Genomic DNA, 72,089 nt, shown 5'->3' on the forward strand with positions numbered 1-72,089 from the left:
TAAGAAACAGATTCTTGAGAAATCAAAAGGTGTTAACTGAGAGGATCTTTAACTCAAGTGTTTTATCGAAACCAGGTATGATAGAATTAGTTGAGCTGGTTAAACATCAAAGATGGCTCCATCTTATGGAAGGATCCATTCCCACAGTCTTTGATGAGGTAGTTAAGGAGTTCTACTCCACATTGGATTTTTTTGATGACTATTGTAGTTCAAGGAAAGAAGTTGAATCTTGATGCTTGTTACTTGAGAAAATTTTGGATGTTTCTATCAGTGGTGTGAGGACTGTCTCAAAATAACAACCCTCAATAGAGTTCATGGCAAATGTATGATAGGTTAAAGAAAAATCTGTAGCTGCACTAAATAAGAAATCACTCAAAAGTGAGGTTTAATTAGTCTTTGATTTTGTTATCAAAGTGATTCTGCCTAGATCACAAAAGAGGAACATTACTTCAACTACTGATTTGTATGTGATGGAGTGTCTTATCAGTTTTGAGTTTATTTGTTTACCTGCTTTAATGATGGAGCACATGCATAAAGTCGTTCATGTGAAAAATGGAAAACATGGCAATGCCTTATGGATATTGGTTGAACAGAGTGTTTGATTATTTTGATATTGTCTGTGAAAATGAAACTCCTGAAACTGTGATACAATTATTTGCTATGAAGAATTTGATCAAAGTTGAATGTGTGGAAAATAAATCAGGCAACATCTCTCAAGAGGAGCTCGGCAAAGAAATAGAGGAATTGAAACTTAACTTAGTTGCTAAGAATGAAGAGATTAGCAAATTGCAAATGATAATTCAGCATCTTTCTGATAAAGATCCAAGTGACTCTGAAGAGGTTAAAACTGAGAATGCTGAACTAAAAAAGAGAGTTTCATCTCTAACGCATGAGGTTCTTATCTTGAATGTAGAGATAAGGTATCTAACCAAGGAATTGCTACACTGTCATGCTACAGAAAAAAATAATATGGCTCTACTTCTCCAAACCCTCTTCCCAAGTCCTTCACCTGTTTAAATTTTCTTAATTCCTGTGGTTTTTTCATTTAAATTATGCACTTCAATGATACTTTTACATATGAATTAATCTTAGTTTGTGTGTTTCATCTATCTCTTCCTTAATTTTAAAGTTGTTCTTCATGTTAGTGTTTTTCCAATGACCATAAGTTAACTAAATTATGCTTATTTTACTTTTGGTTTACTATTATCATTTTTTAATAATGCCAAAAAGGGGAATACTGAATTCATTTGGTAGGGACTAGGTGATGTGTGTTGCATGATGATGTGTTAGGGACTAGGTACCAAGCAGGTACATATGTGTTAAATGTTGGTGAAGTATGATGAGTATTGATAGGGGAAAGATTATTTGAAGGATGGCATAGTGACAGGGGGGAGAATACTGGCAATGCATGATGGCAAATTGATAGGGCGAATCATGGTGCATAATGATAGGGGGAATATTCATCATCAGTAGTGATAATCACTCTAAGTAATGAGATGAATGAACATTGATGCTCAAAAATCTGTGGTTAGTTTGTCATCATCAAAAATGGGGGAAATTGTTATATCTTATTTTAATGATGATCCGCTAATATAAAAAAATCAGGTCCCTGGGTCTTCATGAGTTCAGTACAGTTGTCACTATCCTGTGCAGCTTTGTCTATTAGTGTAACAAACTACACAGGTGAGATTGTACCTTTCAGGATACCTGGCCCAATCACATTTGTACCTGTAATACCCTAAAGTTTTCTAACTAATTTCATCCCAAAAATGTCAAGTATTAGTTTCTAAATTGAATGATGTTTATTCCATGGGGAATTTTCTTGATATTCACTTTTAGTTATGTGGGAAATTCAATAAGCTTTCCATCGATATAAGATTCACCCAAATTCGATAACCGGGTAAGAAATTATGACTATTTCAAGTTTCAGTCGTAAAACACCATCATCTCAGTCAGTGACGTGTCGCGCCATAAGCCAAAATGACATTTGTCAATTTCCAGTAAGACTCCGCAATTTTACCGCATCGCGAAGGACTCCCAAATCCCAATTGTCAAATTCTAGTGAAGCCCCGTGATAGTGCCGCGTCGCGCAAGGGGTCCAGGTCGGGAAATTTTCACAAAAATTAAAAGGGTTCCAAAAGGGTCTTGGTACCCAAGTTCATCTCAGCACAACCTTTTATACTCAGACAGATGGTCAAGCAGTAAGGACCATTCAGACCCTAGAAGATATACTAAAGGCGTGTGCATTTGATTTCAAGGGTAGTTGGGATGACCACTTGCCTTTGATTGAGTTTGCATACAATAATAGCTATCATTCCAGTATTAAGATGGCTCTATTCGAAGCTCTCTATGGTAGGAGGTGCAAATCTCCAGTCGGTTGGTTCGAAGTTAGTGAGGCTTTAGTTATAGGGCCTGACTTAGTATTCGATGCCTTAGAAAAAGTCCAGTTGATCAGAGAAAGACTCTGGGCTGCTCAGAGCCGACAGAAGTGTTATGTAGATGTGCATAAAAAGGACCTCGAGTTCGAGGTTAGTGACTATGTCTATCTAAAGATCTTTCCCATGAAGGGAGTGAAGAGATTCGGCAAAAAGGGAAAGCTCAGTCCCCAATATGTCGATCCCTTCAAGATTCTCAGTTGCTTCGGCAAGGTAGCTTATGAGCTCGAGTTGCCTTCAGATCTAGCCTCAGTTCATCCAGTCTTCCATGTCTCTTTGCTCAAGAAGTGTATAGGTGACCCAGCAGTTGTAGTCCCTATTCAGAGCATAGATATTCAGAACAACCTTTCTTATGAAGAGATTCCGATCGAAATCCTAGAATATCAGACTCGTAGACTAAGGAACAAAGAAGTCCCTCTAGTCAAAGTTCTTTGGCGGAATCAATCCGTTGAGGGAGCTACTTGGGAAGTAGAAGCAGACATGCGTACCAAGTATCCTCACCTTTTCTCCGCTAACTCAGATCAAGCTCAAGGTAATAGTTCTCCTTAAGTTTTTCAGTTTTCATGTCTAGATTTCAATTATAACTTGGTATCAATTTCATGTTCAGAATTCTATTTTAAACTTGGTACTAAGTACCATTGCATATTCAATCATATATTAATGCATCAGACATGCATTCTCCTAGTGAGAAATTCAATTATCAGAAATCTCAGTTATGTGTTCATGAGTCAGTTAAGTCATGAAATCATGCATCAGATATGCATGCTCAGTATAAATCTCAGAAATGTCAGTTATGTTTCAGTTGTTCATGTTCAATATATACTTAAGCTCAACGTTTCTCCCATCTCAGTCAGTCACATTCGAGGACAAATATTCCTAAGAGGGAGATATTGTAATACCCCGAAGTTTCCTAACTAATTTCGTCCCAAGAATGTCAAGTATTAGCTTCTAAATTGAATGATGTTTATTCCATGGGAAATTTTTCAAGATTTTCACTTTTAGTTATGTGAGAAATTCAATAAGCTTTCCATCGATATAAGATTCGCCCAAATCCGATAATCGGGTAAGAAGTTATGATTATTTCAAGTTTCAGTTGTAAAACACCACCATCTCAGTCAGTGGCGCGTCGCGCCATAAGCCAAAATGACATTTGTCAATTTCCAGTAAGACTCCGCGATTTCACCGCGTCGCGGAGGGCTCCCAAATTCCAATTGTCAAATTTCAGTGAAGCTCCGCGATAGCGGCGCATTGCGCCAAGGGTCCAGGTCGGGAAATTTTCACAAAAATTAAAAGACGCGTCCAGGGTTAAATGGGTCTTTTCCCATGATTTTAGTTCAGCCTTAAAAAAGAAATTTAACCTTACATGACTTAAGGACATCATTATTCACTCTATTTTCCCTAATTTCTTCATACTCTCTCAAAGCCAAGAAACCCTAATCTTAAAAATTCAAGGGCAAGGATCAAGAATCTCTCCAAGGATCTTTACGGAGTTACATTCTAAGGTATGCATAGTATTCATTCATGGATTCCTTTCATCCATGAAGCCCCAGAACCAAGTTTTAAATCATGTATTATGAATACTATGTTGTGGGTTTATTATGTTTATGTGATTGTTGTCGTATGATTCCCAAGTTGGAAATCTTTATGTGTTTTATGAAATTACGTTAGTATATGAGTTTAAATCCCTGAATTGAGTGGTTTATGATGTGTTAATTGATGATTATACCTATGCCCTAAGTGGTGCATGTAAGGTGTTTGATAAAATGCCTAGAAGACTAGAAATCATGTATTATAGATCAATTGTGACCTAAGTGATGGATTCATGTTTTACCTTTATGTTCAAATGACTTCCATGCTATTAACATGCCTTGTAAATGTTGTTGGATTGCTCATGAATTAGCCTTATGAAATTATGTCATGTTCACATGCAATCCTATTCATGTACAAGCTTATGATAACCATGTACTTCATGAAATCCCCAACTTATTGTATTATGGATTGTTGATGATTGATCATGTATTCAAGAATGCCATGCCTTGTCAGTTTCCTTCTATCAAGTCCTAGGGGTACTTGTACCTGACAAGTTAGCTGTGTGCCTAGAGCCAGTGTCATGTTTTCATGATATCCTCAGTTAGCTGTGTGCCTAGAACCAGTGTCATGTTTTCATGATATCCTCAGTCAAGCTATGATCCATAGAACTCAGTCAGTCATGTGACTCAGGAAAGCTCAGTAATCTAGTAATCTCAGTACTATTCCGTCAGTCAACGAAACTCAGTTAATTCAGTCCAGTTTAGTTCAGTAATCCATGTTCAGTGTCTATTTAGATGGGAGTAGGAATTAGCACCGAGTAAATCCAATGATGGGAACACACACTGTCAAATAAGGGTATGATTCTTAGAAGTCATCTTTGCGTTTCAGAACTATGTACCAGCATAGGTTGAGACATCAACACTGTCAGATGAGGGTTGATGAGGTGGATAAACACTGTCAGATGAGGGTCCCACCGTTCTCTTTTGGGGACACAGTCAGATAAGGGTCACCCACAGCTTATCTTGGTGCGGTATTAACACCCTTCCAATTGGGGTGATAGATTGGATCCCAACTCAGCGATAATGGCGTATTAGGGTCATGTCAGTTAGATGAAAACTTCCCACAGTTTTAGTTACAGAATCAGGACTGTCAGATACAATTATTCAGTCTCAGTAATAGAACTCAGATAGTTCTACAGAATTCAGGACTTTCATATACATTTAACCCAGAACATTGCGAAACTCAGCTAGTTCCATCAGAACTTACACTGTCAGATACAGTCGCTCAGTATCAGTTATGTCAGTTAATAGTAGTTTATGTTATCACGATCTCAGTTACAGTCTATGTATTCATGCATGCATTCTCACTTTCATGTTATACAGTTAGTTAGTTCAGTTCATACATATGTACCCTTCGCATTCAGCCTACCTCACATGCATACCAGTACATTCAATCGAACTGACGCATTTGCGTTATGGTGTTTTGTACCATAGGTTCAGAAGCACGAGCTCCAAAGCATCAGTAGCAGCCAGATTTAGCAGTGAGTCCTCATCATTTGAGGACATGATCATTATTTTATCATTTTCATACTTAGTTTATTTCAGTAGATGAAGTTAGTTGGGGACATGTCCCATCAACTCCTTATTCAAACAGATAAAGGCTTTTCAGACTATCATGTTTAGGCAGTTTATTTCAGTTGTTTTGGGTGTTTCATACCCCATCCAGATGTTATGTTACATTTTTGAACCTTACGGCCTTACAACCTTTATTTTCGCATTATACAGTATATTTTTGCAGTGTTTAGGTACAGATATCAGTCATAGATTTTCTTGTGCTCCCTCAGGGTTATGAGCACCGTGTTATATTTTGGGTACCAGATTCGGGGCATTACAGTACCCTACTCATTGTCCAGCTAAAAATAGAAAAGAATGCTCCTCAAATTATCAGTTTTTGCAACCTGATTATTCAAAGAGAGAAATCAGTGAAAAGTGAAATATTGCTCAAGTCCCAATCTTTGTGTACTGAGAAAGTGTGTGGTCTTGAGTCAAGTTGGGGTTTGTAATTGAATTACTCGTGTTATAAGAGTAATGCTTTTTTTGTGTTCTTGAGTGTGCCTAGGTAGAGTTACCTGAGTTTGATATTGGTTAGAGTTAATCAATATTAGGTGAGTTTTTGGCAGAGTTGTCAAGGTTGGTTTGTAATAGAGTTATTGCAAACTGGTGGAGCTTAGAGTTATGTTCTCATTGAGTCTGCAATCAAGAGTTTGATTATAGTGGATTGTTGAGTGCTTGTGAGGGCAAGTCGTGGTTTTTCCTTCCTTGAGTAAGGATGTTTTCACGTTAAATCTTTGTGTTCTTTAGTTTTCAGCAAAGTTTTTGTTTCCTACTGTTTTACTGTTTGATTGCATGTGACTGACTTTAAGGACCTGGTCCGTCATAGTATGGTGCAACCCCTCATGTTTCAACAGCTCTTCCAGAAATAAGCTATAGTCTTTCCAAAGTTATTAGCTCATCTATACTTACAAGAGTTATTTTTTAGGTTTCTTATTACTTTGATCGACAAATTAAAGAGAAATACTTGCATCTTTTATTTCACCAAGATTTAATTTTTCAAAAATAAAAAATGACATCAACTTTATTGAAGCTCCAGAATCACAGAGTGCCTTTTCAAATTATACACCTCTCAAGGTGCATGGTATTGTAAAACTATCAAGATCTTTGAGTTTTTGTGGCAGCTTATTTTAAAGTATAACACTTTATTTTTCAGTAAATATTACCATAGAAACTTCTTCTAATTTCTAATTTATTTTTTTTGTTTGACAAAATTTCTTTCAAAAATTTAACATAAGAAAGCATTTGCATTAAAGCATCAGTGAAAGAAATGTTGATATGAATTTATTTTAAAATTTTTAAAAAATTTACAAATTGTCTATCAAGATTTTTCCTTTTTAATTTTTTAGGAAAAGAAATTGTCTCAGAAAGTGGAGTTAAATTTTTGGTATGTCTCCTTTTTTTGTAACTTCTCTTTCTTTTAATTATATATTGGGTGTTTTAATATTCTTATCCTCGTCTACCTCTTGTGGAGATTAATGTTCTTTTTGTAGATTTGTGTAAGAGGTTCATCAAATTTCTTACCTGACTGTAAGGTGATTGCCTTCAGGTGTTCTTTTGAATGTTTTTCTATATTACTTGGTAAGGGTCTTCAAATCTTTTTTGATATAAGAGTTGCTAGCTGGCTTAACTGAATTTCTAAATTTTTTAGGGCTGAATTTTAAATTTTCATCTTTTCATCAACGGTTTTAATATACTTGTACAAAAGATCATCAAAACTTGGATGAGCTTGCCGAGGCTTTTGCTTATTGATAAGGCCTAAAATTTGATTGTTCGAGATTTTGGTTCAAAAAATTTGATTTTGTACCTGTTGCTTTTGAAATGCTTGTGAGTTTTCTGTACTATTTAAATTACACCATTGAAATCTTAAATTTTTTGTGTCATTGAACTTTTGAAAGGATACGGCTTATATTCAATGACATTAATTTGCTCATCATTTGACTGGCTATTTAACATTCATGGTTCTAATGATTTCCTCCACACATATCACAAGCCTCAGATTGACTTGATTGTTAGTATGTATTTACTTGAAAAGATTCAACTTTTTGTGTCAAAAAAAAAATTATTATGTTATTGTATTTAAAGCATTTGCTTGATTTACAGTATCAGCTTTCTTGATGATTGGACAATTAGGTATGACCATTAAATAGCATTTTCAGAAATTTCATTTAACAAGTGCAATACTTCTTTAGTCGTCTTTCCCATTATTGAACCACCTGCAGCTACTTCTATCACGTTTTTAAATGAAGATTTTAGATCATGATTAAAAAAAATGTACAATTGCATATGTTCGAAAATCTCATGATGTGGGCATTTTCTTATTATTATGTATAATCTTTTTCAAGCTTGATAAACAGATTCAGTATCAGTCTATAAGAAATTAGATATATCTTATCTTAATTTTGTGATTTTAGCAAGAAAAAAATATTTAGTTAAAAATTTTAGTATCATCTAATCTCATATGATAATAGAACCTTGAGGTAAACTCCGTAATCAAATCTTGACATCTCCTTTTAGAGAAAAAATTGCTTCAACTTTATTGCTTCATGAGACACTCCATTATACTTAGCAGTTTTAACAAATTTTAGAAACTGTGAGGATCTTCACTTGGATCACCAGTAAAGGTATATAATTGTTGAATTGTTTGAATCAATCCTGTCCTGATTTCGGAGTTGTTGGATGCCACTAGGGATTTTCTAACACTTGATTCACAATTAAAACGGCCACATCTAGCATAATCCCTTAGGATTCTCTGTGTGTGACTTGATGCAACTTCGTCAAATTGATCTTCTACATGGATTGATGGTGGAATCTCCAATAGATTGATGTCATCTACTAGTTGGTGTTTCATTTCGTTGCAAGCTATGTTTTGAGAAACTGATTACTTTTTCCTGCAAAATCGAAAATCTTTCAATTTTAAGATCATATTTGACTAACTCCTCTGTAGAAGAGTGGGTCATAAACTATCTGTAATTATATAACTGAAATAATTAAATTGTTAAGTATTAGAAGTTATTAAAAAAAACAAATAACTACAGGAAAAATTATGGTTATATATAATTCGTTTAACCCAAAAAAAAAATATTACTTTAACTAATAATATAATAGTATGAAAAGTACTAAGAAAATATTTAAGTTAAAAATAACCAAAAAAAATTAAAATATTATTACAGAAGTATGAGTACCGACAATAATAATGAATTCTCAAATTAGTAATGAAATATTCAATCTGAAATAGATCTGTGTCAATTCCCGACAACATAGTAAAAAATTTAACGAGGCTAATATGCATAGAATTTTGCTGCTCATACTCTGTCAAATTCTAGTATTGTTTTAGATATTGTCCCACAGAAATTGAAAGATCTATGCTACAAATTTGTAATATCGTGACTACTATTTGAGAGAACCAAATTGATGAAAGGTGAATTGAAATTATATGTTATTTAAAGCTAAAACAAATTATTTTTGAAAGGTTTATAATTAAAAGAATTAAAAATTATTTAATTCACTTGATAATATATTTCAATAAAATCTCATACATGCATACATACATACATACATACATACATACATACATACATACATACATACATACACACACGCGCACACACATATATATATATGAAATAATATGTTACTTAAAGCTAAAACAAATTACTTTTGAAAGGTTTATAATTAAAAGAGTTGGGAATCATTTAATTCACTTGATGATATATTTCAATAAAATCTCTATCATACATACATCTTTGTCATACACACATACACACACATACGCACACATATATAAATAAAAAGATTGATTGTCATTTATATTTTGTCATTAAAAATGAATAATTAATTAACACTCCGTGAGGTTATGTCAATTAATTGATTTAATTCTAATGATTATTAAATTAAATATTTCTCCTGCGTGAACTATGCTAAAAAGGATAAACGGCCTCTTTCTATTAGTCTTTAAATTAATAGACTTATTTGAATCAGTACTTCTGTGAGAATTAAGGCCAAAAGAGACAAGAAAGTGATGACTAACCAAAAGTATCCTCACTCTAATATTTTACTCATTAGTTTTATATATTAATCTTGCTTTATGAAAATTACAAAATTAATATGAAAATAACTTAGAGCTAAAATATATTAAAGTGATGATGAATGATTAATCAAAACCATCACTCCAACACATCTTTAAATTTAAATGAAAACTCTTAGGCCAAGAATGTATAAAATTGAGATAATATTATAATTTTTAAGCTTCCTCAACTATCTCAACAAAGGAGTCACTCCATTATGAAGTAAGAAGAAAAGAAAAAATTTTAAAAACTAATAACAAGGCATAATTTTAAATTACAAGAAAAAAACTAGAAAGAGACCAAGACTAATTCTTTTTGCTTCTCGATTTTCTACTTTCAACGCAGGTTGAAGCTCCAATTTATAGAAGAAAAAGTACTCTTCATCTTTTTCACCGTTGCACATACGAATTCTATATATGCAGGTGTGGCTTGTTTTCAATTTTCACATGTGTGTTATTTAATATAATTTTTTATTTTTATTGAGTTCTAGATTTTTCAGTGAGCTCATATGTATTTTCTTATGGCGGATATGAAGATAATATATGTAATGGTGGTACCGTTTTTTTTTTTTTGTCTTTTCTCTTTTTCTTTCTTTTTCGGGCGTTTTTTTTTCTGAAAGATTCATGTTTTATTTTAAATCTTTAAGTATATATAATTAAGAAACATGAATAATATATATCCATCAAATCCACATGTCTTGCGATGTATGCACTTGCAAGATATAGAGTGGCTTATCCAGCGATGATCGGACATTATGAGTAGGGGTGTTCCTGGGTTTGGTTAAAGACCAAATCGAACCGTAAATTGATTAAAAAAATTGACGTTTAGTTTGATTTAGTTAGCTTTGATTTTAAATTTTAAAAAATCGATACTATTTGGTTTGGTTATGGTTTTACTTAAAAAAAGTGAAAATAACCAAAACAAACTGATAAATTTTATATATATATATATATATATATATATAATTATTTATATATAATTTATAAATAAAATATAAATATTCTATTAAATTTAATCTAAAACTAAATTTTAATCTATGTCTAACCCAATCAATACTTTAGCCCAATTGCTCAAAGTCCCAAACCCAAGCCCAACTCTACCTACTATTACTATTACACAAATACACAACTTATGTTTTCAATATTACAAAAAATATCAACTCCTTAAACATATTACAAAAAATCCAATATATACACAGAATGTTATGTATATGTCGGCTATGTTGTGTATATTAATAGGGAGAGAGAGTAAAGTAATTAAAAAAGTGGGAGAGAGTGTAATTACTTTCAAAAGGGTTGGTATTTATGTTATTTATTCATAAGTTAACCCTACGGTCCCTACCTCACTTTTTCTACTTCAGCTTTCACAATACGAGTTACCATGGTCCCTGGTTCAAATGGTAGTTTTATGTCTCCTTATTTATTCAATCGTTTCCCTATATGATTAGCTCACCTAGCTAGTCTTTAAAGTAAACAGATAACTCAAATTTGTCAAACTCTATCTCTTCTTGCAGTACACTGCAACAGAATACAAAACTCTATTTTACAATGTACATGTATGTGTATATATGTTGTTGGATAATCTTAGTGCCTACAATATAAAGTTGGTGCTTTTCATCTCAATGTTGGTTTTGTTTATTATGTTTGTTCTGATTTTTAAGAGTTTATAGTGTCATTTGTCCATATTGTACAAATATTTTATGAAAAATTATTCAATGTGATACTCTTTTCTATGGGTTAAAAAAAGGAGTTCATTCTAGAGATTGTTGGAGTAGGCTAGTCAATTACCGAAAAAAACGAAAAACCGAACCAAACCGACAAGAACCAAACCGACGGTTATTTTCTTTTTATGGTTCGATTTGGTTTTAGAAATTCAAGAACCACTAAATTGGTTTTGGTTATGATTTTAACCACTAAGCGATCTAAATCGATCCATGAACACCCCTAATTATGAGTTCACATGATGTTATTTTGATTATTCTATACTCTCCGGCAGAAGTTAATGATTTATGAAAGATGATTTTCTTTAACTGAGACCGTCATCATGATTTTAAAGCTAATGATAGAACTCTATGTTTTACTCATGGTGTTTACTTACTTCATATTTCAATCATGCTTCATTATGCCATATTACATATAATATAATTTCATATGTACTTACGTCCCTTTTATCAGGGATGCTGCATTTTAAATGATACAGACTTAGGTATTCATGATGATCAAGCAGCATGTTAAGGTATATGTTTTAGCTACATTTGTTCTTGGACCGTAGGTAGTATGTTCTATGATTTAGTGTATGATTATGTCGGAGGCTTTGTCTTGATAAACATATTATTCAATTATATTAAAGGCTTCATAAATGGATGAGTCTTGAATGTTCAAGGAAGTTATCAAATTTTAATTTTGACCTAGGTGTATCCCTCCCTCAGTCAAATCAAACTATTCGCTCTGTTCATATTAGTTGATCATTTTTACTTTTGCACGTTTGTTAAGAAATCATAAATAAGGATAATTTTACTAATTTACCCCTTAAGATACTTTTTTGAAACTTACAACCTTATTTTTACACTTTCAAAGAGTATTAATTATACTGATAAAATGAGAAAATTTTAACTTGATTTTCGTTTGGCCATGAAAATCATGATTTTGTGAAGTTGGAGTTGGAGAAATTTTGTGAGAGAATTAGGAGTGAAAAACTTCTTCAAATACAATTTCAAATTGTATTAAAATTCTTATGGTTAAACACTATCATTTTTCACTAAATTACTCTCTCCGTTTCATATTAGTTGACCCTCTTGCTAAAAATGTTTGTTTCATTTTAGTTTTCCAAGTTCTAAAATCAAGAGAAGTTTATTGTGCTTTTCCAATATTATCTCTATTATTAAATGACTATGTAAAGTGTATATAATCAAATTTATATTTTCAATGCATAATTAATAAGGTTACTTTAGTGAAATAAACCTCTATTAGATGTTTTCTTACGGGAAGTGACAAGTCAATAAGGTCAAGTAAAACAAATCGGAGAGAGTAAAATAATTTTTTAGAAAAAAATAAAAATTCTCATGGTCAAACAATTAATTGGTAAGTAGACAAGTAATTTAGGACATATACTTTTAATTTTCTATAATAATACTTTTTAAAAGGAAAAAAACAGCATTTCTGACTTTTCAAAAATTTGACCAAAAAGTTAAATATCTAGAAATAACAAATTGAGATAAGATGTCAAAGTTGCTGTAACATAAGAAGCATCAGTTGAGATTTCAAATCAATTAGCTTCAAACATTTTACGCTTGGCTTGGTGATTCAAATTTCATTTATGCGAGTCTGAAAGTTTGGGAATGACAAGTCTTAACTTTAAACAAAAATGTTTAATGTTAGAGACCGTCTAGTCAATTTTTTTTGTTACTTGAAACACAAATTTTATAATTGCAGATGCATGTCTAAATGAATCTAATTCCAAAGTGGTTAAACATCTATGGATCACTTGGGTAAATCCGGAGTCATAACTTGGATAAATCAGCTATTTCCAGAAACAATATGAGTTAGTTGATATTCTCTCCGTCCATATTTATTTATCCATGTTTAATTTGATATTCCTTAAGAACAAGTAAATATAATAATAAATATACCATATCACCCTAATTATTACTACTAATCTCAATCATTGGGAAATGAATTGGTTTTCCAGTATGAACAAGTAAAAAGAGATATTTACTACTCTCTTCGTCCATCTTTATTTATACACCTTTTTTATATTAAATATATAATAATACTTGTCCAATTTATAAAACTAATGAATAATTTATCTAATGTATTTTTTAAAGCACTAAAGAGTAATATAATAAAATTACTTTTATCATTTACAGCTTCATAATTTATGTATTAATAAAAAGGTGAACAAGTAAATGAACGGAGTATTTTAATATTAGTAGACAACTGACAAGTAAAAGAGTACAGCGGGAGTATTAAACGTCGAAGTGTACATATGACCTCCTATACCCCACATTCAGTTGGATAATCAATTGTAGTGTCTGATGACTGTCATTGTGGTGCTGGTCTTTGACTTGCACAAAGCAACATTTAAAAAACCTATCACAGCTGCTGCTGATTCAGTATGTTTTAGAGTTTGTTTTTTTCTACAAACCCAAATAGAGATGGTCGCAGGTGGTGAACACACTTCATTCATATACAACAATTCCAAAGTAGTTGGGTGATTGCCTTTCACATGTAATTAGAAGATTACTAATACTGTGCTGTGTCCCTTTTTCCACCATTCAGGTTGGTCACCTCTCCACAAAACAATACTACATACAATATATGATACACAGCTGATAGTTACATTCCAACAAAGTATTACTAACCAATTATCTGCAGCTCCATTACTGGTATTTGCTTTTGAAATTTGATTCTGAACACATTTCCTGTAATTGAGATACGACTTTTTGCTTTCTAAGTGTATGCTGTGTAGCGGAATGTCAAACTCACCGGAATTTTGTTACCTTACCATAAGCATTCAGGTCATCAGCCTCATGAGGGCAAGAAACTTTGTCCCTTGCTCCCAAAAGCAACTTCTGAGGATGAGCCAGCTTTTGGTTAACATCAATTTCTTTCAATCTTGCTAAGGCACCAATTTCCATTTGACTCTGTCTTCCCAACAGTCTTTTAACCATATCATCCAGTTCCACAATTTTCCTCTGTAAGTTGGTCCTATCCATCTGGGAATATAGGTTGCATAATCCAACAGATATATCATTAATTAATAATTAATGTACCAATATGACATTTATCTCCTAATATGGCAGAAAGTAGAAAGTTCATACTTTCAGCATTTCATTTTGAGCAGTCAACATCTGATCACGCTCTCCTAGTTGTTCCATGCACACATGGGATGATAGCGCATCTGCCTCTCTTTTTTTCGCTTCCAAAGTGTATCTAAAAATTGTTAAAATAGAAAGAACCTATCATACAACATTCTACAATCAGAATCTAAGAAGGATATTATACTGCTTTTTCTCAAATACTGGAACATCCATCAATCTATGCATTTTCTGGAAGAACATGAATGATATTGCGTTGCTCCAGAGAAACACTATTTAGTTGATCGCTTTCTCTTTGGAAAGAGTCCACTCCACTGCCAACCATACTACTCATATAACACACCATTCCTTGTCTACTCAGCACTGGTTAAATTTAAGAATGAGAAAGACAAAGTAACTCACCTCTCTCTTTCTTCAACTAGATCATCAATTTGTCTCCTTAAAGTAGAAAGTTGTCTCTCCTGTAATAACATAGGCCACTTGTAAGGCTCAAATCTAAAATTGCAGCATATGATATCCTACTAAGCATACCATTGCAATGCGTTCTTCTGATTGTTGCTGAGCCTCCTCTACAAACTTTTGTAGTTGAAACTGGTTCATCAAATTCTAGAACATATAGAAAGAAAGAAGTCCTTACAACTCAGAAACGGAAAAACACAAGAAAATAAAGAGGGTTTAGTGGGAACTTACTGCATAACTAGTCATGTCCAGCTTGACACCAAGCAAATCCCGAATTACATCATGTGTCATGCTTTCTGTTGCAGCCAGTCTACTGTTCAGCATACAAATCTGACAACATATACAGTCATAAATATGTGTAAGAGTAACCATCAATATAAAAGCGTCAGGAATTGTCTTTGAAACATGGAAGTGCAGAAGATGAAGGGCTAACAATAGCACAGTTGAGACGATAGCCAAAGAGTAACTGTGGTTTTTCTGAAATGAGTAGCAGTCAGTAGATATATCAATACAAAAGCGATGGAGATACATATGGCATATTTTCAGCTTCAGTCAAGTAGATCCGTGATTTGGTTTTAAATCATGTTACCTATTTAGATGCGGAAGTTCATGGAATTGAACAAGGTCGTGATAGATTTCCTCTATTAGGCCTTTGCTAATATACTTAACAATTCTTGTTTATGTCAATAGTTTTTACTCCTATTAAAGAGGAGTTACATATTAAATATGTGCAGTGGCTGAATTGTCCCTTCTTTAGTAGTGCTTAGTGATAACATGGTTGCTGTTTTTCCATTAATGACGGTGTTTAGTCTAGTCGGGATGCAACTTGAGGAATCCACCTGATATTGCAACTTTCCATCAGCGCAAGTACTACAAGAGGCGAATCTAAGCATTTATGTTTGTGGGTTCCTTGGGCAAAATAAAAATCCAAAAAAAAGTGATTGATGGGGTTAGAACCCACATTCAAGAGGGCAACAGTGCTTCAGTAGGCACCTTCTTTGACTAGACCAATAGCACACTTAATTGTGGGTTCCCAACTTATAATTTTTTATATACTTATTAGATTTCTCAATATAAATACAAGATCCGCACAAAAATTACTGGGTTCCCGGGAGTTACCCCCTAAATCCGCCCCTGAGTACTATCCCCAAGGCTTAGGGAAATGAGAAAAAATTGCATAGTGTCACTTCTGATGGGATTAAAACTAAGCAGTTAAACATATTGTGATTCATGCTTATAAATGATTTTATGATAAAATCTCAGAATAAGGGTTGATAATTTGGATTACTAAATTTATGCCACTCCAGAAGTTGCTTAGTGTCATTTTTAGGAACCACCCCACAAGCAGATGAATTAGCTTTCTGCAGCTACCATATCTAAAATATGACTCCTGTATGAAATTTTTTATTTATCTAAAAGTACATACCTCCTGCTTTTTCATTTTTTGATCAAGTAAGATTTTCATTGTACATACCTCCTTCTGCTTTTGAGCCAGTAACACCTCTAGCTCTTCTATTTGAAATTTAGCCGCTGACAATTCCTGGTCTTTCTCACTATTCATCTGCTGAACCAAACTGGAAATGCATCTGAAAGGTGAGCTTGAACCTCTTGGCCTGGATGAGCACTTCTCTGTCTTATCTGAAGTTGGTCCTCCATTTATTGTGTTTAATGAGTGGGTTTCAAGTCCATGCACCACTGCCTCCAACTCCTTATACTGTATCATATATGGTGAATGAGATCTGGTAACTTTATATAAGCATCATACCACCAGACAAAAACTACGGCATAGAGATTGGGCTAAAGCTCCAAGCAGACTAAGCAGTCTCTAGTCTGGCACTTACACTAGAAGATTGTAAATGGTTTTCCTTTCCTATTGTAGTTGTTAGAGTGGGTGAGAGTCCTACATAAGTTGGGGAGTGGCAGTCTGCTTATATGGACTTGGCAAATCCTCCCCTCAAGAGCTAGTTTATGGGGCTGAGTTAGGCCCAGGTTCCGTATCTTTACATGGTATCAAAGTCAGGTCCATCCCTGTTTGGGCTCTCGGTCCACGTGCCACTTGGGCCCTGGGCTTGAAGGAGTGTTAGAGTGGGTGAAAGCCCCACATTGGTTGTGTAATGGAGTGGCAGTCTACTTATATGGACTTGGGTAATCCTCCCCTCAAGAGCTAGCTTTTGGGGTTGAGTTAGGCTTAAGATCCATTTTTTGACATGATATAAGAGCCAGGGATCCCATCCCTGTTTGGGCAACCGATTCACGTGCCAGTTGGGCCGTAGGCGTGAAGGGGGTGTTAGAGTGGTTGAAAGACCCACATTGGTTGGGGAATGGAATGGTAGTCTACTTATACGGACTTGGGCAATCCTCCCTAAGAGCTAGTTTTTGGGGTTGAGTTAGGCCCAAACATATTTATGAGTTCGCAGACACCTTTAATTCTTAGAATTTGAGCATTATTCAAATAACTTCTGTGTACTAAGTAAAAACTCACTGCATAAGTTTCAGTATTGCATGCACTGCCTAGCACTAGGCTTAAAGTGGGGACTGAAATTTCGTCCTGGAAAACGAATTAGAGATGTAGAGACTTTGCTACTTGATTTTGTTATTTTCTTGCGCGCAACGACAGGTTAAATGGACTTGCTATACAATACCTTTTGTTGATACTGAGATGCCTGGGCTTGAGCGTGCAACAAGATTTCTGAAATGTATTCCTTGCATTGTTTTATCTACAGCATAGAAACCAAAGATCAATATCACGTAGAAAATACGGCTGGACAGAGAATCGTATAATGAACGAAATCAACTTGTACACAAAAGAACCTACCTCTTTAGTTAGCTCTGCTTTTTCTTCTTCAAGAACTCCTATTTGGTAAAAAGCCTTTGTAGGTTCCACCAACCTGATATTCAGTTTCTTGGATCAATGTCACGTCATATACCATGTCATGGTAATGCATGAATCATCCTGTATAAAATAAACCACGTGAACTTTCTGACCTCCAAAATTGATCCTTTGTGGATAGTTCACCTGAGCTCATATCCATACATTGAGAGCTCTCTACCATTAATAATCTCTTTCTTAGTGCTTGAAGTTCCAGTTCTAATGAATCTCTAATCAGGCGATCTCTTTCTACCTCTTCTTCCATTTCATGTACCTTGAAAAATGGGATAAAAAGAAAGGACTTGAATTTCTTACATTAAACCAAGAGAATGGAGCTTGCATGTTAAAATATTGTTTTGGTTTATAAGGCCATTCCACACGTAAAGTAGAGATCAAATTGAATTTAAAAGTTACACTATGTCTGATTTTGCCAGGGACCAATGTATAGGAACAAATTAATAATGAGCACTTTCAAGTCTAAGACAGAAAATTAATGTGGAAAGGCTTACCTTATTCTCCAGTACATTTATGGTGCCCTCAAGTTCTTCAACGGAGTGTTCTAAAATCTTAACCTCCTCATCCTTTTCTTCAGCATACATTTTACTGGCTTCTGATGCCTGGTAAATTAAGAGATCAGAGCATGTCCATCAAAGTTTGGGCGGTTAAATATCCTTCAGAAAAATACATACCTGGCGAGCTTGTACAGCAATTGCTTCGTTCTCATCAGCTAGTGAATATGCCATATCAAGCCTGTCTTGAAAGAACTGAAGTTGCTCAAGAAGCTGGTTCTTTTCTCCAATCACCCTCTTGAGATCTTCTTCAGTATCTTTATCTTTCTTCGACAATATCAGTTGTTTCTCTGCTGTGGAGGTCAGCCAAAGAATTTCATTTTCTAGGCTTTTCACAATCTCCCTTTGTTCTTCCAACTCATCGTCTGTTTGGGACTTCTTCACATAAAGACCCTCTAAGAGAGCTCTCAACTCCGAGTTTTGCTTTGAGAAATTATCTGATTCTCTTCTAGTCTCTTCAAGATCAGCTTTCGAGGAAAACAGAGCACTCTCCATCTCTTTTATTTGGTTTTCAAGAATTTTGTGGTGAATGAGCATTTCATCTAGTTGACGTTCTTTAGTAGATAACTCATTTTGAACTCGATTCAAAGCTACTATTAACTTTTCAACTTCATCCGTGATATCCTTTCTGCCAGAAGCTGATTCTTGCAACAGCCTAATGTCAAATAGCAAACCTTTCAGCAAATCTTCTTTTCGTTCCAATTCTTTTCTGAGCTTCAAATTTTCATTTTTTCTGTTAATATGGTCTAGACCACACTCTTTATCCTCCATTCGGCTGAAGCTTGTCATTCCATCCAGCTTTTCTGTATCCACAAGCATACCAATTTTACTACTTTTCACCAAATCATGTATAAAATCAATAGCTTGACAATGGTATAGCACAGAATAGGATATCCCATTCTTTATTGTGCCAGAAAATATACCTTCTAGTAATGATTTTGAGTTGCTGATGTGGCCCAGTGTTTCTTCTGCCATTCTAGAAGCATCAGCAAACAATGTTTTCAACAATCCCTCCACATGTTTTTGCATATCAACAAATGACCCTTCAAGCAAGGACATTCTATTTGAAATTTCTGTCAAGCCGTGACAGGCCTCGTCCTGTAGTATTCCTTTTTCTCCATCGCTCTGTCGAACGGAGGACTTAAGTTGTTTAGCATTTTCAACTAAGCTTGCTTTCTGTGCCAGTAATTCCTCTTCTGCTTGTCTCAACATAGACGTCAAGTGTTTTTCCTTTTCATTCACTTTAACCAGAGCATTTAACGTGTAATCCACTTCTTTGATGGTTGAGAAGGCTTGCTCAAACTTCTTGAAGTGGGTTTTCTCTTCAGTGATGTCGTCACCAACTTCTTCCTGCATGCCCCGAATGAACCCAAATGAAATGATGTGAATTTTCTGGCCTCAAATTAAATGAATGGATGACATCAGGGAGTTTCTTTTATCTAGTAATACAAAGATTGAAAAAACTCTTTTCTTATCTCAAATGATAAAGGACATGAAGTTTAAGAATACAATTTAAGATTAATGAAAAGAACTACATTGCACTAGTTAATTGCAATAATTATTTCCTTGCAGTAGTTAACTCCAGTAGTAGTTACTGCACTAGTTAGTTGTAGTTTCTTAGTCCAGTGGTAGCTACTTCTTTGTAGTAGTTTTGCAGTTTTTCATTCCAGTAATGTTAGGAAGTCATGTCCTTGTTTCTAGGGGTAGTTATCTGATCAGTATTTTGTATTTAAACTCTATGTTTATCCCAGGAAATCTAAGAAGAAAGTTATTAAGTTTTTGAGGACTTCAAACTCAAGAGATTGCAGGTTCTCTCATAACAAACCAGCACCATAGGCCGTAGGAAGAAGATATCAGATTTCACATTTCAGCATCCTATAACAAGATGAAACAGAATCACCAAGTTTGGACACTTACAAATTTTTTGAAGTCTTAAAGAAGTTCATCACTTTAAAGGATTTGATTTGCTGATTTGATGTTTTAAAACTAGTTAACAAGTGATTAAATATGTTAATTGCTTGTTAAATAGTTGAGAAATCGAAGGACAAAACTGTTTTAAAAAAAATCACAAAATTCGGACACTTAGAAAAAAAATTTGGTCCCGTAGGACCCAAAAAAAAAAAAAAGTGTAAAAATCTGCATATTTTGTGCTTTCTGAAAGTGGGTCACACGCGCCAGGTGGCGCTTGGGGAAGGGCTAATGCAGTTGACTGGGCAGGTGGCATTGATGTGGCTTGCATTGGAAGTCAACAATTGACTTTGACTTTGACCATTGACGTGGCATGTCCACGTGTATATTTTTAATTTTAATTTTGCTTTTTTCAAATTTTGAAAAAAAAAAAAAATTCTACAAGTGGACCTACTAACACTTCGACCAACTTTAACTTGAGAATTTTGGATCAAAGTGTATCTTTTCTATCTTCTTCAAGAACTCAAGAATAAGAAAAAACCTCAATCTTCAAATATTCATAAGTCCTTCGTTTTTGCTCCAAATTCAACGAAATTTCCACCCACGTGCTCCTTTCAACAGCACGAACAAACCTCACTATTTTTTAGTCTTCAATTCCAAGCCAAAAATAAATCCACTTTTCAAAATTGACAAGTTTCAAAAGCTTCAACCTCTTTAATGGTAATTTCACTACTACACGTCTAAATCAAATGAAATTCGAGATTTAGGCTCAAAAAATACTAAGGAATCAAGATAGTGTCAAAAGCAACAAATCAAAACAAAAAAAATTCTGAAATTTTTGGATGATTTTTCTTGGAATTTTTTTTTATCATTATTTTTGAACAGATCTATACCCCAAGATTTAGATTTGTGAAAACAAACCTAAACCTAAGCTCCTATGCCAAAATGATAAGAATCAAAGAAGGAAGAACAAGAAAGAAGGAAAACAAAGAAAAAGGATATGTGGGTTAACACACTCAAGCTCTTGAAATTATGGGCAATAAGGGGCTAAACCCTCAATCTTTAGTCTCGAGTAGTAGTTAACGCACTATTTAATTGCAGTAATTATTTCCTTGTAGTAGTTAACTCCAGTAATAGTTACTCCACTAGTTAGTTGTAGTTTCTTAGTCCAGTAGTAGTTACTTCTTTGCAGTAGATTTGCAATTTTTCATTCCAGTAATATTAGAAAGTCATGTCTAGTGTCTAGGGGTAGTTATCTTGTTAGTATTTGTATTTAAATTCCGTGTTTATCCCAGGAAATCTAAGCAGAAAGTTAAGTTTTAAAGTACTTCAAACTCAAGAGATCGCAGGTTCTCTGTTAATGAACCAGTGCCATAGGCTGTATGAAGAAGACGTCAGATTTCATATTTCAGCGTCTTATAACAAGATCCGTATCAGGGGACCATCAAGGGACCATAACATATTACCTCTCTCCGGTAGTTGCAGCTAACTTCAGCTCCATGCATCATTATATTATGACCCCGAATTATTTCACTTTGTTGATTAAGTTCAGCTGAATCAGAGAGATACAGCATTGGGGTTGAGCAATCGCCCTCTCCTTTCCCATTGAAAACCCAATTGAACTGAGCATTTATTTTGGCAAAAGCATCATATGCCATTTTAAAATCCCTCCTCAAATGCAATATTGATGTATTTTCTAGATTCAACTTCTTCGGTATGCTTTGTGAACTACCTCTGAGGGAAGATGTATTTGACCTTTTTCCTGAAGCAACACCTTCAGCTAAAAGATCAGAACATGAAGCTGAACAGTCAGCTGTACCTCCATCTGATTTACTTGGATCCTCAGTTGTATCAGGGCATAGATATAAATCCAAAGTTCTGTTTAGATTTGTGGTGATTTGCCTCAATTTCTCATTTGTTTCAACAAGGTCATATTTAATCTGATGCAGCAGTTTCTGCTGTTTGTTGTGGTCATGATGCTTACTCGAATCGCGCGATGGAGATTCAACTGCACAGTACTGAGAATTGCCATTTTCTATCAGATCATAGAACTTATTCCGCAACTGATGGATAAGATCCAGAAATTCTTGATTGAACTCCTTGCATAAACAAATCATTTTATAAGAGTCTGATTGGAGGCCTGACAGATAGTTTTGTGCATCAATGCAGAGAGCATTTACAGCATTCTCCACCTCCAGTAGCTCTAGAGTTGCCAACTCAATATTATTTTCATGAGCTACCAATGCCAATAAACTTTCACTTGAACTGTCTCCTTTTTCGAGGTTACTGTCAATACTATCAGATCCATCATTGGCAGAAAATGAAGCAGCATGAACTTCAGCGATGTGGCTTCCCTTGTACAGTGGATTCTTTTCTAAAAAGTCCAATCTACCTATTTGATCATCTAAAGAAGAAACTAGCTGGATTGCTTCCTTGTTGCTTGCCTCATTATCTAACTGCTGAGCTTGTGTAATAGCCATTGCTGCACCTCTCAGAGAATTCAGTTTCTCATCCATTTGCCATATGCCTCGTTGTGCTTTTTCCAAACTCCTTTTTAACAAAAGAATGGTTTCTTCTTTCTCAACACAAATTTTCACGGCTTTCTCAACATGTTCGCCAATGCAAGCATTGACGTCTGGATATGAACAAGCTATATTTTCTATCTGGGAGGAAGCATCTCGCAGGGATTTAGAACCATCTATGAGAAAGGTCGTTAGCTCCAAAGTTGCTCTTTCCCATTCCATGCACAGCACCTTTATTTCTTCCTCTTTAGCTGCCAGACTGTTCTTCAAACTAATGTTTTCATCAGCCATTAAGAACATTTTCTCCTGTAATTCTGACTTCATTGCAACAATCTCTTCCTGCATATGAAGAATCGTTTTAGCTGTTTCTATTTCAACCTCCTCAAGCACCAACTCAGTTTGGTGTTCCTGCGATAACTTTAATGCATGATCCTCCAGATATTGGCTATTAAGCAAGCAAGCCTCCTCAAGGTCCTTGGACATTTTCTCCAACTTAGCTTGCAAAGCAACCGTGGAGAGGTCTCCATTACTGTCTTGAGTTTCAAGAAGAGAGCCTCTTGATTCATGCTTATCAAGTATAGGCATGTGTTGTATCCCAGACCTTTCAGAGGCAAGCATCTGCATAGACAGCCTTTGATTTTCTTCCCTCGTGTCGAGCTCTTCTATTAGCTGAACTTGTTCCTGTTCCATTGCTTCCATCAAGGATCTCACTTCAATCAACTGTTCCACAATACCTTTATGCGGCAAAATGGAGGCCCCATCAGTCTCCTCAACTTCATTTTTGGATTCTCCACCTGCTGGCGGGTCATGCGGTGTCCTTTTTGCTTTATCAGCTTCTGTTGACATGGTCTCCACCTGTTAAAGTACAGGTTAGTCAACAGCAGATGGGAACAGTATATATGTCAAGAAGGAAATCTAATCCCTCATACAGAAAAAATCCAGGATCCTTCTTACAGAATCAAATGCAGCTTGGTTAAAGTTCACATGTTTGCCCAATTCTCCTTGCAATTCCTCAACTTCCCTGCAAAGCAAAAGTCAGATCAGAAGCGAAACGGAAACTTTTGAACAAGAACAGTTTTGCTTTTGAACTCTCGTTTCATTGAGGTAATACTAAGAGAGAAGTTTGGCGTGCTGTTTGGATGTTGAGGAAGAAACGCGTCAATCTTGTCACACCAATTGAAGATCAGATATTAGATAGGTAAAATTAATATGTGTATGTTGCTCTCAGATACACACACGTGTATCTATATCTATATTAAATTAAAAGCATGAAAGTCCTTAGAAATGTTTATTGAACTTTTTACCATTTGGTAAAACACTCTACAATAGACAAAACTGTCAATCACTATTTTTCCTCAAATTCTTATTTAGTAAAATTTATATAGTCTACAAGGAGAATTAATGTAGACTCCTAAAACCTGTGGAGAAGGGGAATTAGAAAAAGGACTGCTAAAATATATAGAATGAAAAGTTAATATTTAGTACAAAACCTGCTTCTTTTTATTTATTATTAATAACGTGATAAACACACTCAAAGCACATATATATCCATACATACATATATATATATATATATATGGCTGAAATATACAAAACTTAATACAGTGATTTTACGCATATACAAAAACTATACATTTGTTGGCTATTTTGTAAACTAGATCACCCAAGGCATTGGACTGGAATTATTCCCTATATTTGTTATGTATACAAGTTCCACGGATTTGGTAAGTGATACAAGCAGTCTTTATGCTCCGAAAGAAATCAAATTTGTTGAATAGAATTAACCACCTCATCTAAAAGTTAAGATGTTAGAGATAAACACTTAAATTTATTTGTCTACAACACACCCTCCCTCTCATGCCAGCCTAGACTTGAAGACAATACCTTTATTTGCTCTAATACCATGCTAAATACTGGTGAACACCTCAGTGAAAAAGCTTAAACTGTTTAGAGAGGAAAAACTTCCACTTATTTATTTTGGCCTACCAACAAAATTCACAAAATATAGGAAATTACAATGACCACGCTGTTTAAATACAAAAGCAATATTAAATTGTTTATTGCAAGTTCACACACATGTAAGGGGTAATTGCAGGCTGAGCTGAAGAATTAATCGTGTACACCCCTTATATGCTTATTGGATTTTCACTTGCAGAGACTTTACCTGATTATTTTTGAATTCATTTCTCCGCATTCTTTTAATTCTCTTGCGGCGACCCTTTCCTGCATAAGGGATGCAGTTCACACATGTCAGATGGTACACAACAGTCACCTTATCACTAACCTTATGTTCTTCTCTTTAAGCAGGCACAGGCTGCCCAGGAAAGCATGACTAATTCCAAAAACTTGAAGCAGAGTAAATTTCATGAAAAACAACAGATGTATGGAACCCAACAAAATGGAGCCGCAAGAATAACTTTGGACCTGTTCACGTAATTCTGACATTTCAGCAACCATTTTTTCTGTCTCCTCGTTCTCGTAGAAGTTTTCAAACCTGAAAAGACAGATGCAAAATCAAATCACCATAGATCAGGGACCATCAATCTTGGCAAGACAAATATTCATAGTTATTACCATCTGAGTTGCTTAAGGAGGCTAATATTCTCATATGCAAGTCGAGTCAACCCTGGATTTCGTTCAGTTCTGGCCTCAGTGATCTGAATCTGGTCTTTTAAAGTATTATTTTCTTCCAGAACAAAGCTGTCTGCAGAAATTATTCCATTTCCAAGTGATTCCAATTGGTCAAGGTTTACATCTCTGAGCTTCATTATCTCTTTACTAGGTTGAACCAACTCTTCTTGCTGATGAACCTGTAAAACAATCCTTAACTTTTATTAAACAAGGCTATGATATTTAAATATCAATTTCATCGAAGGTGCACTTTCTAATAACACAAGGTGCATAAGAGATGCCATAATTATTTGTACCAAATGTTTCATCTGTTCAATTTCAGCCTCTAATCTCCTAACTTCCATCTCAGCCAACTTCGCTCTCCTCACGGCATTGAGCAAAGTTGCTTTCAGATAATGCAACTGCCATTGATTCATGGGACAATATTATACTTGGTCTTGATGTTAAATAGAGAAACAATTGAAGGAGTAGAAGACTACCGAATTACTTCTTCCATGTTGTGGACCACGATCAGTGTGCATATCCAATTCCTCAGACAGGTCAAAGCTCTCAGGACAGTCACCCGAGCTGAGTTGATCTAAACTTGGGACACTTTCTGCAAAATAATTCTCAGAACCCTGATGCTTCAGTAGAAAGGACAACTGACCCTGTTCAACAAGTTTTCAAGTATACTTGAGAGCATGGAATATTTACACATTTCATATACAACACAATATTATACACCTTTAATAAAGCATGTTACATACCTTCAGTTGTTGGATTTGCTGCTGCAATGCTGAAACATCACCTGAAGCATCTGCGTCTTCGTTTATTTTAGCCTAGAAAATTAAAGGTCGAACTTTCAAAACTAAAGATTTTTTGTTTCGAAATAAAAGTTAGCATGGCCTATAAAATATAGCTCAGAAATTTAATAATTAAAGAAGTTTCATTTTTCCAAAACCTAGAAATGTAGCTCAGACTTTTAATAATTAAGAAATTTTGATTTTTCCAAACAAAAGTCAGCATATATATCTGGAAGTCGTACATTGTTCTGAATAAGTTTTGCACGCTGAGCAAACTTTAGAGTGCTTAGTGTCTCACTGGCTGAACTGCAGAGGATAAAAAAGAGTCATTACAACACTACAATTGTGCTTTCAAAATGGCAGCTGAGATTATCCTGTTACCAAATAGATGTGCTGATGGTGGCGATTACTGTTGTTTTTGAGTTACCACCCAGAGAATCCTACATCGAAGAACAAAAAGATGGCTTTCTCTTTTGAGAAATTAAATAATGATTTAATACACCAGTATTGTGTAGGCCTGGTAGTCATAAGATAATTCTCACCTGAAGGAGAAAAGTTAGCCTAGAGTCCCTGTACGGAACGTGTCTATGTTTTCCATGTGCCAAATCCACCAAAGACATGATGACAAGTCTGCATGCATGACAAGGCACAGTTTAGCACAAAACATAGCCAAGTAGGACGGCATAAGGCTGGCTTAAAGATCACTTCAAAATTTTGTAGAAAAGAGATCAGTAAAATAAAGCATAAGAGTATTTTACACACAGGATAACGAGACCCTGCAGTCTACAATTTTCCTTTTGATACTTAAACTGGCTTCTCCGACTTGTTAACTACTTGCTATTTAAATAAACTCATATTACTTGCTACATAACATTCCACATAGAATTATGCTTAAAAAAAATGAGAAACTAAAGAATATTCATATTCTTGTGCATAATTCTCTGTGAAAGAGTATTTAGGGCATAAGAATGCTCAAACACAAAAATTGTAAATCAATTAATCAATGCTGAAAGACGATTCCAATGTGGCCCTTGAAGTTACAAAAGAGACTAAATTTGACAATAAGTGGCCAAACTTCCTAGAAAATCACAAGTTGTAATAACACAACCCCTTATTTGAGGTTTAGCTCTCCATTGCATGTTTTGAGACCTCCAATAGCTTCATATTATGTTTTTGGATATGTAAGATGATTGGATTGGGAACTGAGGGGCGTGGGAGTGTTTCGGCAAGTTTAAGGCTTAAAATTCATAGTTGATGCATTGCTGAACCTGGTGCCTCACAAATGCAGACACCAGGTTCACATTTGCCGACCAGAGGTGATGGGTGGTAGTTTTCATTTGTGGCTGGTTGTCTGTTTTTGTGGAGGTCGCAATTGCGATGATCTAGCCGCATTTGTGATGGAACCCTAGGTTGGCTAGTCATTTTTGCGGGCTCCCTGACTGCAATTGTGGTCCCGCATATGCAAAAGGGTAGTCGCATTGAGAACATGACATGTAGAATAAGATGCTCATTTCCGGGATTTTTGACATTTTATCACCAGTTTTGGAACAAAGTAGTTACCAGACTGGGGGAATTTTAATTTGGGATCATCACATAGCTCCAAGGTAATGATTCTACACACCCATCTTGATTATACATGATTTTTTTCTGATTTAGTAATGTGCCTCAAGTTATAAAAACTTATTCTAGGAGGCCAAAATAAACAATTTAAAGACTTAGTAACTGTCATGAGACAGTTACGGGGTGGCTTTTTTTTTTAGAAAAAGGAGTGGCATAGTTAGAAGAAGGTATTCAGAAAAAAGAAAAGAAAAGGGAATTCGGGAGAGTTTTAGCCTCTCGAATGTCTAGGAATGGGAGAGTTTTAGCCTCTCGAATGTCTAGAAATGTTGAAACTTGTGTAAATTTAGTGTTACGTACTGGATAACTGAACTTTATTCATGTATTAGGATATAATTTATATTGTGAGTAACACCAGATTTATAGTGTTGGACACTGTGAGAAATATAATCGAAACATATTATTGAATTGTTGTCTACATAATTACATTGACACCCTATTTATAGACAATACATTACATTCCTTTTCTAAGTAGGATTTGTATACTATTTCTATTCCTATTCATATTCTAACACTCCCCCTCAAGTTGGTGCATACAAGTCATATGTACCTAGCTTGTTACAAATATGATTAATATGAGAACTAGTGAGGAACTTGATGAAGATATATGCAAGCTGATCACTTGACTTTACAAATTTTGTAACAATATCTCCCAAGAGTATCTTTTCTCTGACAAAGTGACAATCAATCTCTATGTGCTTGGTCCTCTCATGGAACACTAGATTAGATGCAATATAAAGGGCTGCTTGATTATCACATACAAGTTCCATCTTACCAATTTCTCCAAATTTTAGTTCTCTCAGCAATTGTTTGATCCAAACCAGCTCGCAAGTTGCTGCAGCCATTGCTCGATATTCTGCTTCGACACTAGATCAAACAACCACACTTTGTTTCTTACTCTTCCAGAGCACCAAGTTACCTCCTACTAAAACACAATATCCAAATGTCGAATGTCTATTAGAGGGTGATCCTGCCCAATTAGCATCTGTATATCCAACGAGATGCTCATGGCCTCGATCCTCGAAGAGTAGTCCTTTACCTTGAGATGACTTTATATATCGCAAAACACGAACAACTGTATCCCAATGACTATCACGGGGGAAGTCATAAACAGACTTACATTACCCATAGAAAAAGAAATGTCAGGTCTAGTCACTGTGAGATAATTCAACTTTCCAACCAACCACCTATACCTTCCAAGATCACTGAGTGGCTCCCCCTGTCCTGGCAGAAGTTTAGCATTTGGATCCATTGGAGTGTCAATGGGTCAACATCCTATCATTCCTATCTCCTCAAGAATGTCTAAAGCATACTTGCATTGAGAAATAACAATACCTGATCTGGACTGAGCAACCTCAATACCTAAAAAGTATTTAAGTCTGTCAAGGTCTTTAATCTGGAAATGTTGAAAGAGATGTTGCTTCAAGTTAGTGATACCATCTTGATCATTGCCGGTGATAACAATATCGTCAACATAAACCACCAAATAAATACACAGATTTGGTTCAGAATGGCGATAAAACACTGAATGATCAGCTCTATTATGAATCATGCCAAACTCCTGAATCACTGTGTTAAACTTTTCGAACCAGGCTCGAGGGGACTGTTTCAAACCATAAAGTGACTCGCGCAATCGACATACAAGGCTACTAGACTCCCCTTGAGCAACAAAATCAAGTGGTTGCTTTATATAGACTTCTTCCTCAAGATCACCATACAGAAAAGCATTCTTAATGTCCAACTGATAAAGAGGCCAATGACGAACAGCAACCATATAGAGAAAAAGATAAACTAATGCTATTTTAGCCACGGGAGAGAAAGTGTCACTATAATCAAGCCCAAATATCTGTGTATATCCTTTGGCAACAAGGCGAGCCTTCAGGTGATTAACCTAACCATCTGGACCAACTTTGACTGTATAAACCCAACGGCGACCAACAGTAGTTTTACCTTCAAGAAGAGAAACAAGCTCCCAAGTACCACTGGTATGTAAAGCAGACATCTCATCAATCATAGCCTGTTTCCATCCTGAATGGAAAAGTGCTTCACCTGTAGTCTTCGGGATGGAAATAGAGGACAAAGATGACACAAAAGCATAATGGGGTGATGTCAAACGATGATAACTCAAGAAAGTATAATGTGGGTTAGCATTACGAGTGGATCTTATACCTTTTTGAAGTGCAACTGATTGGCTAGAAAGAGGCAGGTCCGCAGTAAGGGAAACATCAGGCGCATGACATGAATTATCTGGGACTGATGCTGGACGTGGGCGACGGTGATAGGTCAAAAGTGGTGGCATTGTAGCTAGAGATGGAGAAGTAGTCGTAGATTCCTCAAAGATTGGTGTGGGTAAGACTAGAGGTATGGGTAAAACCTCAGAGATATTAAGATGATCAAAAGATGTATAGTAAGGTTGAGATTCAAAGAATGTGATATCAGCAGACATAAGGTAGCGACCCAGGTCAGGTGAATAGCATTGATACCCTTTTTGAACGCGAGAGTAACCAAGTAAGACACACTTGAGAGCACGAGGGGCTAATTTATCTTTTCCTAGGGCTAAGTTATGAACAAAACATGTGCTCCCAAAAATACGAGGGGGGTAGAGTAGAGATGTGATTGAGGAAATAGTATAAAATGGGGAATCTGATTCTGGATCAAAGATGATGACATTCTATTAATGAGATAGCAAGATACGAAGATTGCATCGCCCCAAAAATGCAACGGAACATGGGATTCAATGAGAAGAGTGCGAGCAGTCTCAATGAGATGCCTATTTTTCCTTTCTGCTATACCGTTCTACTGAGGGGAGTATGGACATGATATCTGGTGAATAATTCCTTGATAAGTCATAAACTCCTGAAACTGGGAGGATAAGTATTCTAAGGCATTATCACTACGAAAAGCACGAATAGAAACACTAAATTGATTTTGTATTTCAGCACAAAAACTTTTGAATATAGAGAATAACTCAGAACGATCTTTCATCAAGTAAACCCAAGTACATCTTGAAAAATCTTCGATGAAAGTAACAAAGTAACGAAATCCTAAGGGTGAACTGACTCTACTAGGACCCCAAATATTAGAATGAACTAATGAGAAAATAGACTCTGAGCGACTCTCAATACTACGTGAAAATGTAGCATAGGTGTGTTTCCCAATTTGACACAACTCACAATCTAATGTGGATAGACTAGACAAACTAGGCACCATATTTTGTAGCTTGGATAGACTCGGATGTCCCAAACGTTTGTGAATAAGGTCAGGAGGATCTGTAGCGGAGCATGCTGTGAAGGAATGTGAAGAGGTAAGATGGTAAAGGCCTTGTAATTCATGTCCTATGCCAATTGTCTGTACCGTTTTGCGGTCCTGCATTAGAAAAGAATCATCAAAAAATGTTATACTACAATCAAGGGCACATGTCAAACGACTAACAGATCCAAGATTAAAGGACAACCAGGGACATAAAGAAAAGAGTCTGGAGCGACAGAAGAGAGGGATTTGGCTTGTCAAATTCCTTTTGGCCCTGTTCGAATTCCATTAGCTAAAGTAATAGCATGAAGAGATTGTGAATAAACAATATCAGATAGAAGTGATTTGTCACCAGAAATATGATCAGAAACACCTGAGTCCACAACCCATGATCCAAAGGTAGGAGATTGTGCAGTTGAAGCTATTGGTAGAAATATATGCTTACTTGCTTGATACTAAAGATACTCATTATATTCCTTGTCAGATAAATACACCCGTTGATCACCTGTGGTGTTAGACTGAGCAAACAACAACAACAAACCCAGTGTATTCCCACCTAGTGGGGTCTGGGGGGGTAAGATGTACGCAGTCCATACCTCTACCTCTAAAGAAGTAGAAAGGCTGTTTCCGATAGACCCCCGGCTCAATATGAGCATTTTTAGGTGGTTGACCATGCAATCCAAGCCTATTACAATAACTACACTTAGGTCGAGAATAACATACGCCACGAGTATGTCCAAACCTTTTACAATAACTACACCTAGGTCGAGATCTTCTAAATTTGACTTTTCCCTCGTCGATTCTTCATAAAATCTGACATCTGAGTTTCTGATCTCCTCATTAAGATTAAGATTTAATCATGAAAAAGAAATACTGCCAGAATTTAGTCAGGAATAAAAAAAGCCACCGGATATAAGATTTGATGTTCGAAAGTTGCTCGGAATCAAAAAATAATCATATGGGCAGCCTCGGAATGAATAATCGAGGCTACTGAAAAAAAAACTATCGAAAAACTTTGCGCGCGTGGGTTGATGCGCTCACCGGAGAATTTCTTCCGACGGCGCGTGAGGGCGCGTGTGCCGCCTATTCTCGACGATTATAATTGGGTTTTGCTCGCCAAGATGTTCCGACCATGATGGCGGTGTTGGTTTGTTTTGAAATACACCGACAACAAATATATTTATTTGGAGAGCACCTTCTGCAATCAAAAAATGAAGCAGTGATGCCGGAATGATATTTTCCTCACGAACGCTCTGATACCATATGAGAAATATAATCAAAACATATTATTGAATTGTTGTCTACATAATCACATTGACATCCTATTTATAGATAATACATTACAATCCTTTTCTAAGTAGGATTTGTATACTATTCATATTCCTATTCATATTCTGACAGACACCATGCAAGCCTCAACCTTTTGTAACACTGGATTCCACGTTGTTTGATCTTTATTTTAAGCTCTTACTTGCTAAACAAGGTTGGTGTTGGGAAAGACTTAACCTTTTTTCGAAAGAGAAGGGTAACTTAGGAAGAGACAACCTCCAATTGGGATAGTCTCGCACTTTTTGAGGTTGATCTCAAGGCCCGACACCATTTGAATCCAAAAAGGCACATATCTAAAAAATATTTTAAGTGAGTCATATCAACATCATAAAAGACCAGTAACATCAGCACACACACAGTAGGTCTCACACCCTTACAATATTATGCCCTTCCACCATTGCGGGGGAGCCCCCCAAGTATTCTCTGATTGCCGCTTTATCTATTTTCATATTTGAAGCCTCTAAAACCAAACAACATGGGAGATAGAGGGTCCCCTTTACGCAATTCTCTCAAACTATTAGTAAAGCCACGAAGGTTGCCATTTACAAGAATTGACTACTAACCTTGGCGATATAATGTGTATTCCACTTCCTCCACTTCCCCTGAAACTCTACTTCAACATAATGAGATCTAGGAATTCCCAATTGCCTTGATCATGGACCTTTTAGAGGTCGTTTGGTAAAGTGTATTGAAAAATATAATGCATGCATTAGTTAATGTGTACTATTACTCCCTTATTTGGTACGTCTTTTTGCCTATGTATAACTTATGCAAACATTAGTCATACACATTGTATTAGTAATACACTCCATTTCCTATGTATTAGTAATACAAAGACTTTAAACACATGCATTAACTTATTAAATGACCTTAATACCCCTCAATTTCCCTCTCAAAATATTTCACAATTCCTTTTCCCGTCATTTTAATTTGCAATAGTGAATCTTCTCAAAACATTTTATAATTTCTTTTTCCACCATTTTAATTTACAACAATGAATAGTTGATTTAAATAACTGTAACATATTTTTTGCTTTGCTTCGAGGGTTTTTTAAAAAAAATCTTGAGACTATTCCTTAATTTTACATCTTGTATTTTATTTTTGTTTCGACTATATTAATCCGTTGGCGTAACATTTCATGCGCACAGACGAAGGTCTTGCAATTAATCATAAATCTCTATTACTAATTCAACAATACTAATTATCTTTCAGATGGCAAAAGAACTTTGTTGCAAAAAAAAGTATACAAAAGCAAAAGAGAGTATTTTTGTAAACAAACACTTCTTTTATAGAAACTATGTAAGCTATATTATTTCTTGTACATCAAACCAAACAATGTATAAGAAATAATACATGCATAACTAATACAAACATAACTAATACAAGCATTACTAATACACTATGCATTGTTCTTATACACTCTACCAAACGACCCCTTAGAGATCCAATTTGCAAAAGATACTAGGATCCTTATGCTTTGTTCTAGAGCAACTGTTTCATTTGCCACCAAAGCTCCATCTAGGATCTATCCAGCCTCCACAAAGTAGTTTACTAGTTTGTGAAGTAGACACTATCTCGTTCAAGGCCTTCTTAAGTTTATTGGAAAGCACCTTAGGAAAATTGATACGAGCCAAATGGCCACCATATCTTTCAATGAGAGGCCAATACATGAAGCTCAAGCTTTGGCCACCTCGAGGATACAAGAGCATGCATGGAGGACCCGTCTTGAACACACCAAAAGGCAATTCCATGTGTGGAAGGTTGCTTGGGGCTTGACTTTGATGCCTACTCGAGAGTAAAATGGAACCCACGGCTTTGGAGCATTGAAGAGCCTTCAAACACTCCAAAATCTCCCCTCTACTTAAGGGTGTTTTGGTAATTTTGTGCCCCCTCCTTACACTCCATAGGCGCCCCTCTCATTAAAGGCATTAGGGTCATTTTATCTTCATTCTTTAATAGCTTATAAATGGACTCTTTTTAGGTTATTTCCTTATTTTTAGTCTTGATGAAGAATTGAAAGAAACATTTGAAACATTGTCTCTTGTGAGAGTGTAACCCGAAACTTGGGTTTGCAAGTGTGGATTCACTTGTGTTATAATTTGGCTTAGAAACGTTTGGTGCTTAAGGAGATTGACGTCCCTCTTGTGTCTACGTAAGAGTTTGGTGATGTTTATGTAAGTACTAGGGGTCTTAGGATTTGATACATTCTAGGGTTCTTAGTGCTTGTATACTCCTTTGTCAAACTATCTATCTTCTCTTTATTACAATAGTTGATGTTGTTTCTTGTTATCTTGTTGTCTTGTACCGTAGCTTGTGTTCTTCTTGTCTTGTTGTGTCCTTGGCTGATTATCGTGTTTCGTGGTCGTTCCCGTATCAAAATGTTTTACCCTTTACTCAATAATAATAATAATAAGGAAGAATACATATACAGACCCCTTAACTATTTCACTTTTTCCGTGTAGGCACCTCAATTAAGTCATGTACCTATTGAACTCTTTACTCCTTTAAAATTGTTTCAATTGAGCACAATTGCTGATGTGGCATGGCATGTGTAGTGCACTCTCCACTTGGAGAGTGAAAAGCCATAATTAATACAAAATTAAAAAGAAAAAGAAAAAGACAACCAATCAAAAAAAAGCCACATATAAAGAATTTAAAAAAAAAAAAGATTGGAGCAGCCATGGTACCGTCTGCCATGGTGAATATTTATACCTTCGAAATAAAAATTACATTCTTTAAGCTTGAATCCTTCTTAAAAAATCACATTCTTGAAGCAATGGAGTTATGGAGGTGATGGCGATGGTGGTGGAATTTCATCAACCATAGATGGTAAAATTTAAGAATGGTAAAATCACATTCTTAAATAGGACATTGTTGCTTGATAGAGAAAAGAAATTTAGAAACCAAAATAATCTTTGCCTAAGCAATTTACTAATTTTCACCGATTGGCCAAATCCTTTGAATCTCCCTTGCCTAATGAATTCATGTTTTCCAAATTCTTGGTTAACCATCCATAATTGAACAGTGATTCCTTTTTTTTTTCCTCCACCGGAATGGATTTAAAGGTCTTTGTGGCTGGTATTTGAAGTTGAGCTGGTCGATATTACTTTTCATTCGGCAAAATCCTTAAAATTGTTGTTGTAGTAGTGTTCTCTTTAAAGGAAAACATGTTAGCATGATTTGTCTTGAGTACAACTTCATTCAAAAGATCAAAACCCTTGGATGTCATGTTTTGCTTAGGTTGAACCATCATTAAGATCTTTTCATTTAGTATTGCTTGTGTTTTTTCTCTTGGTTCAAACAGAAGTGAGAGAATGGAGGACTCCTTGAAACTCTTTTGGTGAACTATCAATGGTTCATAATGTTTGATGCATGTCGAATTTGAAGCTCCTTATGTTAGAATTTTTGAATGTTACAGTTCATTATTGTCAGTTCAAGAATTTTAATTGGATTAAAGAAACCAATGGTCATTTATGAATTATCTATATATATTACTAAACTATAAAAGCTGGCTTGGCAGAGGTCATTTATGAATTATCTATATATATCAAATTTTTACTGCTAATAATATCTTACATACTTTCAAATTTTTCTCTAATGGATGTTGGGTAAGAGGTCCTCCTTTTTCTTCTCACTAAAAATTATATTTGAAAAATGAAAAAATTAAAAGAGACAAAAAAAATACTAGAATTAATGTAAGAAAAAAGATGAATGATGATGGAAGAAAAGGGGTAAAGAAGAAATTGAGTATGTTACTAGCTAGGCTTCAATGGTGGAAAAGATATAAAATATAGAGGAGGAAGAAGACACAAAAAGCAATTTACTTCTATTTTTTTTTTAAAATCTTTTCTTCTTTAATGACATGAAATTTTATGATTGGTGATAATTTCCACGTCATGGAAGGTGCAATTCACGCGTTCAAGATTTAAAAAATGCAGGCATTGAAAAAGTGCCACGTGGGACATTTGTGCTTAATTGAAACCATTTGTGAAGGAGTAAAGGGTTCAATAGGTACATGGCTTAATTGAGGTGCCTATACGAAAAAAATCGAATAGTTGAGGGGCCTGTATATGTATTTAGCCTAATAATAATAATAATAATAATAATAATCTTATAGATGTTTCCCACTAGACTAATAGGTCTATACACCTTAGTGTTTGTTGCTCCCTCCCTTTCTGGTATGATGACAATGAATGAAGCACTCAACTTTTTGCAAATTCCCCCCTCTTAAGATACATGAACCCTATTTAACAAAAACTCAAATGATTCATGTCACTCGATGTTATGATGTCGCATATTTTGCATTTTTGTGATACCCAACTTAATGAAGAGCAAATTGCATTGTGGGAATAGGTCATGTTGCTAGTGGGAAATTAGTGTCTTACATCAATTCAAATATATAGACGATTGTATAGCCAACCTCAGCTAGTTAGGGATTATAGTGTAATTTATTGATTAATATATGCAAATTTGATGTAGGGTTTATCATAATTCATAGCAAGATGATAAATAGTATTTCAACGAGGATGACTAATTAGACGATGTTTATCTTCTTCGTTATTGTTGCTTGGATCTTGTAACTCCTCGGTATTCATGAGTGCAATGTGCCACTATTAAGAAACTCAATCGTGCATGCCAGACATGTTAAATCTACTACATAATTCTTTCCCTTCAAAGTGATGCCAATTTTGGGCAGGACGTTCATCTACAAATTTCAATCACTCAACGGTAGTACATAACCTTTTGTTGTGCAAATGCTTGAAATTGTCCTGAATATACTTTTCCTAATCAATCATTAATGTCTCAGTACAGATACATAATTACACTTCCTGCACTATTAAAATAAAGGTGAAGAACTTATCATATAAACTAAGAATAGTGTAATGACGAGAATTAAGAATGCATTATCCTGAAGGAGTAAATCAAAGCATGCAATGGATCATTATGAGTAATCATCTAATCTGCTAAGGGGAGAATTAAAAAATAATCAAGAAAACAAATAGGCATGGCATAGTAATTTCAGCACTCAGTTTACTCAAGATTATCTTATGAATATCATTACCCAAGAGTTGATAAAGACTTGTTTATATTTGCAGCTTCTTTCAAACGATCTCCTTCTGCGCCAGAGCTTTTCTGCCTAGATAATCAAAAATTGTCTAAGACTAAAAATACAACTGATTTTGAGATTGTTGTCTAAGACTGAAAATGCAACTGATTTGAGATTGTACTTTGTCTAAGACTGAAAATACAACTGATTTTGAGATTATACATTATTGAAGTCAAAAATTACCTTTCAGAACCAGCTAGATCTACTAGGTTTAATCTTCCAAATCTAAAGTGTTTCATCGAGTCTTTCTCCCAGCAACTCTCAATGTTGCAAGTGAAAACACTATGAGATCGACTGCTCTCAGTATTCATTTGAGTAGCTTCCATTTTTCTGTTTGCAGCCCCCTGTGGAAGACAAAATCATCAAAACAATTCTCTTATGAGAAGTGCTTAGAGACTATGTTGCTAATATCCTCCAAAAGTGAGATTAGGTGTGTTTCAGATCCTCCAAAAGTAATATATTTTTGGAGGATCCAACAGGGGTGCAATGACATTTTTGGAGGACCCAAGCAACATAGCTTAGAGATGAAGGTTCAGTATTAGGTTTTACCTGTAACAAAATTCTGAGAACGTCGTCCACAGAACTGACACCAACTTCAGTGAGGTTTTCAACATATACACCTTTCTTCAAGTCTTCTCTTAGCTATCATATGTTAGCATATGTAGTGATGATTCTGTATGTATGTGAAACACAACAACAATTGTCATAAAATAAAATAAAATTACCAGCAAATTAGTTGATGAAGGCTCAAGGAGGTCGGTTATCTGTTCATTATATATCTCTAAGAAAGAACATTTGCAACTATACTTCAACGTCTCATTCTGTGGCTTGTCCTCTTCCTAAAAGGCATTAGAATACCAAAAGGCATTAAAACTAGTCAGGAAAAGTAGTGAGGACAGCTAAATGATCAGTTTTTCATATCTAACCTCTCTAATTCTAGTAAATAAGTACTCAAATATACGAGGAGTCATCCCACATCGTTCGCTTAGCTTTCCACTCATTTCAACTATGTCACCCATCATTGTGTAAGTCTTTCCACTTCCGGTCTGCAAGAATTGGATACCCAAAACTTATAAATCAATGAATGGCTATTGTAAAATACAGCAAACACCAAGAATTAGCATTGTTGCGCACCTGACCATATGCAAACATGCAGCTATTATAACCTGACATGCAGTTATCCACCATGGGCAACCCTGCAACTCCGAAAAGCTTTTCCTGCTCAAGGTTCAAGAGAACAGTTCATATCAAAAATTTATTAACCTTGAGTTGTCTCATCAAAAGCATGCAGAAACAGATTATCGGATTTCAAACCTGTGATATAGTTTCACAAGCAACATGATCAAAGGTGAATCTGGTTTCAGGATGACCAAGCCACACCAGTGTCTGTGCACTCTCTTGCCTTAAGCATCTACCATATCCTTGTGACACTTTCTCCGTGTTATTTAATGGTCTAACACGAACCAATACCTACGTGAATAAAGTACTCGCTTTTGTTATTCTTGTTAAGGAAAAAGATTGACCTTGAGCCATATTCAAACCAAAAGCTAGTTTGATGACTGTCCAAGAGGTCCAAGACCATATAAGAGACTACTAACTATACCCTCAATCTAATGGTTCAAATTGAAAAGACATTTGATGTAGTTGAACAGAACCTGCACATTGTGATCTTTCCAGAAAGAAGGATCCTCGGCCAGCTCAAAGTGCGGGACTTGGACAGTGGGCTCGGAGTTGATAAGTGGAGTTCCTTTTGAAGTTCTAGAAGATAAAGTTGGCCCTTTGGAACCTGTATGCCTAGCTCCAGAGCAAGTCCCCGGTGTAACCACATTTGAAATTCTCCTTAATGGGGTAGTTTGAGCTGAATTAGGTTCAGAATGAGCTTTTCCTCTGACTCCATGACTACATCGTAATTGAGATGGATCGGCAATGGAATTAAGAGGTGTGCGGGGTGGAGGAGGAGGAAAAGGAAACTGGGGGAAGAGGTTGTCCAAGTCGTTCTCATTGGAATCCAAGTCGAACTGGGTTGGTTTCAGATTCCCTGCAGAAGCGGATCTAAGAGAAGAAGAAGCGTCTTTGGACATTTGCTCAACTTACAATTTCAAATTGGACTAGGGTTTTTGAGTCAGTGAAATGGAGTGTTTTTGGATGAGATGAGGTTATCGGAGATGGAAAGAGAGAGAGAGCATTCACCATTCGCCATTCAGTGGTGGCCTCGTGGGGTCTGAAAGGCGCAAGCCCGCCCCTTTTCAAATTCAATTCCTCATGCCGCTTCCTCTTCACATATTTCTCCCCATTTGGTGGAAAATGTTATCATCCTCAATTTTGCTTTAAAAAAAAAAATTTTGCTCAATTTCAAATAATAATCATTATTCCCCTTTCATTATGTATTTTTGCCCTTTATTTATGTAATATCTTTTTATATTATTTATATATAATATTTTTTAAATCTAGATATTTATAGTTTCTTATTTAAGTTCATTAACACTATAAGTAAAATAATATTTTTATGTTATTTATATATAATATTTTTTAAATCTAGATATTTATAGTTTCTTATTTAAGTTAATTAACACTATAAGTAGAATAATATTTTTATGAATTCATAACAAAATTTAATGTTATTTTATAATTGTTATTTCAATATTATATGCATTAAGTGGTCGTTTGGTGGGCGTATAAAAATAGTGTTAAATATAGTATACTGGTTATGTTTACATTATTTATGCTGAGATATTTCTTATACAGTATTTGGTTTGAATATTAAAACAAATGTGCATAGTATTTAATTATAAAAATACTCTCCACAAAGGAAAAGGTTTTAAGGCGCAATTGTGTGCATTAAAATTCATTGCATTACTAATACCGTTTGATAGAGTGCATTGGAAAAATATTGCATGCATTAGTTAATGTGTACTACTAGAATCTTGTTTGGTACATTTTTAGCCTATGTATAATTAATTCTGCATTAGAGTTATACACTTTATTATGTATTGGAGTGTGTATTAGTAATACACAGAATTTCTCATGTATTAGTAATACAAAGACTTTGAACACATTTATTAACTTGTTAAATGATAAATTTACCTCTATTTTCAACTTTTTTCTGCTCTGATTTGTAGTCTTGCTACCTCCTTTTCAATATTGCAACACTACTTATAATCAAACATTATTTTTCAGGAATCAAATATTGTCAATTCTTTTTCAGTATTTATCGATGTGGGAAGATGGCATGAAGATCTTCGGCTCTGGCGTGTGTTATGATTTGTCCTGAACTTCCTACTTTACCTGATTTTCTATCATAATTAGGATAACCTTTTTTGGTGAAATAAATTTACTTGTTAGAAAGATCTTTTTCCTATTATATTTCTATTAGGGTTTTCCTATTAGATTTTTGTTAGGTTTATTCTTTTTTTAAGGGTTTTTTAACTCTATAAATAGGAGATCTGTCTTCTCAAGGTCATAACACAAAAGCATCCACAATGTAGTCTTTTAAGAGTTAAGAATCTTTATTAGGAAAAGATTTTCTCCTAATAGTCTATGTTTTCTTTAAAATTAGTTTTCATGCGTAGGTCAATTGGCCAAATAATATAATAATATAAGTTTAAGTATTGTTTTATGTCATTTGAATTGTCACCACAATGATTTGCAACTAATAGCTTCCGCATGAAGCCCTCTCGATTTCGAACCCAACAAGTGGTATCAGAGTTTACTGTTCAAAGATCCAATGGTGTGGTGAAACGAGATTAAACAGGTTCAAAGTGGATTAAAAGTCAAGCTGCAATAATTTGATGATAATGAAGAATTTCATCTAGCTATATGTAGAGAAAAGTTTCAAATAATTTTTCAACAATCCTGCTGCTAATTCATCTTTAAAACAAAAATCAATTTTCAACCCACGTTTATGGGCTCCAATTTTTAACCCATACTTGCTTTAACGCTTGGGCTCCTTTCAACTCATGTATGTACTTTTAACACATGAGATCTACTTTTAACCTGTGTTCACTTTTAATATATAAGGCTCCACTTTTAATCATGTTTACTTATAACATAGGGCTCTAATAATATCAACCCATGCTTTTATTTTTAATGCATAGTGCTTCAATTTTTAATCCATATTAACTTTTAATCATGGTAAGAAGTAGAGATATATGAAGATTATGTGAAGTGATATATGAAGATTATGTGAATAAAAAGATCAAGATTGATTTGCCAGAAAATTCAGGCCAGGGGGAGATTTGTTAGGATTTGTCCTGAATTTCCTACTTTACTTGATTTTCTGCCATAATTAGAATAACCTTTTTTTTTGGTGAAATAAGTTTCCTTGTTGGAAAAGATCTCTTTCCTATTAGATTTCTATTAGGTTTATTCTTTTTTTAAGGGTTTTGTAACTCTATAAATAGGAGATCTCTCTTCTCAGGGTCATAACACAAAAGCATTCATAATGTAGTTTTTCAAGAGTCAAAAATCTTTATTTAGGGAAAGATTTTCTCCCAACAGTCTATGTTTTCTTTAAAATTAGTTTCATGTGTAAGCCAATTGGCCAAATAATATAATAATATTAAGTTTTTAATATTGTTTTATGTGTCTCCTGAATTGTCACCATAATGATTTGCAACTAATAGCTTCCGCATGACGCCTTCTCGATTTCGAACCCAACAGTGTGAGCCACGAGCATGTTCATAGAATTGACATACAAACCAGGATAACTCCCCTAGTCATCATTCCAAAAGCACTGAGTGTGTTCTTGGGTTCTTCGACAGTAGTTATTGCTACTTTTACACTTGAAAGAGAGGGTACAAAATGAATATTTTGATAAACAAACATCTTTTTATAAAAATGATATAAACATATATTATTTTTAATACATCAAATCAAACAACATGTAAGAAATAATGTTTGCATAACTAATATCAATATTACTAATACCTGCATTAATAATATATGTATTACTAATACACCTTGTTCGATATTATTCTTATATACTCTATCAAACGATCCCTCAAGATGTTAGTAATACACACCCCAATATACAATTAAGTATATAACTAATGCACATAGGCTAAAAAAATGTATCAATCAAGAAACTAGTAGTACATAAGCCTGATGCATGCATTATTTTTTAATACACTATACCAAATGACATATGAATGTACATGCATATGTGTGTGTGTTTATTTTCCACCTCTCTAATTTTCTATTATTTATATAAACAAACAAGTTTTGATTGTCATTATTGAAATACTACTTAAATTATAATTTAAAATTATTTACGATCTAGACAAATAATATTTAAAATTTTATTTTTATTAATTTTTTTTATATTTCATGTATTGAAATATATTTATGAAGTTACTATTACTTCTTTTTTTATAAGGAATGACAATATTATATGTTATTATCTGTTATTTTTACCTGCATAAATAGTTTTATTATTACTAATAAAATTAATTTATTAATTATGCTAATTTAATTCATAATAGAGCATCATAATACTTAATTAGTGTTTCTCATTTTCTTTGGTTCATAAAATATGTGTATTTTTCTTTTAAAAAAATTGTTACATAGATTACAAAAAATAAAAATATCAGGAATCTTAAAGAAGTAAAGGAGAAAGAGAACTTATAACGTAAGGGTAAAATAAGCATGATTATTGTTCAAAGTTGAGAGGAATGTCTGTTTTTTAAAGAGAAAATAGCCTAAAATTCCTTCAACCTTTAACCGAAATCTCAACTACACACTTGAACTTCACGGAGGTTCTATTACCCCCTTGAAAATTTAAAAAATGAAATTGTTATACCCTTAGATGCTTACGTGGCAAAGTGAGTGTGTTTCACTCTCTTTAAGAGAGTGAGCACCAAAAACAAATATTTAACTTTATATATAATCTTCATATTTATTTTCTTTCTTCTTCATCACATAATCCCCATTCCAAAAATACTCTCTCTCATAAAACAAAAAACTTCAACAACTCATCAATAACTTTTATGACCAATCTTTTTATCTTCCTCATCTCGAACACGTCTACCAATTCTATCTTCTTCACCATTAATTCTCACTTACCATCTTTATCTCCACCAATTTCAATTTCAATAATATGCACAAGCATAAAATATATAAAAAAAAAAAAAATCTTTTTCTTCAACTTTCAAAATGAAAAACAAAATTCAACACAAAGATCAAGACTTGCTATTATTATCACCCCAAAAAAAAGAGCAAATCTAAAAATAAAATTAACACGTGTATATGCACCCATTTCACTTCAAATTTCAAATTAAAAAAAAAGACTATTTCAGACTTTTCTTGGGATCTAGATCCGATTGAAATTTAGGCTTGGCATTTGAGTGAAGCTGCCCCGCATCGTCTTCTTCATCGTCATGGTGTATATGTCAATGAGAAAAGGAAAAAAGAAAAGAGAAAAAGGAATGGCAAAGGAAAGACAAAAAGAGAAAAGGAAAATATATAAAGAAAAATAATTAACTTTTTATATAAAAAGAATAATATGACATGACATTACGTGACAAGTGAGTGTGGTTCACTTCTTGATACAAGTCTGGGTGTGAATTTTTAGAGGGGTTTACATTTCGGTTTAAAATATTTAGGAGGGTAAGGACTCCCCTAAAGTTCGAGTGTGTATTTGATATTTTGGGTAAAGATTGGGGAGGTTTTAGACTATTTTCTCATTTTTAAAGTAAAGTTGCGGAGGTGGATGATTTTCACCTTTCCCCTTTTCATTTTTTACCTCTTTTAGTTTATTTGGAAGTCATTTAACCATGCATATTTTTTCCTTTATTTTGAAAATTTATTTTATTTTATTCCAAAAAATTTGTTTGGCTATAAAAATATGTAATTATATTTGGAATTTAGAAAATAGCGTAATACTTGTTTCACTATTTTCACTTTTATTTTTTTAATAAAAAAATCTTAAATTGTTATTTTAATAAAATATTCACATTGAAATTATATATATATATTAAATACATTTAGATTTTAAATTTTATTGTAAAATTATGATCATACGCAATTTCAACTCCAACTTTAACTTTTTTTAAATAAAGTGACTTTTTAAAAAAAAAAAAAATTCATGATCAAATGCCTGAATTAGAGCTTGCTTGGCTATGCCAAATGAAATCATGATTTGAAATCTTGATATGAAATCATTAAAGATGAAGTTAAAATTTTGTTTGGACATGCAACTCAGATTTCTTAAGTTGTATTTTTCTCTCGTAAACCTAAAGACCCCATAATTTGTGAAAACTATCAAAATTGTTCCAATTCCTTATACAATTTTACCAAATAAATAAAAGTTCATAAAAGCAATACACTACCACAAAGCTATTCTAAAAAGATGTCATATTTTTTTATCGAACTTGTTCAATAAGAAGTAAAATTAAACATGAATTATAGTGTGCCACTCTTTAGTATAATTCTCCCATATAGTACGGACAATCTCCTCATGTTGAGCATACATTTCTCAATCTAAAATAAATAGTTAGTAAATATGATTGATAGATATAAAATGAGGATTGTTTTTAACAAAATATAAACTTGAGGCTCAAATTTTATATTTAAAAAATATTAAAATCATGATTTGAAAATTCCAAATCAAGTTTTTTTAAGAATTTAAACTTTCATCTCATAATTTAAAATCATAAGGTGAAATCGCATGTCCAAAGCCTACTTAGTATATTACACAATAACTTGTGGATGCGTGGTCTAGAATCCCCCCACCCCCCAAAAAAAATTACACTTTTGGCTCAACAATTCTAGTGGTTTGTTGTCGTAGTTATAAGGGATATGCAAAACACACCTGTTGGATGCGACTTAATATAAAACATAATAGAAATACTAGATAAAAATTATAAATTTTTATAACACATAAACTACATATGTAAAATACGATGTATAAGTTCCATTCACAGGGTGAGATTTATATTCTTCAATAAAAAATCCACAACCGTACGTACTATTTAGTGTATTTCCTCACTTTTATAGGGAGAATCAATGAAGCAAAAAAAAGCTTACAAATTTATGAAATACAAAAGTAATCATCTTCTAATGTGATTTCTAGTTAATGGATATTTGATAAACATACTTTGTTGCAGATAGTAAGCAGTTTAAATAAAAAAGTATCTATAAATGTAAGCTATTCGAAGGTCCTGAGTTGATTTTATTATGTGTTTCTATTAAGACCAGAGATGCGAGACCTGATTTTTTGAAATGGTGATACATATATTATATGGTGATATATATAAAAAAGTGATACATTTGAAACTAACAAGATATTTATTTAAGGAAGTAACAGATTCTCCTTTATTCATTGTATTCTTTTATTTAAGGAAAAATATCTAATTCTTCTCCCTTTTTAGATTTAATTTAGGTGTTTTAATTATGTTTCTCTTTTTTCATCTTTAATTATGAAAAATATGTTTTTTGGTCTTTTTTCTTTTTTTTTTTTCGTCTTTAATTTTCGTCTGCTTTTTTTAGATTTAATTTTAATTATGTTTCAATTCTGCTTTTAGTCCTTTTTTTAAAAAATATTATTACTTTTGTTTCCTACACTGACTACACCATTACCTTTCATTAATAACATATGAATCACCCAATAATTGAAATAAATATTTATATCTACCATATAAATCACCATAATACCATATATATATATATATATCACCCATTAATATCATATGAATCATCCCAATAATTGAAATAAATAATTGTATCTACCATATGAATCACCATAATACCATACATATCACTCATTAATATCATATGAATCACCTAATAATTGAAATAAATAATTGTATCTATCATATGAATCACCATAATATGATATGTATCACCTATTAATATCATATGTATCACCCGTTAAAATCATACAAAATGTATCTATCTTATGAATCACCATAATACCCATACAATGATATCATATTTATCATTCATATGAATCACCATTAAAAGAATAAACATGTATGAATAACTAAATAAATTAATACATGTTTCAATATATTTTTTTTTAAATGGGAGAGATTTTAGGAGAGGAAAAAAAAGTTGCATGCATTAATGGAGGAGAAACAACCAGGAAGGAAGACGATTTAAGCATTAATGGAAGAGAAAAAATCAGAAAGGAAGATTATTTAATTGTTGATAATTAGAAAAATATTTTAGGGAAGAAAATTTTGAATGAGTTAATGGTGGAGTAAAAATAAGATGTGGGATTTTCTTAATATGTATCAAGAGTAAAGTTGAAAAACGAGATTTTATGTAAATTTTAAAAAAGTAAGGGATATTAGGTAATATAATCTCTTAAGTATGGAATTTGTGTAATTTATCCTAAAAATTAAGTAAACAAAAATTTGATAAGGAGCAAATTTTACAAAATAGTTATATGCATTTTATTTATGTAATGATAAAATGTGATGCATTGTGCTCCCAATTAGCTAAGGTGTGGCCTCCAAATAGAAATTTGGAATTTGACGTAATCCCTTGGTTTTTCTTTTTTCCAAGTTTCATTTGGAAAAGGTCTATTTCCTGAATGAAAGAAAGCAAACAAGAACTTAGACAATCTAAAGAGGATTAAAGTACAATACACAACAATCTTAGTGACTTACGATAGGAACACAACAATATAATGTTGGAGTCATTGTGAATGCTCTATTTTGTTTAGTAAGAGACAATTTGATTAGGATATAAACTAAGACTGGACCTTTTTTATTTTTTTAAAAGAAAAATTTGGAAGCCACATGCAAAATATTGTAACAAAATAATTCACCTTGTAAGCATTTTTGGGACCAACTCCATGATCAACTTCAATCCAACGGTTTAATCCCTGCAAAGTTAGCATGAAAATGTCATCACCTGCAAAGTTTGTAATGTAACAATATAGTTCATCCTGTAAGCATTTTTTGGGACCAACTCCACTATCAACTTCAATCCAAGGGTTTAATCCCCGCAAAGTTAACATGAGAATGTCATCATATGCAAAGTTTGTGATGTAACAATATAGTTCACCTTGTAAGCATTTTTGGGACCAACTCCACCATCAACTTCAATCTAAGGGTTTAATCCATGCAAAGTTAACATGGGAATGTCATTTCATTGCATAGTTTGCAGAGATCGAAAAAAGGGTTAAAAAATTTCCCATGCAGCATAGATTCTTCTCAAGTCTAAGATTTCTTGATCTGAATCTCAATGAATCATTGTCCCCCAAATCCGGGGTTTGCAGACATAATCAACACAAGATCAACAACTGTTACACGAAAAAGAAACCATAAGGAATTTATCACCTTGGCTCACTTTGGATTCAAAACTTCCCCGATCTAGCTTTCCAGAGTAACATACAGGTTATAGACAGGACCTCATATCATGAAAAATTGACCGTAAGTTTACTCAACTTTAGTTTCTAACTTATGAGGCAAGTATTATCTAAAACAATATAACTGCCCATTATTAGGTAAACCAAGAATAAAGACTGGTTCTAACTCTAATAACATTTTTTTTATCAAGACTCAAATAGCATATTAAGAGCAATATACCCTAAAAAATTGAACAATTAAAAGACTGTCAATGTCAACAGAAAGGTTTTTGCCTGCATCCAATGTGCTCTCGATGACCCCTGCTTTCAGCTTTTTTCTTTCTTCTAGGATTGCTTTCTCTGCCCCCAGAGCAGCTAACTGTTCTTCCTTGTTGAACTCATGATATAACACCTGCACCACAATGAATAAGTTTTAAAAATCACCACATTGTCCAGACCATCCTATCTCCTAGTGCTAAAAAGAGAGATTAATAGTAAATAAGATCTCCTATAGCACAATTAATGAATGGTTAGCAGCTTAGGCAATAAGCCAAAAACTCAGCTTGTCTTAAGCTAAACACAATATAGTCAGTTCCATAAAATCTAATTTATTTTTGAAAGAACAAAAATAAAATTTCGGTGCAGAACGTAATTTTAATCTGCAATAATGTACTTAACTATTCTCTTATTTCTTCTCTTCTTTTATCATTTTGTACTCCTTTCGTGCCAACAAAAATTAGCGGCAATTAAGTTATTATCATTAACTAATCATCACTAAATATTCTTTTTGGTGTAGTGTTAGAACTCATGTGGTACTATTTTCGGGATATTTCCTACACAATTATAATTTTTATCATTCAAATCTTAACTTAAACACATGAAAATAAAAAACAAGACATAATTTTAGTATGAGACCAACAAAAACAATAGCCATTATATTATCTCTATATAAATGTACAATATTAACCATGTTCTAAATTAGCATTCATATAATACGTCACACGGTCATGTATATGCAAATGTGAAATTCTAAGTTTAACTTGAACTTTCAAATTATCTATATTTCAAATAGAATAGAACCCAATGTACTGACAATGGAAGACATTTAAAAACCATTCAGGAAGGGAAATATAGTGCAAATTTCAGTTCTTTAAAGTAGATTAAAGAAGTTTGGTCAAATATTGCTTTCATCCTACACAATAGAAATTAAAAATCTCACCAAGGCTACTGAAAGAATGTGATTGATTGCAAGAAACTAAACTCAATTCTGAAAATTAAATTTGAAGGAACGAAGCACGGTAACTTAAGTTGATCTTTGTCAATAATTCAGATTATGAACAAGAAATTCTTAAAATCCTTAAATGAAATATCAATGTTTGAATATCTATTTGAACCCTTCCGATGCCATACCTGTGATTGTTATAACATCCTTCTCTCTGCTTCCCAAAATGAAAGAAAATTTATAATCAAACATATATATACCACTGTGTATTAGTACTGTAGCAGAAAAGATTTTACCTTAGACCTATATCGTAGAATCGTTTCTTTGTCAAAACCTATTCAAGAATCGAATCAACAAACACAACTTAAATTGAAGACCTTCTCTGCTGTTTCTCTATTTGAATCTCTATATGAACCTTCAGATTTTACATTTTAACTTGATAAACTAAAAAAGACTAAACTTCATATAAATAGATATTAGGGTTTGTAGAAGAAGAGCAAAGAGATGCCATGAATAACTACACCTCTTACATATACAAACTTCTAGAAAAATACTAATTATAAATGAATTTTTTACAGTGAAATTCCATCCATGTTGAAGACCAAGATGAAAATTAGGCTACTTTAATAATAGGAAATAACAGAAATGAGGTTGAAGAACTTTATGAGGCTAAGTCAAAATTGAAAGATTGCTACATGTTTGTTCAAAAGCACAATGAAGGATGCTATGTGTTTGTTCAAAAGCATAGTGAAGCAACACATACTTAACAGGTTACAAGATGAAGCCACATATGTAATCGGCTGAAATGTGTCCAATTTTTTTATATTATATAGTGGTGAAATGATCAAAATATCCCCCAGTATAAATTTTTTTGACATGTATGCACACATGTCGAAACCGATCCTTCTATATAATAGAAATAAACTCAAAAATCACTTTTTAAAAGTAACAATTCATGAAATAAGCTTGTAATGCATATACTTAATTGTCCAATAAAATTTCAGTCTAACCAGTAAATGAAACCCTAAAAATCAGATTAATGCAACCAACTAGAAGTTCTTACAAATAAGGTTTCTCATCAAATATTTTTAGTCAATGACAAGAATTGTTTGATTGTTTTAATCATATATTAGGTGTAGAAATTTTGACATGAAATGTTCTTTTAAAATACATAATTCGTAAGTACAAAAATGATGTAGATTCTATGTCAATTAGCATAAGTTTAGTTCCTTAGTAAAGGGATGTCAACCTTTTCAGGCTTCCTCAAACAAAATCAGAGGAAAAATGTCAAGTATTTTAAACAATATACTCCTTTTAAATTTTAACATGTTATTGAATATCCACAAACCTAGTGTTTGGAGATTCCTTGCTAACAATTTGAATTTTAAAACCTTTGGGGAAGAAGCCTAGTTTTCTTCTGTTTTGGTAAAGATGAACCGCCTTCTGAAAATTTCTAAGTGTTTAGGGTGAGAATGAGGGTAAAGGACCGACTAGTCCCTCTTAAGCCCTCTCAAAACACCCTTAAAATGACGTAGTGTAAGTCTAGGAATTTTAAAATGTACAAAAATATCCCTAAAAAATTATTTTTTAAAACTACTAAATCGTGACAACCGAGCCTTAAGATGACTCATTATCACTCAAAATGACTCATCATCTAAGTCATTATACATGGTCTATTTTTAGGTGGTCACCACTGCTCGTGGTCACCACTGCTCGTGGTCACCACTGCTCGTGGTCACCACTGCTCGTGGTCACCACTCGTGGTCACCACTGCTCGTGGTCACCACTGCTCGTGGTCACCACTGCTCGTGCTGACATATAAAGACTCATTATGAGGAGGCAAGATTTTCAACTTTCAGAACTATTGGGCTTGAATCCTAAGATGATTGACACGATGAGTCATCCTAAGTGACAATGACTCATTATCAGTAGTTATCACCATTGGGTTGAAAAATCAAGTTTTAGGACTTAGGTCTGTTATTTCTTAGGATGAGTCATACGATAGCTCATCGTGATTGGCAATGACTCATTGTCAATGGTTGTTGTCACTGGGTTGAAAAACAATTCTTCAAGACTTTTGGGTAACCACTCAAGATTGCTTAGCCAATGAGTTGTTGACACTAACTATAACTCATTGTCTGAGTCATTCTATGAAAATTTTTGTTGGTTTCTTTTTGTTTTCTATGCTAAGTCTTATGAAGTCTTAGAAACTTTAAGGTGTTACAATATTTTCCTTTTTGAAACATTTGTCCTCTAAGAAAAACTAACTAGACTGAAAAGATACGGAAAGAGGTACAATCCCAATATTGAGTTCTAAAAGTTAATTATTGACATATTTACTGAATTTTTTATTGAACATAAGCTAAATAGATTCATGAAACATTCATACATACTAAGACATGATAACAATTGAGGTAAATGAAACTGAATGGAATACTACGGAGAAAACTGTTACCCCAAGATGGAACTGAACTAGATGGGAATAGGCAAGGGTACTTAGTTATCATATCTTGTTTTGCTTCCAAAGTAGCTCCTTCAACTAGCTAGTTCTTCCAAATAACTTTCACTTAAGCGACTTCCATGTTTATCAACTTATGAATCTTACAGCCAAGAATCTTAATTGGGACCTCTTTGTAAGAGAGACTATCTTTCACACCATACTCTCTAAAGGCATAACTACAGCTGGATCACCAGTGTATTTCTTCAATAGAGACACATGAAAAATTAGATACATTGATGCTAAATCTGCAGGTAAATCTAACTCATAGTCCATATTGCCAATGCGCCTCAAAATCCTATAGGGACCAACATATCAGGGAATGAGTTTACCCTTTTTTCCAAACCTTATCACCCTTTCCATGGGTGAAATATTCAAGAAAACACGATCATTAACTACAAACTCAAGCTCCCTTTTTCTTACATCTGCAAGGGATTTCTAATGACTCTGAGCTATTTCTAGCCACTCTCTAATCATCTAAAATTTCTCCTTAGCCTCATGAACTAAATCTGGCCTTATTAAGGTAAATTCACCAACATTAAATCAACCAATAGAAGATCTACTTCTCTTACTATATAATGCCTCTAACAGAGCCATCTGAATGCTGGAGTGATAATTATTATTATAGGAAAATTTAGTTAGAGGCAAGCGATTATCCAACTACCTTTAAAGTCAATCATGCAAGATCTCAACATATTCTCTAAAGTATGAATTAACCACTCTATCTGAACATCTATCTATGAATAGAAAGTTGTACTGAGATAAACCTAGGTACCTAAACCTTTTGAAAGGACTTCTAGAACTACTGTAATACCCCAAAAGTCCCTAAGATTATGTCTCAAACTTAGCATAGAAAACCAGTCAAAAATCATAAAATTCTTCACAAAACAACTCAAACAAATAAGTTTTTCCAGTGCCAATGACTCATTGGATAAGCTATCCTCCAGCCTTAAGTCCTAAAACTTTATTTTTTTCCTAGTGAAAACAACCACTAACAACGAGTTATTATCAATCACGACGAGCCGTCATATGATTTCTTCTGGCCAGCCCAACCTAAAGGCCCAAAACTTATTTTTTATTCTAGTGCCAGCGACCCTAGATGATGAGCCGTTGTCAGTGTTAAAAAGTCATCATTTGCTCTCATTCTAAAAAATCCAATAAAAGTCCTAAAACTTAATTTTTGTGCCTAGTTACCACGACCCTTGACAATGAGTTATTCATGGTCACAACAAGATATTGTGACCATCGATCGTCAAGTGGCCCAAAAATAATCCCATCATAACGACTCAGACGATAAGCCATTGCAAGGGATGATGAGTCATCTTGAGACACATTTGTCACAATTTAGTAGTTTTTAAATATGTTAAACCATGGGTATAATCATCTTTTCCTTAGCTTTTAACCCTTTCCCATGGCGTGTTGGTCATCAAAAACATATATATGAGATCCTAAAGCCTACTCTACCCCTAATCTCTTAATAATAAGTCTAGAACAAGTCCTTAACAAGTCTAAACAAGATTAAGCAAGCTAGGGTTCCAAATCACACAAATTTCTTAAGTTCTCTTTGTCAGCTGCTCGTCTTTGCTCAGGTACGCAAGATTCTGTGATGTATTTCTTTCATATGATGGATTATATTTAACACTAGGATTTTTATCCAATTATCTCCAAGCTATTATTTTGATGCAAAGTTAGAGTTTTTATGAAAAATTTCTTATGCATATCAATAAATTACTATGAACACTATGTTTTATTATATGATTATGATTCTCCATGATTGTGTTAAGATTATTTATGAAGTTATGAAAGCTAATTTGTATATTTATAAGTTATTCATGATTTCAAGTAAGTTCACTCATATTTTAAGTTATATGCAGAGAAGTAAAGATATGTCTATGGAAGAGAGATTTGAGGATTATCTCAAAATACTATGATTTATCAGTAGTTTTTTCATCTACATATGTCACATGATACGATATGAGCTATATAGATATATTTTTGGAGGGATAATTTAGCATCAAGCAAACTTGTGTTCTAGATAATACTTGTCCCAAAACTACATGCCCCCACAAGTTTATGTTAGCCCGAGAGGCTTAGATTGGATCCAAATATAGAGTGGTTCTATACCTTGGCAAGTAAGTGTATGGAAAACCTCACTAACTGGGATTGTAATTTGGTGTATCATGAGCTCACATGGTGCATGTCGGTTAGAAGAAACTCTCGCTAAAGTTATTCCTTTATGATTTCATTATATCTAGTTATGTCTTTCTACATATATATATATATGCATCAAAAATAGAAGTTTTATGCAGACTCTATGACTTATGATTTTCTTTAGTTTTCAATATATTTATGATGCTCTAAAAGACTTTCTCATGATTTACGTTCCAGTCTCCACTTATGATCTTAAGCTATTCTTGTGCTCTCACTTTTAGTTTAGGCTTATTACTATGTATGTATAACTTGTGTACCAATACATTCCATTGTATTGAACGCGTCTTACATTATATTTTTCATATGATGCGATCCAGGTTCCCAAACTTAAGATCACTACTAGACATTGGGTAACATCTACACTTGAGCTGTTTGATGAGATCTCCTATCATTCGGAAATGAAAGTCTTATTATAATTTTCTAGTTAGCTTGGAACTTTATTCTTTATTTTTAATTAAGGTAATGAGGCCTTGTCTTAGTTTATTTCATGTATTAGTAGTAGAGGCTTCATTATACAAAGAGTTAGATTTTTTTTTATCTTATTTAAACATTGTCATATTCCTTGGTAAAGTTGTTTTATATGGTGATATGTTCATTTAAGTCTTTCATTGCAGTTTAATTATTTTATTTAGCTTAGCTATACTGTACTAGGGTCACATATGGTTACTAGTTCATGGTCGCAACTCGAGGGTAGTTTTGGCATGACAACTACGAAGTAAATTGAGTACCCCTGTTCAAAATGATAGTTAAGGGGACTCCATGCAGATTGACCAACCTTCTAAAATAGAATCTGGCGTAATCATCGGCAGAATATGTAGTGTTAACTGGTAGGAAATGTGCTGAATTAGTAATTTGGTCAACAATAAGCCAAATTGAATCATGCTATCAGCGAGTATGAGGTGACCCTATAATAAAGTTCTTATTCACCTCTTCTCACTTCTAAGTAGGAATACAGTCATATCTAGTCTTTGGTGCTCAACCTAACCTATTGGAATTTAGACACTGCCATAAATTCCATAATATTATTCTTTATTTTATTCCACCAATAGACTTCTTATAGGTTACAATTGTAATGACCCGAGACTACCCCCTGTCATCACACGGTGCTTACAGTCTCGAGGGACCACAAGTTAACCCATGAGCTAGTACCTGTTGTGAGTACTGAATAATAATATCATAATTATGGAAAACATTTGATATTGCCATAAGTTTTTATCACTGAATCAATACTGAAATATAAATCTATAGAAAAACTGACTGAATTTGATTAAATACTGATAAACTGACATGTCAACTGATCATTCGAATACTAAATAATTGATTCTAATGTCTAAAAAACCTTTAAAGCTAAATAACTGAATAAAAGTTGATGGGACAGGCCCCCAACTAACTCTACTAACTACTAAAATAGATATAAAGTAAACTAAACTATCCTCGAATGATGAGCACTCACCACTGCTACTGTACTGCTAATAGCCTGAGGAGTGAGGTGTAAGTATGGTTCGGGAACTAAGAATCAACACCTATGATATAATTCCTCATAGCACAAAAAAAGTATGCAATCAGTACTTTGAATGTGCTGGTACGCTAAATGAGGTAGTCTGATATGTATGGTTTCATGAACAAAACTAATAATTAACTGAATATGCATGCAAAACATGAAGTACTGAGTAGAGAACATGAAATTCGTAGCTACTAAAAATATAGAGAATCTGTAAATACCGAGTATGTATGACTGTCTGTAAATACTAAAGATATGTAAAAATCTGGAAACACTAGGGATGCATGACCAAGCATATAACATGGACCAAGTAAAATCTGTAAACTAAAATACTAAAAAATACTGATATCTGTATGCTTTGGTCAAACAACCCTAAGGCTGCATAACTAAATTGGGACTGTAACTGAGATTGTATCTGAGACTGTGGGAGGTATCATCTAACCAACATTCCCTAATTTGAGCTAATCGGGGTCCAACCTGTAACCCCAGTAGGAAGAGTGTTAATATCATGTCACGGGTACTAACGATGGTTGTGTGGATCCACTAAATTAATATAATGTCCAAAGAACCAAGGGTGTCAAGCCTGAACTGACGGGTGACCCCTGTGAGAATAGTCAATCCTAATCTGACGGGTGACTTCTCATATCCTACGCTGGCTACGTAGTTCTGGAGTATAGGGACTGCTACTAACGACTCTGCCTATCTGACGAAAAGCCTCCATCCCTACAATCGCTCAGTGGTAAATCCTACTCCCAACTAAAAGACACTAAAATAATAGACTGTTCTGAGGTGAACTGACTGATATCTGACTATTCTGATAATGCTCATAGTATGATCTGATGACTATTCTATCATGTACTTTGTACAGAGACTAGACTAAATAAATAGCTATGGTTTTCGGGTATTCAATACCCCCAGGACTCCAAAACAATAATAGTAAAACGAGACTAAAACTTAGAGATCAAAACATGAAGGTTTTTATCAAATAAATCACTCTTGTAGGCATTTTATCAAACACTTGTAGTACATGGTTAAAAAAAATCATAGGAATGTCATGGAACTTGTAGGAATTGCATGAATTCATCATAGTAGCATTAATTCATGGCTTAATTCAATATGTAATAATGTTAAAACATGGAGGATTGAATAATAACAATGATTTCATGGTAGCATGGTATAAAATCAATAATATGTGGAGATTCATGGATGAAATCATAATTTAAAACATAATAACTTGGAAAGATTATAACTTGGTAATTAAAATAGGATATTTGGACTCCATGGATGAAAGAAATCCATGAATGAACATCTAACATACCTGGGATAACGAATTTCTTAAAGTTCTCGGTGAGTTCCTGTGGATTGGTCTTGAATTTGAGAGCTAGGGTTTCTTGTTCTTGGAAAAGAGGATCTTTAATTTGAGGGGAATTTGAATAATGAACAATTATTTAGGTCAATTGGGGCTAAATTTCATATTTTAGGATGAGTTTATAGCTTAGGAAAAAGATCCAAATACCCTTAAACGAATTTAAAATGTTTGAAAACTGACCATCCTAATTTTTGGCTTTGGCGCGACGCGCCACTATCGCGCCAAGCCATTGGAAATGGACAATTGGTATCTGGACAAATATCATGATGTGGATCTATCGTGGTAAGCCTTTGGAATGCCAATTTTTCCACCTTCGCAATGCGCCAACATCACAGAGGCCCACTGGAAATTGCCAAACAAAAAATCGGCCTGCTCCACGACACGCCATAATCACGGAGTCATACTGGAAATTGACATTTGTCATTTGGACTTCCTCCGCAACTCACTAAGGGTTAAAATGATGGGGTCTAATGACTGAAACTTAAAATTTCCATAACTTCTTACCAGGTTATCGGATTTAGGCAAATTTTATATTGTTGGAAAGCTAATTGAATTTCCTATGTAATGGTAGGCTCTAAACTAAAAAATAATGAGTGTTTTGAAAATTTTATATATGAATTATCATGTATTAGGACTTAGGTCATACTACTCATGTATTGGAACTTAGATTATACTAGGGAAATATGAGGTGTTACAATATCTCCCCCTTGGGATCATTCATCCTCAAATGAAACTAGTTAAGCTGAGGAAAGCTACTGGATTGAGCTTACACACTGAACATGCATATCTGATGGATGGGTTACATGACTGAACTGATTTGTAAATGCATGACTGCCATGAATATGATGTGCAACTGAAACTGAATATGATAGAGAGAAATTTTAAGAAGATTAGTACCTTATACTGAATCTGGATTCATGGAGAAAAGATGAGGGTACTTGGTCCGCATATCTGCCTCTGTTTCCCAAGTAGATCCCTTGACGGACTGTTTCTGCCAAAGAACTTTGACTAGTGGAACTTCTTTGTTCCTTAGTCTACGAACTTGATGATCAGTAATTTCGACTGGAACTTTCTCGAAGGAAAGACTGTTCTAAATATATACACTTTCTAAGGGAATAACTATAACTGGATCACCAATATACTTTTTCAACAATGAGACATGGAACACTGGGTGTACTGAGGCTAGATCTGAAGGCAACTCAAGCTCATAAGTTACCTTTTCAAAATAACTGAGAATTCTGAAGGAACCGACATATCGGGGACTGTGTTTCCCTTTTTTGTCGAATCTCTTAACTCCTTTCATGGGAGAGATTTTCAACTACACAAGATCACCGACCTCAAACTTGAGGTCCTTTTTCCTCACATCTGCATATGATTTTTGTCGGCTCTGGGTAGCCCTAAGCCTTTTTCTGATCAACTGAACCTTCTCTAATGCATCCAACACCAAGTTAGGCCCTACTACTGTGGCCTCACCTACTTTAAACCAACCAATTAGAGATATACATCTCCTACCATAGAGAGCCTCAAATGGAGCCATACAAATACTGGAATGATAGCTGTTATTGTATACGAACTCAATTAAAGGTAAGTGGTCATCCCAAATACATTTAAAATCAACTGCGCATGCTCTCAGCATATCCTCAAGAGTCTTAATGGTCCTTTCTGCTTGAATGTCTATCTGAGGGTGGAAGGCTGTACTGAGATGGTCTTGGGTACGGTGATCCTTCTGGAATGATTTTTAGAAATAAGAGGTAAACTGGGTACCTATATCTGAGATGATAGATAAGGGAACACCGTGCAACCTAACCAACTCTCTGAGATAGAGTTTGGCATAGTGCTCGACTAAAAAATAGGTATGGACTAGAAAAAATAAGCTGATTCGGTCATCCTATCTATAATAATCCAAATAGAATTATGCTGATGACGGGTATGAGGCAAACCTGTCACAAAATCCATGTTCACTTACTCCCACTTCCAAGTGGGAATACTGAACTCCTGTATAGACCTACTAGGCTTCTGGTGCTCAATCTTAACTTGCTGACATGTAGAGCACTTTACCACAAACTCTGTAATATCCTTCTTTATCCCACTCCACCAATAGATCTCCTGTAAATCACGGTGCATCTTAGTGTCCCCTGGATGAATAGAGTAACGCGTACCATGTGCTTTTACAAGAATTCGTTGCCTTAAGTCATCTATTCCAGTCACACATAATCTACCCTGACAACGCAATACACCATCTCCCCCTTAGGAGAAAACCTCCACTTTCTGATCTCTGACTAATTCTTTCAACTTAACTAGACTGGGATCTCTATCCTATTTTCCTTCACCTCAAAAACTAGAGATGATTTTAAGCTACTCTACACCCACACACTACCCTCTGCTGAGTCGACTAAGCTGATACCTAGTCGGGCAAGTTGATGGACTTCCTAAGCTAACTGCTTCTTACCATCCTCAACATGACCTACACTACCCATGGACAATCTACTGAGAGCATCAACCACTATATTGGCCTTACCTGAATGATACAAAACACTCATGTTACAATCCTTTAATAATTCTAGCCACCTTCTCTAACGCAGATTCAAATCTTTCTGAGAGAATACATACTGAAGGCTTTTGTGATCTGTGAACATATCTACATGCACCCCATACAAGTAATGCCTCCAAATCTTTAAGGCAAACACTACAACTGCTAACTCAAGATCATGAGTAGAGTAATTATTTTCATAGGGTTTAATTTGTCTGGAGGCATAGGAAATGACCTTACCTCTATGTATGAGGACACAATCCAAACCTACTCTAGATGCATCGCAGTACACAACAAACCCATCTGAACCATCTGTCAAGGTAAGAACTGGGGTTGAGGTGGTTGAGTTTTTAACTTCTGAAAAATCTTTTTGTAGGAATCTAACCACTAAAACTTAACTTTCTTTCGAGTCAATCTGGACATGAGGGATACATTAGATGAAAACCCTTCAACAAATCGACGGTAGTAGCCAGCTAAACCTAAGAAACTCCTGATATCTGATAGAGTGATGGGTCTATGCCAGTTTCTTACCCCCTCAGTCTTTTGAGGATCAACCATAATGCTATCACCAGAAATAATATGGCCAAGAAAAGCTACTAATCTTAGCCAGAATTCACACTTACTAAATTTAGCGAACAACTGGTGAGCTATAAGAGTCTGAAGTACTACTCTGAGGTGGTCTGCATGATCATTTTCTCTACGAGAGTAAACAAGAATGTCATCAATGAAGACTATAACGAATATGTCCAAGTACTACTTGAACACTTGATTTATCAGGTCCATGAAGGCTGCTGGGGCATTGGTAAGACCAAAGGACATGACTAAAAATTTGAAGTGACCATATAAAGTTTGAAAATCTATTTTTAGAATGTCACATTCCCTAACCCTTAGCTGATTATAGCCTGATCTGAGGTTCATCTTTGAAAAATAGCTGCCATCCTGAAGTGGATCAAATAAGTCATCGATTTTAGGAAGTGGGTATTTATTCTTGACTGTGACTTTGTTTAACTGGTGGTAGTCTATGCACAATCTAAGAGAATCGTCTTTCTTATGAATGAATAAAATAGGTGCGCCTCATGCGGAGATGCTGAGTCTGATAAATCCCTTTTCTAGAAGATCCTTTAACTATTCTTTCAATTCTTTAAGTTTAGTTGGAGCCATTTAGTATGACGAAATAGATATAGGCTGAGTATCTGGAAGAAGGTCTATTCCGAAGTCGATTTCCCTTTCGGGAGGGGAGATCTTCAGGGAACACATATGGAAATTCCTTGACTACTGAAACTAACTCATGGGTTGATGTTTCTGAGTTAGAGTCTTTGAATCGCAAAAGATGGTAAATACACCCCTTTTGGATATCATCTTTCTATCTCTAAGGTACAAGATCAACTGACCCCTAAGAGCTGTAGTACTACCCCTCCATTCAAGGACTGCTTCATTTGGGAACTGAAAATGAACTATTTTATTTCTACAATCAACTGAGGCGTAGCATGAGTGGTGCCAATCTATGCTGAGAATGATGTCAAAATCCATCATCTCTAACTTTATAAGATCAACTGAGGTAACTTTCTTAGATATTGTGATCGGATAGTTCCTGTATACCTATCTGGATATAATAGAAATGCCTACTAGGGTAGACACTGAAAAGGGCTCCACTAGAGTTTTGGGACTGACTCCAAAATTGATGGCATATATGGAGTTACAAAAGAAAGAGAATCTACAGGGTCTATTAAGGAATAAATATGTATGTGAAATACTTGCAACATACCAGCAACTACGTCAGGAGAATTTTCCTGATCTTGGCAGGATTGAAGAGTATATAATTTGTTCGGACGCTGACCACTGGTAGTACTGGAAGCGGCACCCTGCTGAGTTGGGCGACTGAATGGAACTGAAGACTGATGGGATGGCCCTATTGTCATAAATCCGTACCTTTCTGAGCAACTACCCGACACTCCCGAATCTGATGGCCTGGCTTGCCACACCCAAAGCACACATCACTATCCACTCTACACTCACTCTGATGGTGTCTACCATATTTCTAACATAGAGGATTTACATGAGCACTGCTAACACTAGCCCGAGACTTAGAGCCTGGTGCTCTATCCCTATTGTCATTTCTAAATTTGGGTACTGGAGCACTGGCTGAAGATGGCGTTGGGACTGGAGACCTTTGGTTAAATTGAGAATGGTTACCATCTGTTGACTTTGGCTGAATGAAAATAAAACTTTCCGTCCTAGCTATCTTGTTTTCTCTCCCCCTCTCCTTAATCTTATGCTTCTTTATTTGTTGAGCATGAACATCAGCCTAGACAAGTCCATCTCACTAATCAGCATTGTGGTCCTGCACTCCTTGACTATACTATCAGATACGCCAGACACAAACTTACTTATCTTAGACCTGTTATCAGCTACTACATGAGGAGCATATCTATCTAAATGAGTAAAATTTAGGGAATACTCCCTCACGCTCATGCTGCCCTGCCTCAAGTTAATAAACTCTAACACCTTGGTCTCCCTCAACTCTAACGGGAAGAATCTATCTAAGAAAGCTATGACAAACTCTTCCCATTCTACAGGCCCTGCATCTACACCTCTATCAACCTTTCACTACTTAAACTAAGTATGGGCTACATCTTGCAACTGGTATGCATCCAACTCAGCACTCTAACTAGATGTCACCCCCATAGCATCCGTGACTTTCTGAACCATATCTAAGAATTCCTATGGATCTTCTTTAGACTTGGATCCCATGAAAGAAGGAGGATTCATTCGGGTGAAATCCCAAATTCTAGTTGCAGTAATATTGGCCACTGGGTTCGACGAAACAACATTTGGTCGTTCATTCTGTTCTACTACGGAGTTTTCTAGAGTAGTGAACGCAACTCTAAATTCTGCGTGAGAGACATGCTTGTCCAGAGGATCTGCCTGGATGGGATGAGGGGTTGGCTAGTTTCCTATTATTCTTTCGTTCTTCTTAGGAGGCATGTTCACTGTAAATGGAAGGAAGAAATGGATTAGACAAGGAGTTTAACTTGATCTCATTCTCACTCGCACGACATGAATACTTAAAGAAGGGAAACTTTTCATAAATGCCTCATAGCCTCTCGTCCATAAGTGTGGTGCGCTACACACCCATGCATAAGACTCTACTTGACGGGGCTTTCAGACTTCCCATGACACTTTATAACCTTTGGCTCTGATACCAAGTTTGTAATGACCCGAGTCAACACCCTAGTCATCACACGGTGCTTACAGTCCCGTGGGACCATAAGCTAACCCATGAGCTAGTACCTATTATGAGTACTGAATAATAATATCATAATTGTGGAAAACATCTGATATTTCCATAAGGTTTTATCACTAAATCAATACTGAAATATAAATCTATAAAAAACTGACTGAATCTAATTAAATACTGATAAACAGACATGTCAACTGAATAACTAACTGTAATGTCAGAAAAGCCTCTTAAACTGACTGACTGAATATGAGTTGACGGGACAGGCCCCAAACTAACTCTGCTAACTACTGAAATAGAGATATTAAGTAAAATAATTTATCCTCAAATGATGAGGACTCACCACAGCTACTGTATTGCTGATAGCCTGAGGAGTGAGGCCTAAGTACGACCTGGGAACTGAGCGTCAACATCTATGATATAATATATCATAGCACAAAAAAAAGGTATGCAATCAGTACTTTGAATATATTGGTATGCTAAATGAGGTAGGCTGATATGCATGGTTTCATGAACAAAACTAATAATTAATTGAATATGCATGTAAAACATAGAGTACTGCGTAGAGAACATGGAATCCATAGATACTTAAAATATGGAGAATCTATAAATACCGAGTATGTATGACAGTCTGTAAATACTAAAGATACGCGAAAATCTATAGACACTAGGGATGCGTGACCAAGCATATAACATGGATCGAGTAAAATTTATAAACTGAAATACTAAAAAATACTGATATCTGTATGCTTTGGTCAAACAACCCTAAGACTGCATAACTGAACTAGGACTGTTTGTATCTGAGACTGTGGGAGGTATCATCTAACTGACATTCCTCAATTTGAGCTAATCAGGGTCCAACCTGTAACCCTAGTTGAAAGGTTGTTAATACTATGCCATGGGTACTAACGATGGCTGTGTGGATCCACTAAACAGATATAATGTGAGTTCCTGAGGATTGGTTTTGAATTTGAGAGCTAGGGTTTCTTGTTCTTGGAGAAGGGGATCTTTAATTTGAGAGGAAGTTGGATAAGGAATGATTATTTAGGTCAATTGGGGATAAATTTCATGTTTTACGATGAGTTTAGGGATTACAAAAAAGACCCAAATACCCTTAAACGGATTTAAAACGTAAGCTGAAAACTGATCATCCCAATTTTTGGCATTGGTGCGATGCTCCACTATCGCACCAAGCCATTGGAAATGGACAATTGGGACCTTGAAAAACATTGTGATGCGGAGCTATCACGGTAACCCTTTGGAATGCCAATTTGTCCACCTCCGCAATGTGCCAACATCGCAGAGGCCCATTGGAAATTGCCAAACGAAAAATTGGCCTGCTCCGTGACGTGCCATGATTGCAGAGTTATACTGAAAATTGAAAATTGTTATTTGGACTTCCTCCACGATGCGCTAAGGGTTAAAATGATGAGGTCTAACGACTGACACTTAAAATTGCCAGTACTTCTTACCTGGTCATCGAATTTGAGCAAATTTTATATCGTTGGAAAGTTAATTAAATTTTCTACACAATAGCAGGCTCTAAACTGAAAAATAATGAGTGTTTTGAAAATATTATATATGAATACTCATATATTGGGACTTAGATTATTCTAGGGAAATATAGGGTGTTACAACAATACATCTTGATGGCACCTCGGTGAATAAAATACCGTGAACTTTGAACTTTTGTCAACATGCTATACCTCAAGTCATCTACATTTGGAACATATAATTATCCCTAACTATAAAAAACATCATCTCTCCTTGGGAGAAAATCTCAACTTTCTGATCTTGTACCTCTTCCTTTAACTTAAGCAAAATAAGATTGCTATCCTGTTTTGCCTTCACCTCTGCCACTAAAGAAGATTCTAAACCATTCTAAACCATGACACTACTTTTGGTTGAGTAAACTAGACAAATCTCCCAACCTAATAAGTTTATGAACATCACAAACCAATCCTTTCTTTTCATCCTCTACATAAGAAGCACTACCTATAGAAAATCTGCTAAAAACGTTGACCATTATATTTGCTTTACCTGGATGGTACAAGATGCTCATATCATAATTCTTTTATAACTGTAGTTATATCCTTTAACAAAGATTTAGATCTTTTTGACTGAACACATACTTAAGCCTCTAATAATTAGAGAACGCATCTACATGAACTCTATATAAATAGTGCTTCAAAATCCTTAAGGCAAAAATAATTACTGGTAACTCAAGATTATGAGTTGTGTAATTTTTTTCATGAGGTTTAAGATATGTAGAGGCATAAGATATGACCTTATCATAAAACATCAACACATAACTAAGGTCAACTCTAGAGGCATCACAGTAAAATAAATCCATTTGAACCTTCTGGTAGAGTCAAAAATTGGAGTAGAAGTGAGTTGAGTCTTCAACTCTTGAAAACCCTTCTCACTAGCACCGAACCACTAAAATTTGACTATATTCTAAGTCAACATAGACATAGGAGAAGAAATATATAAAAATCCATCAACAAACCACCTATAGTAACTGGCTAAACCAAAGAAACTCCAAATGTCTGATGGAGAGATGGGTCTAGGCCAGTTCCTAACTGATTTGATCTTTTGAGGATTAACATGAATGCCCTCACTGGAAATGATGTTATTGAGGGATGTAGCTAATTTCAACCAAAATTTACACTTGCTAAACTTAGTGAATAGCTGGCAATCTTTGAGAGTCTGTAAGACAATCCTCAATTTGTCTGGATATTCATTTTCCCTTTGAGAAACTAATATAATCTATAAAGACAATGATGAATATGTCTAAGTACTGCTTGAACACCATGTTCACAAGTACATAAATACAATAGGAGAGTTCATTTGTCCAAAAGACTTAACAATAAATTTGTAGTGACTATACCAAGTTTTGAAGGTTGTCTTTGAAATGTCACATTCCCTGACTCTAAGTTGATGATAGCTAGATCTAAGGTCTATCTTTGAAAGGAAAATGGCACCCTGAAACTGGTAAAACAAGTCTTCAATCCTAGGAATAGGATACTTATTCTTGACCTTGAATCTGTTTAACTGACAATAATCGATGCATATTCTGAAGGAACCATCTTTCTTATGAATAAAGAGATCTAGAGCACCATATAAAGAGATATAGGGTATGATGAAACCTTTGTCTAAGAGTTATTTTAATTGCTCTTTCAATTTCTTAAGCTCAGATGGAGCCATTATGTAAAGAGGAATTGAGATAGGCTGTGTATCTATAATGTATCTTCTAAAGTCTATCTTCTACTATGAGAGACTCTAAGCAAATCTTTATTTTTAAAACTCATTTAGAGCTAGAACTGATTGATAAATTGGGGTTTTAAACTTGGAATCCTTAACCTAAATTAAGTAGTAGATACAATCCTTAAAGATTAGTTTTCTGGTTTTAAGGTAAGGGATTAACTAAACTATAGGTGCTGAAGTACTACCCTTCCATTCTAAGAGTGGTTCATTTAGAAACTAAAACTTAACAACTCCTTCTACAATGGACTGAGGCATAACAATATTATAACCGATCCATGCTAAGAATGACATCAAATCAATCTATTCTAACTTTACTAGATCAATTGTGGTGATTTTCAGGAAAACTGTGATTTGGCAATTACTGTATCCCATTTAGCTATAATTGAGGCACCAATATAAATAAAGATTGAGAAAGGTTTTGAAAGAGTTTTGGGACTGACACCAAAATTTACTACAATATAAAAAGTCATAAAGGAAAATGTGCTCTAGGGTCTAATAATGCATATACATCAACATAGAATTCTCGTAATGTACCAGTAATTACATCAACGAAACCTTCTCGATTTGTCGAGTCTATGAAGCATATAAGCCTATTCTAGCATTGCCTGCCACCTAGAGTAGACGTGGCACCCTAATGAGTTGGGTAACTTGCTGGGCTGCTGAGGAAATAACCTAAGTATGGCTATTGATATCACTTTTCTTTACTGATGGACAGTCTCAGAGCCTGTGACATGATTTTGTACAACCAAAATATCCATCCCTACCTATCAAACATTCTTTGAGGTGATTTTTTTCCACACTTTGTAGAAGTTGGGAATGTGTGACCTCTGAAAGAACTATTCTAAGACTTAAAGCTTGACACTTTACCTTTATAATCCTATCTGGGTTTGGGAGATGGAACACTAATAGTTGATGGTGTTGGAGATGAATATCTTACTGATACTAAGAGAAATTTTCACCACCCTACTTTTACTAAGAATAGTCTAAGTTAATTATTCTAGATTTCTTAGTCTCTCTTTCCTTCTTCTTCCTAATTTTTTGGGCATGCGTCATACGTTTGAAGATGTCTATATCCCCAATAAACGTAGAGGTTTTGCACTCCTTGATCACCGACTCAAAAATAACTAAAATTAACTTACTTGTTTGAGCCCTTGGCTCAACCACCATCTCTGGAGCCAAACTAGAGAGTTGGGTAAACTTCAAAGATACTTTTTTACTGACATATTACCCTATTTTAAGTTGATGAACTCCTCAGACTTAGTTTTCCTCAACTCACGGGGAAAGAAGATATATAGAAAAACAGTCACAAACTTATCCCAATTAACTAGGCATGCATCTATATGCCTACCTTCTTACCATTGTTTGTACCAAGTTTGGGTCCCTTGAACTAATATTCGGCTAAATTTGATGTCTCAATTGGAGTAATACCTATAATTTTAGAAAATTTTTAAACCTCATCAATGAAGTCTTGTGTATCTTCATCCACCTTTAAAGAATAGAAATCTGGAGGATTCATCCGAGTGAAGTATCAGACTCTCATGGCATCTGCATTTTCATTTGTATTAGTAGGTGCAACAAGTTGCTGAGTGAACTAGTTAGTCATGGCTTGTGCAAGTACTTAGAAAGTAGCTCTGAACTCGATGGGAATGACTGGTTCATTTGGGGAATCTACTGGAGCTTAGTGTGGCTTGTTAGTTACTGTTACCATTTCTTTGTCTATTTGCTCTCTAGGATGGCATTTTTTGTTAATACGTAGAGTGCAAATTATAAGGATATTAAATAGATTTCACACTCATTATATGATCATGAAAGAGTGAGACTTTCATTAAATGTTTTGTAATCCCCTCCATAAATATAACGTACTTCACATCCACGAATGAGACTTTTCTTAACACGGCATTACGACACCCTACAATATTTTAAACCTGATGCTCTAATACTAAGTTTGTCATGACCTGAGACCACACCTTGGATGTAACATGACAATTAGATCTATAAGTAACCCCAAGCTAGCCCATGACATAACATAAACACTAATTATACTAAAGATAATTGAAATATTGATAGGAATCTAAAACTGAACTTATAATGATAAAATTATGAATCAATACAAATACTAAAATTGAATCTAAAATGTCTGAGATAAACCATAAAGCTGAAATATCTAACTATCTATCTAAAATCCTCTACTAAATGAAAAATTTCTAGGACAAACCCTCAGCTAACTCCAAATGTCTCAAACCGAAATACTAAGAAAAATAACTAATAATGAACTCTCATCCTCGAAAAGTGAGGACTTGGGCTCATCACTGTCTACTACTGAGAAGGTAATGTCACCAGAATTGCATATCTAGGTAGAGTATAAAGTGATCACTATCAAATGTAAAATCCAACTAAGGTTCGAGTCTATCCAATGGGGAGCAGGTACCCAACCATAATCGCCTTATACCCTATATCGGATGAATTCCGAACATGTAACTAGATAAAGACACATTAAATTGAAAAACATTCAATAAGGTCCATAACTATAACCAGCTAAATATCCGACCAAATGTCCAACTTGTGTCAACCCCAATGCAAATATCAATACCAAGGCTGACACCAATACTGATACCACCCATGCCCATAGTTGTCTGATAAAGACTATATTCAGAATCAATAACATCCAGTCGGGACATTCCCCTAACCATAGCAAAGACCAAACCAAAGAAATAATAAAAATGAAAAAAGTCCATAGCATAAAATGGAGCCTTTCGGAGTATGGAAGCTCACCACTTTAATCTGACTCTAAGGTGTCCCCAAATCTAAGTCACTGAGCAAGAGGAATAGTAGTATGGCCAATTCCTGCATAGCATAGGGATATAGCACCCGAAGATGGTTAACGAAATGAATGCTAGCATGTACTCGAGAATAAGATAAAATAATTCCAGAAATTCAAACTAAAGTAAATAACCTTATGCAATCACATAGATAGATATATATATCATGCCGGGAAAAGGGAATCTAGTTTAGCATGCATTTAAGCCCTTAACCTGGGTTGTGTAGCTTGGCCATTCTAAAACCATCCACAGGCTATATGGGTTCAGCTCCCAGTGTGTGCTAGTCACACGACAGATGAATAGGAACCTGGGATGACTAGTACATCCCCCAAAATATAAAGTGAGACATAATGCACACTGTCACCAAGACCAACCTCACATCAGCCAATATGAGTTTCCAATGGTGATCCCCGTGGGACCCCAAGCTTTCATGGCTTTGCTACTTAACCCCCTTTAAGCCCAATTAAACCTTTTACACATAACCAAATCATTTACCAAGGAGTATTTTCATTAGGCATTAACCGTTGGTGTCGTCATACCAAAATTAGAGCTTGCAAGTCTATCCTATTATGCCATGCCAAAACTATTAAACCAAGTTGACTCCAAAGTTTTCAATCAAGCCAAACCCATGGGCACCAAGGCCTTTCCAATCCATTTAAAACCAACTAAACCAGTCTAGGTTTCATTACCATATTATGCAATGCAGAGATTTCAACAATAGTCAAACTATGTGACAAAATCATTCTCATTGGCATTTTAACAAACATGTTGAGGGCATATGATTTAGAAAACCAAAATCAAGTATCAATTTACCATTTCCATACAATCACATGCTCAAATCATAATTATAACATGAAAAACCATAAGTAAACCACGGGAAAGCATTATCCAACCAAGAACAACCAAAACCCCCAATATCTATTTCAAAACCAAATCAATACCACAATAATACCATGAAAACCATTCATTAAAATATGCTTTTAATTGAACTAAAAATGAGGGAGGATATATGACTTAGACACCAAGAAAGATAGAGAGATTCACACTTGGAAGCCCCCAATTGATTGCCTTATAGAAACCCTAACCTTTTCTTGAATCAAGAGCTTGAGAGAGATTTTAAGAGTGTTTAAATGAGAATAATAGGTTAATGTATCCCCTAATGGTATTTTATGTTGTGGGGTCAAAAAGAGTTAAGAGAGAAAATGTCCAGAATACCCCCAACTTAAACTGTAAAAATCCCAAAGGTAGGTACGATTTGCCCCTCCAACTCATCACCACATCATACGACTGGTACCATTCAGCCATACCTAGAATAGAAAGTTGGAAATCTACACTATCCACCATACGACTTCATTACCCTAACTCGTGACCAGACCATACGACTAGTATTGTCCAGTCATACCCAAGTCAAAATCTAAAGGGATTGACACTGGACAACATACGACTATACTTTACCACTCGTATCTTATCCTCATGGCTCTTAGTGACTCACTCGTACTCAAAACCAAGTCAAGATACTAAGTCACTGATTTTATTTAGTGACCGACCCAAACAAATCGTCACCATCCCTAATGACCTATACCCACCAAATCGTAACCACAAAAGAAACCCAACCACCCTTCATTGTTCTTCTAAAGACTAGGGTCCCCTAACCCATACCCATACCATATGACTGTATGGTGAGTCATTACAAGGATAGTGAGCTCAAAGCTCAGGAAATTTCCAAGGGCCAAAACCTAGGGTGTTTTAATTCTCCCCCTCTTGGATCATTCATCCTCGAATGATGGGACAAGGTAGTTAAAGCACGTTTTGGACCCCACACGCCTCAACTCTTACCTATAACTGAGTTAGAAAACTAAGATACCAAGGAATCAATCTTTCCTTTAACAAAGTCAGAAAACAAAGATGGTAATATCAACATATACCTTACGCACGAATTTTCAAAGCAAAAAATAGAAATGGATACTTGGACTTCATGTCCTCTTTTTCTTCCCAAGTAGCCTCTTCCACCTTATGGTTCTTCCATAGAACCTTTACCGAAGCTACGTCCTTGGTTCACAACTGACGAACCTGCCAATCCAAGATCTCAATATGGATCTCATCATAATATATGGAATCCAAAGTACCAATATCCTTGATAGGCATAATCAGCGACGGATAGCTCATTCACTTCCTCAACACAGAAACATGGAATACCAGGTGAATGGAGCTCAAACTAGAAGGCAACTCCAACTCATATTCAGTATTACCAACTCTTCTCAAAATCAAGTACAGACCCACATATCGGGGACTGAGCTTCCCTTTCTTCCCAAACCACATTACTTACTCCCTTCATGGGAGACACATTCAGGAACATCCTATCCCTAACCTCAAACTCTAACTTTCTATGCCTCACATCCGTATAGGACTTTTGGCAATTTTGGGCAACCTTGAGCCTATCTCACAGCATCTCCACCTTCTCCATAGCTTGGTGGACCAAATTCGGACCAAATATATTTGCCTCACCAACTTCAAACCACCCAATAAAATACCTACACCTCCTGCCATATAAGGCTTCAAATGGAGCCATCCCAATGCTAGAGTGGTAGCTATTATTTTACGCAAACTTTACAAGAGGTAAATGCTCAACCCAACTACTACCATAATCGATCACGCAAGTATGAAGCATATCCTCCAACGTCTGAATAGTCCTTTTTACTTGCCTATTTGACTGCGGGTGGAAAGCAATACTCAAACTCACCTTAGTCCCCAACCCTTTTAGAACGACTGCCAAAAATAAGATAAAAACTATGTGCCACGATTAAAGATGATAGAAATAGGTACCCCATGAAACTTCAGAATCTCTTAAAGGTACTAACTTGCATAATCCTCAGCCGAGAAGTTAGTCCTCATTGGCAAAAAGTGAGCCAACTTTGTCATCCTATCTATGATGACCCAAATCAAACTAATTTTGAGATCAGGGAAGACCGGTAATAAAATCCATGTTGATATCCTCCTACTTCTAAATATGTAATTTAATTTATTGATATAATCCTCCAGGCCTCATGTGCTCAACTTTCACTTGTGGGACACATCATGCACTTGGCCACAAAACTAGCCACATTCCACCTCATATTGTTCCAGCAATACATCTCTCTAAGGTCATGATAAATTTTTGTTGAACTAGGATAAATAGCATAGCATGACTGATGTGCCTCAGTCAAGATCCTCTATCACAACCCATCAACATTAAGAACACATAATCTTCCTTGGTATCGCAAGGTACCATCACCGCTAATCTCAAAGGCCATCACCTTCTTCCCACCTATATCATCTTTGATCCTAATCAAGATAGGATCTAACACTCACTTCTCCTTGATTTCATCACCTAAAGATGACTGCACTACCTTTTGTACAAATATATCACCATTCATAGAGTCTAAGAGGTAAACTCTAAGGTTATCCAAATCGTAAATGTCTTTCACCAACTCCCACTTCCCTTCCTCCATATGAGCTAGACTTTATAGGGATAACCTTCTAAGAGCCTCAACAACCACATTAGCTTTACCTGGATGGTAGTAAAGACTCAACATGTAATTCTTGAGTAGCTCAAGCCATATCCTCTGCCTGTGGTTTATATTTTTCTAAGTAAACACATATTGTAG

At 34.8% G+C, this 72,089-nt stretch overlaps 1 protein-coding gene across 2 annotated transcripts; it reads right to left on the reverse strand.

Annotated features, from left to right (window-relative positions):
• Positions 1–13,806: 13,806 nt before the first annotated feature.
• On the reverse strand, positions 13,807–39,874 carry LOC107879485 (kinesin-like protein KIN-12C). 2 transcript variants are annotated; one of them, XM_016726528.2, is made up of 31 exons: positions 39,156–39,801; positions 38,815–38,970; positions 38,635–38,718; positions 38,427–38,546; positions 38,226–38,339; positions 38,050–38,142; positions 37,684–37,844; positions 37,456–37,530; positions 26,741–26,828; positions 26,580–26,638; positions 26,441–26,504; positions 26,163–26,234; positions 25,896–26,063; positions 25,713–25,817; positions 25,360–25,595; positions 25,210–25,279; positions 24,950–25,008; positions 23,740–23,806; positions 21,730–23,640; positions 19,279–19,705; positions 18,476–19,158; positions 18,296–18,403; positions 17,903–18,060; positions 17,733–17,805; positions 17,560–17,634; positions 16,392–16,631; positions 15,149–15,247; positions 14,990–15,064; positions 14,861–14,919; positions 14,462–14,573; positions 13,807–14,356 (listed from the first exon to the last, which is right to left on the reverse strand). In XM_016726528.2, exons 1-31 carry the CDS (start codon positions 39,579–39,581, stop codon positions 14,123–14,125), a joined length of 6,471 nt encoding a protein of 2,156 aa, XP_016582014.2. In that variant the 5' UTR covers positions 39,582–39,801; the 3' UTR covers positions 13,807–14,122. The 2 variants fall into 2 exon arrangements, with proteins under 2 accessions (XP_016582014.2, XP_016582008.2); XM_016726522.2 differs by having other exon boundaries at positions 18,476–19,705; positions 39,156–39,874.
• Positions 39,875–72,089: the final 32,215 nt, after the last annotated feature.

This window comes from Capsicum annuum, chromosome 1 (genome assembly GCF_002878395.1).
Source record: "Capsicum annuum cultivar UCD-10X-F1 chromosome 1, UCD10Xv1.1, whole genome shotgun sequence".
NCBI classification, from domain to species: Eukaryota; Viridiplantae; Streptophyta; class Magnoliopsida; order Solanales; family Solanaceae; genus Capsicum; species Capsicum annuum.

Coding starts and splice junctions, on each gene's coding strand:
- LOC107879485 (XM_016726522.2), bottom strand. CDS start 39,581: ATGTCCAAAGACGCTTCTTCTTCTCTTAGATCCGCTTCTGCAGGGAAT. Junction 25,818..25,895: donor AACATGGAAGAAGTAATTCG/GTAGTCTTCTAC, acceptor AATCAATGGCAG/TTGCATTATCTGAAAGCAAC. Junction 15,248..16,391: donor TGGCTCAAAAGCAGAAGGAG/GTATGTACAATG, acceptor ATATGTTGTCAG/ATTTGTATGCTGAACAGTAG.